Raw genomic sequence first — 72,089 nt, 5'->3', positions numbered from 1 at the left:
TTATTAAATTAATTATAGAAAATAATTACTAATATAATCAAGTCGTAAATTAGTAGTGTGAATATAATTTGGGATTTTAGTTAAAATAATTAAATTAACTAACCTATGAAATTTCCTATTCCTAGTGTCGACAATGAGAGCCACTAGTCTATGATTGATTAAATTCCTAATTAATAAACAAAAGATTAACTAATTTCAAAATTCAGGTTTTAATGTGAATTAGCTAATTAACTAGTATTACCTCCCAGGTCTGCTAATTTATTAATTGTTGCATACTTGCTTATCTCCCGACCTCACTTTCTCCATCAAGATAAACTACGATTTACTTGGATTGACTAGTCTCCCCACCTCGTCTCCTCTATGATTACTGTAATACCCCTTATCCGAGACCATTCCTAGAGTCAAGCACGAGGCGTTATCTGATTTAACTTACCAGTTCGGAGCATAAAAATTTGCTTTTAAAATTAATTCGCTCACGTTCAATCAATATGTCCTTAAAAATGACCCTCAAGACCCTAAAACATGCAACAAAAATGATTTGGGTCCAAACCGAAAACACTAAAAAATTTCCGAATACTTAGACAAATCAAAAATAACTTATATCACTATTCACAGTAAAGTTGTCCACTCGTGCGATAGTCACTAATTTAATTATAACTTGAGTTACGAAACTAAAAAATTAGATCCGTAAATTTTCCCTGAAACTAGACTCATATATCTTCTTACTATAAAATTTTCAATATTTTTGCATTAGCCAATTAGTACAGTTTATTAGTTAAAGTCTCCCCTATTTCTCTACTTGATAGTTCTAACCTCTCTATACTAAAACTCAGTTATCTCATTATACAGAATTCATATAATGTTTTCATCTGCTTTTTTTGAAAATAGACTCACTAAGGATTCTAGAAATATAAATTATGAATCATAATTCTTTCTGTATAATTTTTAATGATTTTCTAAATTCAGAACAGAGGACTTCAAAAACAACTCTGACCCTATCTCACTAAAATTCAAATATCTCCTAATATAAAATTCCATTTGCCTACACCGTTTCTTTGTGTGAAAATAAACTCGATAAGCTTTAATTCTATATCTCATTCACTCTTTAATTTCATTTCTACTATCCTTGGTGATTTTTCAAAATCACATCACTGCTGCTGTCCAAAAACTGTTCCATTGCAAATTTTTACTCTTTTATAATTTCTTTGTATTTACTATCATTTAGGCATCCATAACACCAAACATGTTCTTAATTAGCCATTTCAATAGCTAACCATTAGCCATACCATATAAACAGACTGAAAATGACTAAGTCTCTATACATGCCATAGCTTTACACGTTTCAAAATCACATAATACCGAGATTTCTGTAGATAGTGTGGGACGAACTCCGACGTCCTTGTGATCCTCGAACTGACTTGGCGATACAATAAAAATAAGGAAAATAAAGAAAGTAAGCATAAAGCTTAGTAAGTTTACAAGTAAATAAATAATAACATTTATCATAAATAATCATACTCATAAATTTCATCAAACATTAGAATCTTTACTCGCTTTTTTACTTACTTGTTTACTTACTTGCTTACTTAAATAACTCATGATTATAACTTACTCCTCCCTTACTGAAATTTCTTTCTCAACTGATAACTGAGATATTCTCAATCCTTGTAACTCACCTGAATTTATTATTATGCTTTTTTCTGAACTTTCATGTAACATGGTCTATTTACTATCCCGTTGAATCACTTGGAATACTAAGGATACTCGGGTCTCCTATCTGATAAAACATGCCAAAGCTGTGTCCTAGACATAGTCTTACATGGGATGTTTTCTGTACTACCAATGCCATATCCTAGATATGGTCTTACATGGGTGTTCTCATATCGGTGCCCATGCCATGTCCCAGACATGGTCTTACGGGGGACCTCTCATCTCGGTGCCTATGACATGTCCCTGACATGGTCTTACATGGGACCTCTCATCTCGGTGCCAACGCCATGTCCTAGACATGGTCTTACATGGGACCTCTCATATTCTCAATGATGCCAATGCCATGTCCCAGAAATGGTCTTACATGGGATCTCATTCCCTTAAGGTCATGACATTTGTATCCGATACATTCCCAATGTTTCAACGGGGCTTTTATCATTGATTCTCTATCATCTCATACTTAAGTCAACATTAAATAATTTTATGAAGTAAATAAATAATTGCTGGAAAATAACAATATTAATAATAATTATTGAAATATTGCATTTATTTACCGTAAAGTTACCTCGGTACAAAATATGATCAAATCTAGCACTTTAGTCTTTAACCTTTTTCTTTCCCCGGTCTAACTCCGGATTTAGTTCTTCTTGATCTATAATAGCAAATTTATCTTATTTAATAGTCACATTCATCAAAATAATCATTGAATCGAACTTTGGAAAAATTACGATTTTGCCCCTAAACTTTTGCATAATTATACTTTTTCCCCAAAGCTCAAAAATTAAATTTCATCCCTTGTTCTTATGATTTATGACATGCTGAAAATTTTTCCCTTCTATGGCAACATCAAATTCCCACTCTAACACTTACTTATGAACATTAGGTATTTTTACCAATTGTGTCGTTTTACTCGTTTTCACTTAAAATCGCTTAGCAAAAGTTGTTTAACATAATTCCAAGCTTCATATTCTACCAAAAACATCAAATTAAACACATTTCACCTATGGGTATTTTTCCAAATATGAACCCTAGGTTAAATTATTGCAAGAATAAGCTAAATTAAGTTACCAGGACTCAAAAAACGTAAAGAACATTAACCACAAGGCTTGGGATCACTTACTATAGAGCTTGGAAGCTTTAAAACCCTAACTATGGCTTCCCCCTTGCTAAATTCGGCCAAATGAAGAAGATGAGCATATTTTGCCATCTTTTCCCCTTTTTAATTCTTTTTTATTACTAAATAACTAAAATACCCTTCACTTAAAAATATCCTATTTCACTTATCTCATGTCCATTTTTGTCCACAATTTAACCAATAGTCTAATTGAAATTTAAGGACCTCCAATTTAAAATTTCATAACAATTGGACACCTCTAACATGTAAAACTCAACTTTTTCACTTTTTACAATTTAGTCCTTTTCACTAAATTGAGTGTCCAAACGTTGAAATTTTCACAAAATCATTTTGTGAAATTGTAGACCATAAAAATATAATAAACTTTTTCCTCATCAAATTTATGGTCCCGAAACCACTGTTCCGACTAGGCCCAAAATCAGTATGTTACAATTACTTCTTATGATTGTCAAGTCTAGGGGTGAATGGAATTCACTCATGAAGCTAAAACTTTTAACGTAGAAGATGGATGGAGTAAACAACTACCTCCTTAGATACTCAGCTTGATACTATAGTGGAGTGCCTTTAATTGTCTTTTTTCTTTATTATGCTTTTCTAGCCAACAGCACAATGGGGCAAACAAAGTGTTGCTGACCTATTTGGTAATTATAAGCATTTGAGTGTCTACTGGTAATTCTTTAAGTAATGCTTTGGCAATTTTACTAAGTTTAGCTTCAAGAATCTCCAAAAAAAATAAACTCGCTATAGTCTAATTATAATTGAGGTTAGGATATCTCATTTTTAGGATACGATTCTCAAGTAACCTAACTTAAACTAAATTCACCTAATCCACTGTCACATGTTCTCAGTTTACTAAACAATTAAGCTCATCATCGAACATCACAAGTGAAAATTGTACTCATCATAGTCTAACCAGTTCTTGGTAGTTACGTGGCAAAACAAATTTGGCTATACTACAATGCCTATACTAAAATGAGCGTACTTACAAAATACATGATGCATCCTAAATGCTCGATACATCCCCAATCCTAAGGGATGTATTGTAACACCCCGTACCCGAGACCGTTGCCGGAGTCGGACACGAGGGGTTCACAGACTAAATTCGCTTACTATCGCAGTCCATTTTAAAAATTTCCAGGCAGTTGGCTAACTGCGTCACTGTCACCTTAAAAATCATATCTTGAGTTTCACAACTCAAAAATCAGTTTTGTAATTTTTCCCTGAAACTAGACTCATATGCCCATCTAGATATTTTTTTCTAGAATTTTTGGTCGGGCCAATTAGTACAGTTTATTAGTTAAATTCTCCCCTGTTACAGGGTGCGACTACACTGACCTTCATGCATTACGATTTGGATATCTCCCTGCACAGAGCTTCAATACTGATGTCGTTTGTTTCTATAGAAACTAGACTCAGAGAGGAATCTATACATATATGGCATGACTCCTAATTATCTCTGGTTAATTTATAATGAATTTCCAAAGTCGGAACAGGGAATCCAGAAACCGTTCTGGCCCTGTCTCACGAGAACCTGAATATCTCTTAACATACTGTCTATATGATCATTTCGTTACTTTCCTATGAAAATAGATTCATCAAGGTTCGTTTACATAATTTATCCACTATTTAATTCCATTCCTACTATTTTTAGTGATTTTTCACATCCACATCACTGTTGCTGCCAGCATCTGTTTTTAAGGTAAACTTTACCTATTTCATGATCCTCCATGGATCAACTAGAGTTTGTCATACATATACCAAAAATGATCATGAATAACCATTCCCATGGTTAACCGTTACCAACATTTCCATACCTCTCGACGGACAACATACAAAACGATTATAATGTTATGATCAAAGTATATTTAAGCCATTTTCGCATGGCTATCCAAATTTACACAAAACCAAAGGGTCAATGACCAACAACAAAACGGGTAGTCCTATACATGCTATTTCAAAGTTCAACCAAAATTGTACCAAAAGGGGGGCTTTGATAGTGTGGGAGACTTCGACTTCCAAAAATCCCGAGTCCGATAGCTGACGAGCCAAAATCTATAAAACAGAGAAACAAAGAAACGGAGTAAGCAATTTATGCTTAGTAAGTTTTGAGCAAAGAGTTTAGACACAACCAAAGTATAGCATTCATGTAGCTAAACGGATAATTTCATATGCACAAATTTTCAATATCATGCTTACTTCACATTACCAACCCTTATGTTCATACACAAAAGATCAACTTAGCCAAAGGCCGGTAGCTCATTTATCAACTGAGCGAATACTTATTTGTAAGGGCTCAACTAATTCAAAGCACATACGAAACATACCTCAATGTTGGGATGTTACAAGCGTATTAACTGAAATTTTTACAGCAAGATCGTTCATTCCCGAATCACGTACCTTCGGAATTTAACCAGATATAGCTACTCGTTCAAATGCCTTCGGGACATAGCCCGGTTATAGTAACTCGCACAAATGCCTTCGGGACTTAACCCGGATTTAGTAACTCGCACCAATGCCTTCGGGCTTAGCCCGGAATTAGTATCTCACACAAATGCCTTCGGATCTTAGTCCGGATATGGTCACTTAGCACAAAGCCTTCGGGACTTAGCCCGGACATCATTCGAATAACCATGCACATTTAACAATAAATCATGACACATTCGTATTTCATTTTCATTAGCAAAACTCAAACACAAGACACTTATCACTCTTGCAATTTCGGCTCAATAGCCACACACAAAGAGCATGATTTTGATTTGCTTAAAACATGATCTAATCAAATCATAATTTAAGCTCTATTACTCAAGAACTTACCTCGGATGTTGTCGAACGATTTCGATGGCTATTCGACCACTTTTTCCTTCCCTTTATCGGATTTAGATCCCCTTTGCTCTTGAGCTTAATTAAACAAATAAATTGATTTAATCATTTGAGCATCGAAAAGAGGAACACAAGGCACTTAGCCCATATTTATACATTAGACATTAAAGTCACATACATGTGAAATCATGCATCAACTCAACATATTAACCCACACTCCCTTTTAGCCGATTGTCCTAACCAAGATAAAGGCATCAATATGCTTGCCTCTAACCGAATGCATGCAACACAAATCTTCTCATGTGGCCGAGTATGCATGTATATGTTGAGGCCAATTATATGCTTAATACTTCCCACAAGTATGGTTACTTGTATTGGTTATATACCGTTTCGTTTCAAATTCAAAACTCGGCTAATACGTATTTATACACTAGTAATCAAATACTAACATTTTGCATTTTATCTTACTACCATTTCACATCTACTTTCTACCATGGCCGAATGCATCAAGGCACCATTTACCCTTATATTTACCATAGCCGAAAACCTTACTCATTCCAAAAATTCAAATCTCAACTTGGTCACAAAAATAACTTGATATCTCACCAACACAACATCAACACCAAGCAAGAATGATGCATCCATGGCCGAGTGTCATTTCCATCACATAGCAAGATTTAGACCATGGGCTAGGTAGAACTCAAGCTAACAACTAAAACATGCATGCATCTCATGGAACATCATCAAACATACCTTAGCCTAGTTACATGCATGGCCGAACCTCTTCAACCTTTCTTCTTCCTTCCTCCTTAAAATTTTCGGCCAAGGATGAACCAAAGGATGAACACTTTTTTTTTGTTTTTCTTTCCTTCAACTCACGGCAATGGGGGGACAATCACACACATCTTTTCTTTTCTTTTTTTTTTGTTTCTCATCCTACTAACACTAATATTTTATTGCCCATGCTCTTTATTTTATTAATCCTTACATAATGCACTACCCCAACATGTTTATGACATGTTTTTAGCCATAACATCTTGTCCACCCATGCTCTTTATTTTATTAATCCTTACATAATGCACTACCCCAACATGTTTATGACATGTTTTTAGCCATAACATCTTGTCCACCCATGCTCATGGCCGGCCACTACATATTAGGGGGGGAAAATTGACATGCAAGTCCTCCCTTTTGATTACATGCACTATTAGGTCCTTGTAGATTAGCCTATCACATTTCAAAAATGTCACCCATAAGTCCTTTTGACTAAATTCACATGCAATTTACTAAATCGAAGCCTAAAACTTTCACACCTTCATAATCACATATTTTAGACAATAAATATCACATTCAAATAATTTGGTGACTCGGTTTAGCGGTCCCGAAACCGCTTTCCGACTAGGGTCACTTTAGGGCTGTCACATGTATTGTCCCTAATGCATGAACATCTATGTAACATGAATGCAGGAATATACATATACAGAGAATGTCATAGTAATAAAAAATAAAAAATGCATGAATATATAATGGGAAGAGAACTTCCCTGACTTGGATGTTGGTGATTGTCTCTTCATTGTTTGTGGGTGGATTTACGTGCACTGTGCTTATAGCGCAGCTTCCTTTTCATTGAATGGAGTGGCACATCCTTCCCTTCTTTATCAGACTCAGTGATGTCATTAATGATGCGATCAATTTCATAGTCTTGGGTAGTCATTGCTTTAGGTGGTGTGGGTGGAATAGTTTCTTTGCCCTTCTTGGTGGCTTTAGCAGTAGGTGTGGGACCATTTTGCTTATGATTGTCACACTCAATATTTAGAGATTTTGTTTTCTCAGGCTCCTCCTGAGCTACTTGCACTGTGTCAGGAGTAGCTTTTATGTTTGCATATTCAGCCTTGTCAAAGTGGGTTTTAACTTGTTCCTCCTCAACCTTGGAAAATTGTAGTAAAGCTTTTGGGAAATCAGGGAAGTCAAGCATAGGTTTTGTGAAGTTCTTCTGTAAGGACCATTTTAGATCCACATTTCTATCCCTCACATAGGACTAGTAGCATGCCTGATGTTCTTAGGCCTTTGTCATCTCCTCAGCAAGTTGAAATTGCTGAATTTCAAACAGGGACTTTCTCTGCTCCAGTTGCTCTAATGATTGCAACATTTGTTTTCAAATGAGCCCTAAGTTGGTAAGGCTTCTGCTGTGGGAAAGTACTTAGCAGAGGAGGTGGGTGCCTTACTATGCTGAGGTTGTTTTGATGTCTCCACTCCTTGGATTTTGGAAAATATATCCCTTGACATTCCTCCCTTGTTTGGTGTGACGTCCTTATTGGCATTTAAAGGTACTCGAGCTGTTTTGCAAATAGCATTGATGAGGGAAGGGAAATTGAGGCTATCGACATTCTTCTCTGCACTTCATAGAAAATGACCTGACCAATGTTAATTCTTCGATCCATAATGATTGAATGCAGCAATAGAATTTTTTCCTTTGATACTATGGTGTTGTGGGTGGATGGCAGTAGTCAACTTTTGAGGAAGTGGTACCAAACTTTACTTATGGGCTTCAGGGAAGCCCTTTCAATTGTATGACATTCTTGGCTTGAGATGGTCTATTGAGTGCTTGAAACACACAAATATTTTAATACCTAATTTAAGCAGTCAGCAGTGATGGTTTCAGTGAATGGAGTATTCGTCTTGAACATCATTTAACCCAAATTGGGCATTAATGCAGTCTTCATAAAATGGGATTGAGGTTCGATGAACATAGATAGAAGGATTGTTAGGAGAAGTGATGTGCGCATAGAACTCGTGAATGAATTTCCTTAAAACATCATTGGGATGTAAACATAAATTTTTTCATCCATGTTTCTCAAAAATGAAGGAAACTGACTCATCATGTAACACCCTTAACTTGAATCCGTCGCTGGAACAAGGTTACAGAGTATTACCAAAGTTTACAATTTAAACGAACAAAAAATTAAACCATTTCATAACATATAGCATTCATGTCAGAAACCAATCATAATTATACATATTGTCCTTAATACGAGCCATCGAGGCCCAAAATACACAATAGAAGCAAATCGGGCAAAATCAAAACTTTAGAGAATTTTTCAAAAACTTATAAAATTTTGAAAATTGCAGGGGTCACACGGCCATATAGCCAAGCCGTGTGACTTACACGGCCAATAGACTTGCATCTGTCTTAGGCCATGTAGACATTTGAAATGGGGACACACGACCGTGTCCCAGCCCGTGTTCATGCCCGTGTAACTCATTGACTTGTTCCACACAGCCAAGCCACACACCCTTGTGTTGGGCTGTGTGAGCATACTGACTTGTGCTCTTTAAAAGATATAAGGGACACACGACCGTGTCACTTGGCTGTGTGTCACACATGGCTGAGACACACCCCCGTGTCTTTGCTCATGTGGACGAAAATAGGTCATTTTACAAGCCACATTTCTCACCCAATTTGGCATCCACCTACACTCAACATCTTGCATATAAACAAGTTATAATTAGGCATCCAAAACGAGTCAAAATCAAGCCTTAAACATGTAAAATAATCACATATAGCCAATATACCCATAGGCACCTCAAATGACAATATGCAAACTTGTCAACCATGTATCCAAATTTACCTAAGTGACCAAATAAATATATACATAATTGTAGCAAAACCTATCATGTAGGTCACTTATCAAGCTCACCCATTTGGTACCCAAAATACCAATTCACAAGGTAAATCATTTTGCATCATTTCATGTCACTTAACTTACTTACCAAAACATACCAATATTTCCAACTGGTACCAAATATACCATTCTAACTAACATCAATATACATATAAGTTTTCCATAACAAAGCACTAAATCACACCAAGGTATATAACATATCTTATATGCATATTCAAACCACATTTTACTTTCCATCATTCTACCATATCAAACACACATCAAATATGATAAGGCGACATATATATACACATCAACACAAGCCATATAAGTGACTAATCTCAACAAAACACTTACATACCAACATTGGCCAAATTAACCTATACATGCCATTATAGTCAAAATTAAATAACTGAAAGTACCAAAAGAGCTGATGGATAGTGCGATATAGCTCCGACAAGCTTCCAACCTGAACGAGCTTTTGAATCACTATAAAACACAAAAAATAACACAAAGTAAGCATTGAAACTTAGTAAGTTCGTATAATAGAGAATTTAACTAACCATTTTAATCACATTTAGGGTAAGTAAACCCAAAGCATATCTCAACTCAATTTTGCCAAAAGCCTAACACATATTCATCAACCATGTTAGCCATGTAATTCATATAAGAACTGATAATCATGCATGAGTTCAACAACTATTCAAACTCCATATACATGTAACATCTATACCATGTATCCATATATCATATACAAACCATTTCCATATAATTCATGTAAATAATGTACTAGTTCATATCGAGATCATAGGAACTCATAACAGAAATGTGCCCTTTGAACCATTTAGAATATCGTTGGATATGCGGGTAGTACACACGAGGTGTACTGAACTGTAATCTGTCAATTCATGTACATGTATGCTCATATGAGTTGTAAACGGTAAGCTCCTCCGAGCTTAATAATGCTAAGCTCATATGAGTTGAGTATTGGTAAACTCATAAGAGATGAAATCGATAACCCTCATGACGTGTCATTTGTATCCTACGAATTCCTAAGGTTCAACAATTTTACCACAAAATTTATCACATTTTTCAATTTAATCCCTAATTGATAATTTCATCAAAAATTCCTTTGGAAAAGTTATTTATCTAACAACAACCATTTATTTTCTACCATTAAACTTGAAAACCCTAACATGTTAATCAATGGAAAAACTCAAATACTTTAACAATTTTACAAATTAGTCTCTAGGCTAGCTAGATTAAGCTACAATGATATCAGAAACAGATAAATTATTGAAAACGGGACAAATATGACTTACCAATCAAAGAAATAAGACTAGCCAAACCCTAACTCAACAATGGTTTCCTTTTTCTTCAACTTTTGGTTCAAAAAACAGAAGAACAAGATGATACTTCACTTTGGTTTTATTTAATTTAACATGTAATTACCTTTTTACTAATTTAACCTTTTAAAACATTAATAATTACACAATTGCCAAGCCAAGTACATCCATTATCAAATTAAATGGTCTAATTACCATATAAGGACTTCCACTTTAAATTTCTATAGCTATTAGACACCTTTAGCTATTAGAAGACAACTTTTGCACTTTATGCGATTTAGTCCTTCTTATCAAATTGAGCATGTAAACGGTAAAATTTCTTAACGAAATTTTTATACGGTAATGCTACCATGCTGTAGACCTTAAAATAATAATAAAATAAATTTTTTAACTTCATATTTGTGGTCCAAAAACCACTACTCTGTTTTCATTAAAAACGAGCTGTTACACATCATATCCCATATAAAACTCATCTTTGAACAGAAAACCTTGTTCGAAGCAAAATGGTCATTTGGAGATGATATAGTTGTACTTCGTAGCAACATCACTGTTGAAGAAGCCTTTAGGTTGGGTAGCACCTGCTTGTGAAAATTCAACACCTTTGAAAGTAGTTTTTACTCTTGCCATTGAAGAATGTTTACAAATATTTGAGAATGGGATTTAATTTAGACGGGAAAATAACACTAATCAAGAGAAGTTAAAGGAAGTTGAAAGTGCAAGAGGAAAGACTAAGGAAGTTTAGGAAAAAGAAAGGGTAAACGCGAAAGAATTGTGGAAAATGAAAGAGGCATAGGCAGTTGAAGAGAAGTAAATGAGCGTAGTGGTGTTGATGATTCAGAAAAGTTTGCAGAGTAAGTTTTGTGGAATGGAAGAGGAAAATAATTTTTTTGAGAGAACCCTAGAATAACCTAGCCCTAAATCAACACGTTTGGCATTTTCTTCATGGGCTACCTAATTGACAGAATGCTCCGAACTGTCTAGAATCTCTTCCTTGAACCGTTTTTTTGTCAACCCTCATTTTCTCTTGCTCCAATATCCAATAACCCAGTTTACTGTAGCATAATTCTCTTCGAAATGTTAGGGCAAACACCCTTTGATATTACATTAAACAAGCTTGCACCTTCACTCTTTCCCTACAATTCTTGCTAAAGCTGTAATTTATCGAAATTATAACCAGAAACAAAAATAACGTTAATTAATTAAAGAAACTAAAAAAATAAAGATAGAAAAGATTTTGAGCTTAAACATCTCGAAGGTTAATGGATTGTTTGTCTCAATCCACATGAGCACCCCAGTATTGCTTTAAACGTTGACCATTAACCTTAAAAATTACCCAAATCTTGGTATATTTGATGTCCACTACGCCATGAGGACAGGCTTCGATCACATCAAAAGGCCCCAACCATCTTGATTTCAACTTACTAGGGAACAATTTCAATCTTGAGATAAATGGCAACACTTGTTGCCTCTGTTCAAATTGCCTCGGCATGATCCTCTTATCGTGCCATCGCTTAGTCTTTTCCTTATAGAGCTTAGCGTTCTCATAAGCCTGGTCTTTGAATTCTTCCATTTCATTCAACTCGAGAAGTTTATGTTCGGTGACTATCCAATCCATATTCAGCTTTTTAATGACCCAAAATGCCTCGTGCTCTAAATCAACAGGTAGGTGACATGAATTACCATAAACAAGCTTAAAAAATGACATTCCTAACGATGTTTTGAAGGCAGTACGATAAGCCTACAAGGCTTCATCCAATATTAAGGATCAATCCATTCAATTTGGTTTCATCACCTTTTCTGGAATTTTCTTAATCTCGTTGTTAGAAATCTCAACTTGTCCATTTGTTTGTGGGTGATATACTATCGCAAGTTTGTGCTTCACCCCATACCTATGCAAAGCATTAGCGACGAGTTTACAATCAAAATGAGACCCCTCATCAGTGATGATGGATGAAGGTGTACCAAATCTCGTGAGGATGTTCTTGTACAAGAACTTCATCACCGACTTGGCATCATTAGTAGGAAGGGTTACAACTTCTACCAACTTGGAGACGCAGTCAACTGCCACTAGTATGTATAGGTTTCCAAATAAGGGTGGATGTGGACCAAGAAAGTCTATTCCCCATACATCTAACAACTAAACCTCTAGAATGTTTTGTAACGGCATTTCATGTCTTCTTCAAATATTACCATTTCTTTGACATTGAATAGACTTGGCCAATAAAATCATGAATGAAATAATTTTGCAGCAGTTCTCATTCCTCCAAAGTGTCCTTCATAAGGGACTGAATGGAAATGTTGCAAAATGTTGTGTATTTTGGAACGACAAAAATGTGCAAGTGTACATAATCGCAACAAGTAACAAAGTGACAAGCAAATGTCGAGTTATCCTACCCACAGGGACTGTGAAAATAATTATTTATGAATGCTATTTAAAACACTTTGGTGAAGAAAAATATTTTGTTTGAAGAGGGTGATTAAAAAATAAGATTTTAAACTAAGTGAACTAAATAAATAAATCTCAAATGCACGATTTTAAAATACAATTTTAATCAAAATGACATAATTGTGTTAGATTAATTACATTTGTTAACTTAGAATTATTAAACTCATGTTTATATTGTTATGAATAAGTTCATGGCAACTCGGTAATTTGCTAACTTATGAACATACTCACCTACCAAAATCCATTTATCTGACTATATCTCTATGCCAATTGAATCGATTGAAGAAATCTTAATAGGCAAATATGTTATTGCACATACATACTTATTAAATCGAAATAATCTCTTGTACATATCCCATAAAAGACTATGTGAGGTAACAGAGTATCCTTACCTTGAAACAGTTTAATCACAATAATTTTGCAAGTTATGCAAGGCAAATGTATCGTCAGATACCGTTGCTAATCTAACCCTCAGCTACCTTAGATGATTAAACATGCACTGATTAAGTACTCTATCCACTAATTACAATTTCAATCAGTTTAAATAATTAATTCATTAGTTACCTAACAATTGTAATGCAAGAATAACTTAGTCATGATTTTACTTAATCAAGCATCTTACCGATGCCTATAACAACATAAACACAATTTCAATAATTTTAAAAAATGAAATGCAATCAACCTAACACGAATTAAATTCAAGCTAAATTGTTTAAATTAACCATTTTGACAACATAAATATTCATAGATATGTTCAGCATAACAACAACAAAAATTAAAGAGATAGGGAACAAGAATCAAATTCGGTGTTTCTTCGTGGCTTGACTAGTTGCTCTATTCTTCCTTCTCCCTTGTCCTCGTCGACCAAGGCTGCTATGAGCACTTAATTACTACCCCAAAAAGCTGATGAATGCCCTTTTCCCAATAGGAGAAATCAACAAGAGAGCAAGGGAATTTTTGAATGGAAAAGAAGAGAGAAAGTGGAGAGAAGAGAGGAAAGATGTGAATGCTTGAGGTGTGTTTCTAAAATGACCAGCCTATGGGGGTTTTTATAGCTGAGGAGGGATGCTAAAAATAACTAAAATTATCAGCCAAACAGGCCTCCCTTGGCCAGCCACACATGTGGCAAGGTTGATAGTTTCAACTTTGCTAATTTAGGCTTGGGGAAAATCTATAAAGCCACCAACTGTGGAGAGGTTTGAATGCAACTTGAACAAGTATTCAAGGGCCTTTTTGCAAGCTTAAATAATCAGCTAATAAGCTAGTTTGGGTCAGCTCTTGGGACGATTTTTGGGCTGTACATTTCTTGGTCGGTTCGGTTCACTCGGTTCAGTTCAACTGGACCACTTTTTCAGAATTAATTAATAATAATTTATTAACCGAAATTAAATTTGATATAAATTAAAATTAATTACATTATGAATTAATAAATATAATTTTGGACCCTCTTAGGCTGATATTTAGTTCGCCTCGATACTTCAAATTGCTTCTCAATTTTGTGCTTCTAGTAGTGTCTGCCGAGCCATTTTTCGCCCTTTGTGCAAATCTGTCGAAAATAACCAAAAGTCATCAAAATTAATTATAAAATTAACTAAAATTCAACATGTTCATTTTTAAGTGCACTTTAATTATTTTGTAAAAATTAATTTTTTGACAAGTATTTTATCAAAATTGTATAATTTTATGTTAAAAAGGGGTATGTAAAAATGTCTAACTTTTTGTATGCTTGTCATGCCATTTCTTGAGTCCCTTCTTGAGTAATTTGGCATTCTCGTATGAAGACATTTGGAATTCTTCTAACTCGTTAAGTTGAAGCATCCATTTCTCTTTGGCACTTTTAAGATCCAAGTTGAGTTGTTGGAGAGCCCAGTAAGCTTTGTGTTCTAACTCCAAGGGTAAATGGAAGGCTTTCCCAAAGACTAACCTATAGGGTGACATCCCTAGAGGTGTCTTGTATGCTGTTCTGTAAGCCCATAAAGCATCATCCAGTATTTTGGACCAATCCCGTCGGTTCGGCCAAACTACCTTCTCAAGTATGCCTTTGATCTCTTGTTTGCCAGTTTAGCTTGCCCATTCGTCTGTGAATGGTAAGCTGTAATGACTTTGTGTTTCCCTCCATGTTTATCTAATAATCATTTCAACCAATTGTTCACAAAATGGGACCCTTCATCACTGATGATGGCTCTTGGGGTTCCAAACCGTGTGAACACATGTTTCTACAAAAACTTTATTACAACCTTAGTATCGTTTGTCGGATATGCCTCTGCCTTAACCCACTTAGACACATAGCCTACTGGTACTAATATGTACTAGTGACTAAAAGACGGAGGGAAAGGACTGAGAAAGTCAATACCCCAAACATCGAAAAATTCTACCTCAATGATATTTGTTCGAGGCATCTCATTTCTATTGGTGACATTTTCGACCCTTTGACATTGACCACAACTCTTTACGTAAGCATATGCATCTTTGAATAGTGTTGGCCAAAAGAATACGGCTTGTAATACCTTGGCTACAGAACATGAACCTTCGAAGTGTCCCCCACTTGGCGCTGAGTGACAATGGTATAAAACCTTATGTACTTCATCTTCTTCCACGCATCTCTTAATCATTTGATCTACACACTTTTTAAACAAATATGGTTCTTCCCAGAAATAGTACTCCACACCATGAAGAAACTTTTTCTTTTGATGATATGTCTTATCAAATGGCATCAAACCACAAGCTAAAAAGTTAGCAATATCAGCAAACCAAGGGGTATTATGGACATTATTTACCTTCAGTATTTGTTCATCTAGAAACGTCTCTCGAATTGGTATAAAAGGAGAGTTCCCTTCTTGCGGCTCCAATCTGGACAAGTGGTCTGCTACTTGGTTTTCCACTCCTTTTCGATCTTGAATTTCTAGATCGAACTCTTGAAGTAGAAGTACCTATCAGATCAGTCTTGGCTTAGCGTCTTTCTTGGCAAGTAAATACTTAATTGTCGAGTGGTCCGTATAAATAGTCACTTTGGTACCTACAAGATAAGATTGAAACTTGTCAAAAGAAAACACAATAACAAGTAACTCTTTTTCTGTTATTGAGCCCCTATCAGAGTCCGACTCACATAGTAGATGGGATGAAAAACTTTGTTCCTTCGCTGACTCATGACAGCTTCGATCGCGAAGTACTTGCATCACACATCAATTCAAATGACAAATCCCAGTCTTGTGTGACTATTATGGGTGCCGGGACTAACCAACTCTTCAAATCATTGAAAGCTCTTAAGCACTCCTCATCAAATTTAAACACCGTGTCCTTCTCCAATAATTTGCATAAGGGTTTAGCAACTTTAGAGAAGTCCTTGATGAATCTTCGATAGAAATTGGCATGGCCCAAAAAGCTCCTAACACCCTTTACGTATATTGGAGGTGGGAGTTTCTTAATAACATCTACCTTTTCTTTATGTACCTCGATTCCATCTCTTGTTATCTGATGCCCTAGAACAATACCTTCTCGTACCATGAAATGACACTTTTCCCAGTTAAGTACAAGGTTTGTTTCTTCACATCACCTTAGTACCTTGGCTAGATTGACTAGGCAATCATCATATGTATCTCCGAATACTGAAAAATCATCCATAAAAACTTCCAAATATTTCTAACCATGTCAGTAAAAATAAACATCATACATCTTTGAAATGTAGCAGGTGCATTAAATAAACAAAATGGCATGTGCCTAATGCAAATGTACCGTACAGGCAGGTGAATGTTGTCTTGTGCTGATCTTCTGGTGCTACTGTAATCTGATTATACCCCGAGTACCCATCGAGAAAACAGTAATAGTCTCGCCTTGCGAGTGTATCCAGCATCTGGTCCAAAAATGGCAAAGGAAAGTGATCTTTCCTAGTTGCCTTGTTCAGCTTCCAATAATTGATGCAAATTCTCCATCCCGTAACCGTTCTAGTTGGTATCAACTCGTTATTCTCATTTTCAATGACCATGATACCTCCTTTCTTTGGCACGCACTGGACCAGACTTACCCATGAACTATCTGAGATGGGGTAAATTATACCCGCATCTAACCACTTGATGATTTCTTTCTTAACTATGTCTTTCATGATGGGGTTCAGTCTTCGTTGTTCATCACTCGTCCCTTTTTTTCCATCTTCTAAGATAATCTTGTGCATGCATACAGATGGACTAATTTTCTGAATATCAGCTATGATCCATCCGATAGCCTTTTTAAATTGTTTCAACACTGGGATGAGTTTCTCTTCTTGCTCAGTAGTTAATTCTGCTGAAACAATCACAGACAGAGTAGAAGAGTTACCTAAATAAACATATTTCAAATGTGAGGGAAGTACCTTCAGTTCTAATTTAGGTGGCTCCTCGATTGACGCTTTTGGTTGGGCATAATCCCTTTTTCTCTAACTCTAAAGATTCAAAGCGGGATTACGGATTAAATCCCCTTTGATTAGCTTCTAATAAAGCTAAGTATTCATCATCTTCTTTATCATTTGGAGGATCTGATGTCAAAATTTGTTCCAATGGGTCCTTAACATAATTGAGTTCCTTCTCCACGATTAAATCCTCTAAATCGGACACTGTAGAACAATCCTTAATTGTGTCAGGAAATCGCATCGACTTAAAAACGTTAAATGTTACCTGATAATCCTGAACAAGCATTTTAAGCTCGCCCTTCTCCACATCAATAAGGATCCTCCCGGTTACTAAGAATGGTCTTCTTAAGATGATTGACACCTCTTTGTCTACTTCAAATTCTAGAATCACAAAGTTTGGCAACCCAATTATAAAGTAGACTAATTATTTTTTGTAACCATCTTCAATGTTGGGTTAGAGCAATTTTTATGAGCCCAATTCATCAGCTTGTCATCCATATTGTTGGATAGTTAACTCACTTGCATGTGTTTCCTTACTAGCTCCCAACATTGAGTAATTTAGTGTTCCATACTAAAACATTTTAAACAAGAAATTATCATGTAGCATAATTCAGTTAAATTATGTAAAATTAACACCTAATCATGTAAATTACAAATTTTACTTAATTTATGCCTAATGTCTCAATATGAACTAAAATTACACAATTAGCTATCCACATGCTCGAGATATGCATAAATTCCAAGTAAAAAGGTATTAAATAAACCTATTATTTACACTTATCACTTGATTCAAAGGGTGTGGGAATTATTGTTGCAGTGACTTACAAATGTTTTCAAGCTTTAATGTTAGACACATACATCATTTTTATGCATATCATAATGTTGCAAAATGTTTTCAAACATTTTCTTAATACAAAGACATCAATATATGATTTTTTTATTTTCAAGCTAAAAATTACACTAACTCCCTTATTAAACATACTCATTGAAAACAAAACTGAACAGAAACAACTATAAGGAATTGAAAAGGAACTTGATAATTATCTTGACCTGTGAGAAACTTAAAACAGTTCGTGGTACTAAGTGTCCTCCAGACTTTAAAGTCGAGGTAGAAAATGGTGGGAATAACATGATAATATAGCTCATTGCTATATATTTGCAAGCGTGACCAACACACTGTATAAGCAACTAGAAAACTATAAGATTGCTAAAGCGTTTCTAAATTTGGCTCGACAGTCTATTATAACTATGTAATAAATGCCCAATAAAATCCCGATACTAAAGTGAAATACCATATGACCACTCTTATAGGCTACTTTTTAGAGGCAGCGAATAATGAGGCCAATTTGGGCCAAAATAACCAAATAGACATGGTGTCAAAAGCTTGTCGAATGATTTTGTTGGTTTTCGGGCTGCATTTAACCTTGGCAACAAAAACCTGACGCTTACACAACTCATGAAGGAGTTGTAATCCTATGAGTTGATATTGAATGATGGTTAGTCGATCTGAAGGGCAGAAGCAAATATAATCGTTACTTCTTCCTCAAAAGGGAAAGGAAAGAAGGCTAAAAAAAGGCAAGGCTAAGACCTTTGGGCCACCACAAGTGGAAAGGAAAAGAACTAGAAAGCCAAAAGACCTATCTAAGTCAAAATGCTTCTTCTACAGCAAGAAAAGGGCACTTCAAGGAAAACTGTAAACAGTGGAAAGAATACCTTGCTACTAAAGGCAAAGGTATGAAACTCTTAATGGTAGAAGCGTGTTTAGTGGAAGACTCAATAGACTATTAGGTCATTGATTTGGGAGCCACTAAACATGTCTTTGTTTCTCTACAGGGGTTCGAGGAGATGAAAGATCATAGAGGTAAGAGCTTATCATTGCTGCCCGAGAATGGGACACTTGTGGCAGTTGAAGTAGTGGGAGATGTACATATTTATTTTGATAATTTTTGGAAGATTTTTATGAAAGACATTTTCTATGTACCACATTTCAAAAGAAACTTCATTTCGGTTTAGGTTTATAAAGACGACTTAATCGTGACTTTTAATAATGAAATTTTAATATTCTGAAATCACAATCTTAGCTATAATGAATGGATGTCAAATAATCCCAATTTACCAAACCAAAGATGTACACACTGCTTGAGACTGAAATATCGAATAAAAGATGTAACAGCCTGTTTTTAGTGAAATTGAAATAGTGGTTTCGAGACCATAAATTTGATGTGAAAATATTTATTTTATTTATAATTTTAATGTCTACGGTATGTTAGTATTGCCATATAAAAATTTTGTTAAGAAATTTTTACACTTGCATGTGTAATTAAGTAAAAATGACTAAATCGTAAAAGGTGCAAAAGTTGAGTTCTATTAGTTAAAGGTATCAAATGGCTATATAACTTTAATGTAAGAGGACTCATATGGTAATTAGACAATTTATGTGTTAGTGGACATTCATGGATTGGTTTTATTGAAATTAATAACATTTTTAAAGGTTATTTTGCTAGTTAGGTAATTAAGGTTAAAATAAACAAAAAAAATTTTATTTTTTTCGTTCATCTTCATCCTCCACCAAAATTTAAGAAAAAAGAACACCATTTAGGGCTTTAAAAATTTCGCTATCTCTCCTTGCTTGCATGTAAGTGATTTTTGTCCTATTTTTATGTTTTTGAAGTTGTTGTATTTTAATCTAGCTAGCCCAGGTACTAATTTTCAAGTTAAAGGATTAGGGTTTTTCCATGAATATGTTTGTGTCATTCTTAAAAATTTATGAAAGATTATGAATCCTTGTTGTTAAATAAACTAAACAAATTCTATTTTTTCCATTCATCTTCACCCTTCACTGAAATTGAAGAAGAAATAACACCATTTACGGCTTTGAACATTCGGCTATCTCTCCTTGCTTGCATGTAAGTGATTTTTGTCCTGTTTCTAATGATTTTTATGTTTTTGAAGTCGTTATAGCTTAATCTAGCTAGCCCATGGTCTAATTTTCAAAACTGTTAAAGGATTAGGGTTTTTCCATGAATATGTTTGTGTAATTCTTGAAAATTTGTGAAAGATTACGAATCCTTGTTGTTAAATAGATAACTTTTGTTAAGAGATTTTTGATGAAATTATCATTTAGGGACTTATGTGTAAAAGTAGCTCAATATCATAATGAAATTCTGAATTGATGATTTGTGTGGGTTGATATGACCCTAGGTAAATCGGCAAGCATGATATAGGGATGAAATTGCATAAATGTTAATTTACGAGCTTAAGGATTAAATTTTAAAGAATTTAAAATAATAGGGGCAAAAGCATAATTTTACAAAAGTATGAATTTTGGCTTCAATTGAATAGAATGAATATTGAATGAAATAAATTTGATTATTTAGATCAAGTTAAGCCTCGTACGGATCTAGATCGAGGGAAAGATAAAGTTTCAGATTAGTGATCCTATTTCATCGTCTTTTTATTCGAGGTAAGTTCGTATATATAAATAATGTTTTAATGTAATTTGATTTAAATGCTATTAACCTATTCAACATGTCATTTCACGATGAAAATCCAATGACATTACGACGAATATCGAGCCTCGTTTGAACCTTAGGAATATATAGGATAGAAATGACATGTCATTAGGGTTACCATGTTTCAGGTGCTGGTCCTGAATGTCCTATCGATGGCTGAGTTCCAAAATTTGTTGCGAAAACTCGTCAGATTGCATGAGTGGCATCAGGTAGCTACATTTCGTCTGTCAGCTTGTGTGAGCAAACGTATTTAGGGCTCAAGTGAGCATCGATGTAAAGGAAAAAGAAAGGAAATGGTTTCGACCATATGTTTAGCACACTTTGTGTGAGCTTCCCTCGTATCCGATATTATTCGAAGTGGTTCAACGAGTATGAAAAGGGAAGGAATGGTAAGTTTTCCAATGGTTAAGTTAAGAATTTATGGAAATGTATGACTTATTGGTGATCAATGTATGTATAATCATGTTTATGAAAATTATGAATTCAAGTATGCTATGGTCATGAAATTTATCTTATCATGAGATGATTTTGCTAAGTTGTGTTTTTAATCACTAACTTGTCTTATTGATGATGCTTAGGCTTATGCCAAGCTATGTTGGATTTATTCATGTCTATTTTTAAGATTCTGCATTGAAATGGTAAGCAATGTTCATGATTTACGAACTTACTAAGCATTATATGCTCACGATGTTGTTCTTTTCTATGTTTTATAGATTTTCAGAAGCTCAATTGGTTTAGAAGCTCGTCGGAGACCTATCACACTATCCAGAGATTATATCGGTAGATTTTGATGTTTTGGTCATGGTTATAATGACATGTATTGTAACAACCTATTTTTTAGTGGTGTCGAAAACATCAATTTTGGGGCCACCAATCCGAGAGTAAATTTGTAAATATTATCATTTAATATTTACGAGTCAAATGTGATTTTAAAACGGTTTTTAGTTTGATAATTTATGTTATATAAACGATTTATTAATTTCAAGTGGTAAGACCCTAAGGTCAAGCGGTTTTAGAAAATGAGGTATAGGGGCCTCTTTTCTATAAACCGAGCTATAAATATTTTTATAAATATTTACGAAGTGTGATTAAGGTGGTATTAAAGTTTCGTTTAAAAATTTTAACATTTCGATAGTTAATTAATTAAAAAGGACTAAATCGTAAAAGATATAAAACTTTATCACTATTTGTTTTGAGTGATTAGATGGTTAATTGAATAAAGGAAAAGGGACTTAAATTGTACTTATACCATTCAAGGTGTTAGTGGAGAATAATAGACATGAATTTGATGTTTATTTAATTTTTAACCAAGGTTAAAATGGTAATTTGATAATTAAATTAAAATAAATAAAACCAAATTGTTTATTCATCTTTTACATTGTCTTCTTCACCGATTATTAAGGGAGAAAGAATCCATTTCTAACCTTGATGTTTCGAAAATTTGAAAAGCCAATTTGATCAAGTTCGAGTGGAAAAATAAAGGAGAATGGAAAATTACCAAAATTCCCTTGAACTTTGGTATTTCTGCAAGTTAACCAGGTAAGCTCGTATGAACTGTATTATGTATAATGTCAATTAAATTGAATGTTAATATATGATTTTATTGAAAATGAATCAATATATATGTTATTGTACAAGTTATCATGTTGTGAGACGATGTAAATCCAACGGTGTATCGGTGATCATCGACCAATGAAAAGGGATAGCTTCGACTATCGATTATGAAAAGGGATAGCTTCGGCTATCGATTATGAAAAGGGATAGTTTTGGCTATCAATTATGAAAAGGGATAGATTCAACTATCGGTTCTGAAAAGGGATAGCTTCGGCTATTGATTATGAAAAGGGATGGTGACAACCATCAACTATGAAAAGGGATGGTGATGACCATCAACTATGAAAAGGGATGGTGACGACCATTGAATATCAAAAGGGATAGCTTCGGCTATCGATTATGAAAAGGGATAGTTTCGACTATCGATTATGGAAAGGGATGGTGACGACCATCAACTATGAAAAAGGATGGTGACGACCATCGATTAATGAAAAGGGATGGTTTCGACCATTGAATATGAAAAGGGACGGTTATGACCATCGTTCAGCATCCTTTGTGTGAACGAACATTTTATCTAAGATTGCCCTAAGAGGCCCGAAAAAGAAAAGACTCAGATTGTTCGACCAAGCAACACAGCTGCGAGAGGTAGACCACCTCGGAACCCTGGAAATGTGGGTAATAGCCGCAGTGGGACAAAGGACTCTGCTGTGAGATTCGAGGCACAAGCACCGGTTAGAGCTTACGCAATCTGTGCACGAGAGGAAGCTTCAGCACCAGATGTTATCACTGGTACATTTTCTATTTTTTATACGGATGTTACTGCTTTGATTGATCCGGGATCAACACATTCGTATGTATGCACAAATTTAGTGTCAAGTAAGAAATTGCCTATTGAGTCCACTGAATTTGTGATTAAAGTAATGAACCCCCAAGGTCAGTATGTGTTAGTTGATAAGGTTTGTAAAAACTATCCTTTGATGATTCGGGGTTGCAACTTTCTGGCTGATTTGGTGATATTACCATTTGATGAGTTTGATTTGATTTTGGGTATGGATTGGTTAACTCTGCGTGATGCTGTTGTAAACTGTAGACGAAAGCTTATTCTGTTAAAGTGTCAGAACAGTGAAGGTGAAATGCTTCAGATTGAATTAGATAAACTGGATAGTATGTCTAATGTTATTTCAACTTTGTAGCCCAGAGATATGTTAGAAAAGGCTGTGATGTGTATGTTGCTTACATATTTGATTTTAAAGTTTTTGAGTTGAAGCTAGAATCAGTTCCAGTGGTATGTGAGTATGTAGATGTGTTCACAAACGAATTACCCGGGTTACCACCGATCAGAGAGGTTGAGTTTGCTTTTTTGTTAGTGCAGGGAACATCTTTGATATCGATAGCTCCTTATAGAATGGTACCTACAGAGTTGAAAGCACAGTTGCAAGAGTTGGCAGATAGGGGTTTTACTCAGCCCAATATTTCTCCTTGGGATGCTCCTATTCTATTTGTTAAGAAAAAGGACGGATCTATGCGATTATGTATTGACTATCGACAGGTCAACAAAGTCACGATCAAGAATAAGTATCTATTACCGCATATTGATGATCTGTTTGATCAGTTGAAAGGTGCAATACTATTCTGAAAGACTGATCTTCGTTATGGTTAGTATCAGTTATGAGTTAAAGACTCAGACGTGTCGAAAACCGCGTTTAGGACCAGGTACAGACATTATGAATTTCTTGTGATATCGTTTGGATTGGCTAATGCACCTGTAGTATTTATGGTTTTGATGAACAAAATTTTTATATCATATTTAGATAGATTCATCGTGGTATTCATCGATGATATTTTGATTTATTCACAGGATGAGACAGAGCATGCCGAGCTTTTGAGAATTGTTTTGCAACCTTTGAGCGAAAAGAAATTATTTGCTAAGTTTAGCAAATGTGAATTCTAGCTTAGCAAAGTTCGATTTCTAGGACATGTTGTATCAGTCGAGGGCATTAGAGTTGATCCGAGCAAAATTTCAGTTGTTGTTGATTGGAATCCTCCGAAAAATGTATCTGAGGTTAGAAGTTTTCTGGGATTAGCCAAATATTACAGAATATTTGTCATTGGATTCTTGATGATTGCTACATCGTTAACGAGATTATTGCAAAAAGATGTTAAATTTCAAGTGGTTTGAGAAATGTCAACAAAGCTTTAATGAATTAAATACATTGTTAACCAAGGCACCGATGTTAGTTCAGCCTGAGTCAGGTAAAGAAATTGTGGTCTATAGTGATGTTTCACTAAATGGTTTGGGTTGTGTATTAATGTAGGAGGGTAAAGTAATAGCATATGCCTATAGACAGTTCAAGCCGCACAAAAAGAATTATTTGATGCATGATATAGAGCTTGCAATGATTGTTTTTGCTTTAAATATTTGGCGACACCATTTATACAGAGAAAAATGTCATATCTTAACAGGTTACAAAAGCCTGCAGTACTCAATGTCATAGAAAGATTTAAATTTGAGACAACGCAGATGGCTGGAGTTATTGAAAGACTATGACTTTATCATTGATTATCATCCGGGAAAAGCTAATGTTGCTGCTGATGCTTTAAGTAAAAAATCTTTATTTTCCTTGAGGGTGTTGGACACACAATTGACCTTGATTGATGACGGTTCGATCGTAGCTGACTTGAAAGCTAGACCAATGTTCTTACAATAGATTTACGAAACTCAAAAATGCAATGATGTGTTGTTAGCCAAATGGAAACGGATTGAATCTACTCCTAATTCAGATTTTCAGATTGGATTTGATGATAGTTTATATTTTAAAGGAAGAATTTGCATTCTGAGAAACTCTGATCTCATTCAAAAGATTTTGCAGGAAGCTCATAATAGTAGCTTGTCTATTCATCATGGTACCAATAAAATGTGCGGTGATTTGAAACAAAAGTATTGATGGAAAGGTATGAAACGAGAGATCTTAGAGTTCGTATCAAGATGTTTAGTTTGTTAGCAAGTTAAAGCTGAAGACCAGGTACCTTCTGGTTTGTTACAACTAGCGATGATTCAAGAATATAAATGGTAGCACGTCACTATCGATTTTGTATCAAGATTGTCTTTATCTCTGAGAAAGAAGGATGTGATTTGGGTAATTTTTGATCATTTGACAAAATTCACGCATTTTATTCCAGTGTGTATAGATTATTCACTCGAGAGATTGGTAGAGTTATATGTTGCTTAGATTGTCAGATTACACGGGGTGCTAGTTTCTATCATTTCCGATAGAGATCCACGATTTACGTTTCGATTCTAGAGCAAGTTGCATGAGGATCTAGATACTCATTTTCATTTTAGCACCACGTTTCATCCTTAGACCGATGGTCAGTCCAAATGAGTGATTTAGATACTCGAAGATACATTTCGATGTTGTGTTTTAGAGTTTGAAGGTAATAGGGAAAGATTTCTACTATTAGTTGAATTCGCATACAACAACAGTTATCAATCAAGTATAAAATTGGCACCTTACGAAACTTTGTATGGTCGAAAATGTTGAACTCCATTGTATTGGACTAAGCTCAGTGAAAAAAAGCTTCACGGGGTTGATTTGATACGAGAAACCGAAGAAAAGGTTAAAGTAATTCGAGACAGTTTGAAAATAGCTTCAAATCGACAGGAGCCTATGTAGATTTAAAAAGAAAAGACATTGAATTTCAAGTTGGCGACAACGTATTCTTTAAAGTATCGCGTTGGAAGAAAGTTCTTTGATTCGATCGTAAAAAAAAGCTAAGTCTACGGTTTATCAGGCCGTATGAGATTACTGAAAGAATTGGGCCACTGGCTAACAGATTAACTTTGTCGTTAGTGTTAGAAAAGATCCATAATGTGTTTCACGTATCAATGTTATGACTATACAGATCAGACTCTTCGCATGTAATCTCACCTATTGATTTCAATATTCAACCTGATATGACATACAACGAAGAACCGATTAGAATTTTAGCTCGAGAGGTTAAATAATTGAGAAATAAAAGCATAGCTTTAGTGACATTTCTCTGGAAACGACACGGAATAGAAAATGCCATTTGGGAACTGGAAGAAGCTATGAAAGTGCAATACCTGAACCTCTTTTTTGGTAAGATTTTCGAGGACGAAAATTCCTTTAAGGGGAGAGTTTTAATAGCCCATTTTTATTGCAATCGGAATAGTGGTTTGAGGACCATAAATTTCATGTGAAAAATATTTATTTTATTTTTTACATTAATGACTACGATATGTTAATTGTGTCGTATAAAAATTTCGTTAAGAAATTTTAACATTTGCATGTGTAATTAAGTGAAAAGGACTAAATTGTAAAAGGTGCAAAAGTTGAGTTTTATTACTTAAAGGTATCAAATGGCTATAGAACTTTAATGAAAGAGGACTTATATGGTAATTAGTCCATTTATGTGTTAGTGGACATTCATGGATAGGTTTTATTGAAATTATTAAAATTTTTAAAGGTTCTTTTGGTAATTAGGTAATTAAGGTTAAAATAAACAAAACAAAGTCTTTTTTTTCATTCATCTTCTTCATCCACCAAAATTGAAGAAGAAAGAATACCGTTTAGGGCTTTGAACATTCGGCTATCTCTCATTGCTTGCATGTAAGTGATTTTTGTTCTGTTTTTAATGATTTTTATGTTTTCTAAGTCGTTGTGCTTAATCTAACTAGCCTAGTGACTAATTTTCAAAACTGTTAAAGGTTTAGGGTTTTGCCGTGAATGTGTTTGCGTGATTCTTGAAAATTTATGAAATATTATGAATAATTGTTGTTAAATAAAAAACTTTTGTTTAACACGAGCATGAAAACGGGATGGGACACGGCCATGTGTCCCTATTTGGAATGGACATGGCTTGAGACACTAGTGTGTGTCTCAACCGGATAAAGCACACAGCCTGGCCACACGGCCGTGTGACCCCTGTAGTGTGAATTTTTCCAAGTTTTCCTTAAGGTTTCATATATTCGTAATTTAGTCCCCAATCGTTTCTAAAGTGTTTCTAAGGCCTTGAAGGCTCGAATAACGGTAAAGATGCATGTGTTTCAATGGATTTTTCTATGATTATGAAATGTTTGGAAGTGAATGATTTTAAGTTGTTTTTATACAGTAATGCTTCGTAACCTTATTCTGACGACAGATACGGGTCAAGGGTGTTATAGAAGACTTCAAAATTCTCAATCTAATGGGGCGTACCTTTTGTTTTTCAGACTTGGTCATATTAATTGAGAAAGAATCACTAGATTTATGAAAGACAACATCTTAAGTTCGCTTAAAGAAGTTGATCGTCCATAATGTGAAACTTGCTTGGAAGGTAAGACGACTAAGTGATCTTCTAAATGCAAAAAGAATGAGGGTTGGAAAACCCTAAAACTTGTGCACACTGACAAATGTGGCCCCATGAGCATTGGTGGAAGAAGTGATTAAGAGTATTATGTAACATTTATTGATGACTATTACAACTATGGGTATGTATACCTAATGCACCACAAGAGTGAAACCTTTGATAAATTCAAAGAGTTTCTTGCGGAAGTGGAGAAAGAACTAGGTTTACCCAAAAAGACATTTTGATCTTATTGTGGTGGTGAATATTTATCTGATAAGTTCTTAGGGTACCTCATACACAATGGGATTCTAACCCAATTAACCGAGCCAAACACTCCATAACAAAATGGTGTGGCAGATAGAATAAATCAAATATTGTTAGACATGGTATATTCGATGTTATGTAATTTGAAGCTGCCAATTTCTTCTTGGGGATACACTGTACCAATGGCTTGGTATATTCTAAATAATATGGCAACTAAGGCAGCATCGAAAACCCCATACGAATTGTGGTATGGCAGGAAATCTAATATTAATCAATTTAGGATTTAGGGATGGTCGACCCATGTATTGGATAAATATGCGAGGAAGTTGGACTCACGAACAGAATTGTGCATGTTTATAGAATATCTAAAGGAAAAAATGGTGGTTTGTTTTATTTCCTAAATGAGCAAACTGTTATAGTCTCAATTCATGCTACTTTCCTTGAAGAAATTTATATAAACGGCTTCAAACATCGAACTAAAGAGGTACCCAAGGAGCTTTCAGGAAATATACAAAACATTACAAAAATGGTTCCATAATCAACTCCTAATAGTGGACTTGCAAATGATTAGTAGTAAAGCAATCCTCGTCACAGTGGGAGAGTCTCTCGTAGCCCTACATTCTTCCAATTTGGCATAAGTGTTTTTAACACTGAGTTTACTGAACATGAAGATGATGACCCACTCACGTATAACGAAGTGTTATAGAGTGTTGATTCCAAGCTCTATGAAATAGTTATGAAAGCTGAGATGGACTTTATGTATTTCAACTTAGTGTGGGAACTTGTAGACTTACCAGAAGGGATAAAACCCATAGGGTGTAAGTGCATCTACAAGAGGAAAAAGAATGCGGATGGAAAAGTGGAAACTTATAAGGCCAGACTTGTAGCAAAAGGTTATACTTAGAAAGAAGGCATCGATTATGAAGAAACCTTCTCTCCGGTTGCCATGCTGAATTAAATTTGAATATTACTATCCCTTGTGGCTGCTCTCGATTACAATATTTCATGGTGAGGGCATTCTCGTAGCAGTTCCTTAAATCTATTCCATGCGTCATACAAGGACTTATCATCCACCTTTTTAAGGAAGTGATCTCATTTTAAAACTTAGCATTCTTGCTAGGTGGGAAATATTTCATAAGGAAGCATTTTACTAACTCTTTCCATGTGGTAATGGACTCAGGTGGCAATGAGTTCAACCAAGCTCGAGCTCTGTCCCTTAGTGAATATGGGAAGAAATTTAACCTTAGTGCATCTTCGGGTACTCCGGCTAACTTGAAGGAATCATTCACCTCCATAAAAAATCTGAGGTGAAGGTAAGGATCTTTAATAGGCTTCTCCACTAAAAAGGCATAATGTCTGAAATTTTTAGAACATGAATTGGCTTAAGCTCAAACTGTTGTGCCTCGTTCTCGAGCCGTCTAATTCCTGGATTAAGCTTATTACATAGTGGCACGGCATACTGTCTTAAGGGTCTATCCCTATAATCAGCAATAAAGATAGGATTTTGAGCATGATTTACTCCATTTCCTTGGCTTTGATTTTCAAAATTCATCTCTTTGGTCCTTCTTTGCTTTACTTGGCTTCTCCTTTGTCTGAAAGCCCGTTCTATTTTAGGATCTATGGGGAGTAAGTCGAGAATTCGATCAATAATCTTAAACATCTAAAAAAATCACAAAAAATAATTAAATAGAATATATATAGAAAAATAAACCAAAATACAAAATTAACAATTTCACAAATAATGTCTTTTAAAACAGTCCTCGACAACGGTGCCAAAAGATTGGAACGACGGAAATGTGCAAGTGTACACAATCATATTAAGTAATAAAGTGATAAGTATGTCGAGTTATCATACCTACAGAGACTGTATAAGTGAATATTTATGAAATATAAATTTAAACAAATTAGTAAAGAGAAATATATTGATCTGAAAGAGGTGATCTACTAATTAGGAACTAACTAAAATAAGTAAGTGTGTTAGATTAATTTCATTCTTCAACTTAGAATTATTAAAACTATGTTCATGTTGTTACGAATAATTTCATGTCAACTTGGTCTTTTGCTAACTAATGCATATACATACTTATTGAATTGATCAAATAAACCTATTCCTATGTTAAAATAGTTAATCAATTCATAAGCAAGTATAAGAAAGAGTGAACGAAATATATTTTTATACTAAAAAAATTAATCACAACAATCTTACAAGTTATGCAATGCAAGAATATTGTTTAATATGATTGCTAATTTAACCCTCATTTCCTTGGAAGATTAAACATGCACCAATTGGATATTTTGTCGATTAATTATAATTTAAATTTGATTAATGATTAATTCAATTGCTATATTACAATTATAATGAAAGCATAACATAGGCATGATTTTATCTAATTGAACAAATTATCAAGGTCTATAAAAATACAAACATGATTTTAACAATTTAAGTGGATAGAATGCAATCAATCGAACACAATCAAGAATTAAGTCATTTTAATTAAAATAAAAGAATCAAAACAATAAGTATTCATGTTTATGATCACAAAATAAACTTAAAAGATATAGAGAAAGGAACTAGAAGGCAAATTTCGGTGATTCTCTAAAGCCAAACTAGCGTGCTCCTCTTCCACTCGGCTTGTTCTATCGATCAACAGCCTTCAATAATGCTTGATTGCTGCTACCTCAAAAGGTGTGATAGCTCTTTCTCAAAAGGGGAAATTGGCAAAGGGAAAGGGAAGAAATGAAAGGCATAGGTGAATGAAGGAAAGAGATGAGTTAATGATGAATGGTGTGTGAAATGAGAAAGTCAATCAGGCTATTTATACTTGAAATTGGAATCTCAAGTTAGCTAAAAATAGCATAAAACGGCCAACCCTGGTAGGTGGAAGGAGTGATAGAATGAGTTTGCTATTTTTAGCTTGGGGCTTGAGTGGAAAATCTAAAAAAGAGAAGAGGTTGGAATGAAAATTGGGAAGCTTTAGGGGCTATTTTGTAAGTCTTGAAATCGAATAAAATTAGCTGATTTGGTTAGCAAGTTGGGACGGTTTGGGCTACTCTCTTGGGCTTTTCTATCCTCCCCCTTTATTTGTTCAATTCAAGCCCTTTTTCTTCGCTTTAGACTGTCCACTTTTTTTGAAAATTTTTAATCGGGCTAAATGATTCAAGAAAGTTCAAGAGCATAAGTTTAAGTCCTCCATGACTATTAATTCATCAACTTTTCCCCCAAAGATGCCTCGACAATTAATTCTTTCAAGGTGACTACTGAGTTGATTTTCACCCGTTGTGCAAACTGTCAGAAATAACCTAAATTATGCAAAACTATTATAAAAATAACTAAAATTAAAAATATTTCATAAATTAAATTCAAATTAATTATTTTATAATAAAAGTATAAAGTTCGATAGAAATTACTTAGAAACTGAATGAATTATTGCTCAAAAGAAGCTGAAAAAGTCTACATATTTATTTTAGTGTTTCCACACCCTAAACTTAATTCATTGCCCGTCCAAGTAATGCACAAGTTGCAAAAGAAATTTAATAGAATCACCTTTTGAAAATTTTCTTTAAAAATCCTTTCTTCCCACAATTATAAGTTTAGTAAAATTGAGCTTGAGAACAAAATTTTTGAAATCATGCCACTTAAGTATACATATTATTCAAATTATTATCAATTATTATCATGATAGTAAGAATAAACTAAATTTTCTCTCAATCAAGATATGATAAATTCTTAGGTCTTTTTGATAGGTTGCAATGTGGCTTGGCTAGAGTTAGGTAAAAGATAGATAATTTTAAGCTAAAAACCATGGACTCAGCTTGCATTGGACCTTCAGAATAAATACTTGCAAATTCACCAACTAATTTTTCACTTGAGTACACATGCTCCTTGTACATCTATTTTTTTGAATACATACTGTCTCTTATTTTTTTAACACGCTCGAGAATATGACTGTATGTACTATATTTTTTTTGAGCATTTGAAACTTCTTCTCGACTCCTCCAAACTTATTTTTAGAGAATATTTTGGATAGACTGATTCTAGTGTTTGGGACAATTTAGAGATAAATATCAAAGAACAGATGACTCATGCATGAAAAGTTCTAATAAAATTAGGCCATAGAGTTTCAAAATCAGGTTTTAAGGGATTAATATTCATTAAGGTTCGCTTGGAAGGCTCAAATGGTCCAAACAAAGTCTGCCAAAATCATTTTCAAAATTCCATGCCTCCTATGATTTTGCCTCAAGAAATTACTAAATCAATTATAGAGACTTAAACTTTCATGCATGCTTAACTTTTCTATGGAATTAAAAATTCATGGTTTGATTTATATTTATCAATAGTAACATTTATTTCATAATTCAACTAACATATCAATTATTGAGATAATAGAACTTTATTTATACTAATGTTTAGCTTAATTAAAAAATTAAATTTTTTTAACAATATATAACATAATCCTTATTGGATAGAAAAAACGAATTCTGAAATAAAAACAATTTCAATTTTGTTGGTCCCCCTACTTAAGATGAATAATGTCCCCATTGTTAAAAAATATTATATAGAAGGAACGAAAATATAGAAGTGAATAGATACTGTACAACAGGTAGAATCCTAGGAAAAGAAAGTGAGTCAAGTTTGACTGCTTAAATACTAAACTTTTCTTAGAGAGATCCAATCCTAGATAGGTTCATATCTATTGCCACACTTCTTATTTTGAAAATTTTTTAATTTTATTAATGATTTGAACCTCTTGTTTTATTATGGGAGAAAGAGAAATATCTTAAAAGAACTTAAAACTAAAAATATCCTAAAAAGTAAATAAAGTAAAGATTATATCCCCATTTTTATTTATTTGCAGACTCCTCAAAATCCAACCCATCTTTTGCTTCATCTTTCTTGTTTTTGCTTGAATGGCCTCGTTCCTTCCTTGACATTGGAGTCCATGGTTTGAATATAAAGTTTGGAAATTTAAGCACAAAAACAAATGGGTTATGAAATATTTTTTTCAAAACAACTCTAATTGAATCGTTTCGTATTTTTTAGTATATCCTATAAACTTATTGCTGCCACTACATATGTTGTAGTAAGTCCATCAACTTTGACAGCTCATCTCAAAGATTTGGGCTAGACTAATGAGTTCTAAACGTTGGGGTAGCCATGTCAACGTCAAAAATTGGTCCAGTTTGTTCTGTTAAGTAAGGAATTTAAATTGGTTGCACTGGTTCTGGTTCTATAGGAATATCCTGTTCTTCAGTTGATTCAACTTGATTTTGTAGAATAGAATTTCCTGCTATTCAGACAAGATCCCAATTGGTGATTATACCTTGTCTAAGTCCTATAGTCTTTACGTTTGTATAAATAGTCGTTTTCAAACATAAAATTTTTATCGTAAAAGGGAAATAGCTTGGACCTGAAAGTCTTGTGGCATAGTTTTAAATTTCTTTTAGAATAATTTTTGCCACATTAATGATCTTTGCTATCATAATTGAGTACAGCAAGAGCATTCGTTCCACTGAAATCATCGTCCCATGTGATATAGGGATAACACTAAATCGAAAAAATACAACCATACATTTGCTAATAGGGTCAAGTATTCTCTGCAACAAATATGAGTCTTCTGTTTCGACACAGTCCATCTAGAACCCAAAATTGTGATTTCTCGTAGAATTTCTTGCAATTTCTCCACCTCAATATTTTCTATTATGGAATAATATTCATTGTCTTCTAAATTAGGTAATTCATAAAATTCGTTAATGGAACTTGGGTTTAGAGGTGCCTTAACTCCTCGAATGAAAACTTCTATTAAAGCACTTAAAGTCAAATGCATAAAATTCCTGAACTAACTCATCGTCCGAATTCGGTCTTTTATCACAAAATGTTTCTCATTTTAAAGCTTCAACAAGTTTTTGAATGCTCGCCATGAAATCGGTGTAATTACTTTTTCCCAAAGTAAAACCTTTCTCCAGAAGAAATTTTTTGTTTCTTAAAAATTCTCTCATATCTTCCCTTTGCTTCTTCCAAATGGAACTTGTCTTGTGATTCTTCGATTTGGAAAGATGCTCGAGTTCTTTTACGTGGCATGATTTAACCTTACGTAAGAAGGACACACGTAATAATTTCTCAAATTTTAATTAAAATAAAATATTAATAATTCTTATAAAATTGAAAAGTAAAATAATCAAATTAAATTAAAATTTTGGGAAGAAATTTCTTACCACCTTTCTAATAACACAAAAATAACTTGGAAGTGAAGCAAGATTGCGTCGGGCTAGGGTTGGAGGGTGATTAACTACGACTTGGATGCTAGATTTGGTAGGTGCAATGGCTTATGGTGGCTGCTGGTAGACAGTTGAATGGTAGCTTAAAGGGCATGGAAAGGTTCAACAAGGCCAGTGGCTACTTTGGTAATAGCAAGAAGATTGCTGCAGCACACAGTAGGAGAGGTTTTAAGGTGCTGCTCAATTTCCTAGCTATTACTTATAGTGGCTAGCAATTAGGGAAGGAAGAGGGCCGACGGTGGTACAACAAAATTTACTAAAACAGTGGTGGTGGAGAAGAAAAGAAAAGGGTGAGGCCGACAATACTAGGGGTTTTATGGGAGAGAGGTCGGCGGTGGAGAGAATGTATAAGAAAAGAATAAAGGTGGTGGTATTTAAAGTGTAAGTAGGAGAGTGTTTAACTGAAACTCTGAAGTAAAATAATAAAAAAATATTACAACTCCTAATGCTATATAAAGTTAATAATAATAAATATATAATATAAAAAATTAATATATCATTTGTCACTATCTTATTTACTAGAATTAAAGATTAAAAACTTTTATTTTAGCTATTTAAAATATGTACAGAAAATACAACTAATTATTGAAAACAATTTAATTAAGTACCTGTATTGAAAAATAATTTCAAAAGAAAACAAAAAACTAACACTTGGATCAAAATTGACCCTTTTATTCAGCAAATTAAAATTTATTCCACCACTTAAAAAATATTTTCTCAGAAAATTATTTTAAAATCAATTCTCAGGAAAGATTGGAGGGGTCACAAATGGTCCCGCTTAAATTCCAATCTCCTAGATAAAATTTATTTTAATATAATGATTTAGAACATATAACCTATGTTAATTATTTGAAACTAAGATTGAAAAATTAAGAATCCGTTAAAATAAGCGAGGCTTTATTTTGTTCGATTTTATCACCCCAGTAATGTTTCAAGCATTGAGCATTAACTTTGGAATTACCTTTCTTACCGTGAAGTTCAACAACCCAATATTGGAAAACTTGATGAATAGTGAATGGGTCGGGCCAACGAGATTCTAACTTACCTGGAACGGAATTTAATCTGGAATTGAACAACAAAACTTGCTGACCTACTTCAAATTCTTGAAACTGGATGTGCTTGTCATGCCATCATTTCATTCTCTCCTTGAACAATTTGACTTTTTCATACGAGAACATTCAAAATTATTCTGACTCATTAAGTTGAAGCATTTGTTTCTCTTTAGTAAAGTTGATATCCAAATTGAGCTACCTGAGAGCCCCGTAAGCTTTATGCTCTAACTCCAAGGGTAGATGACAAGCTTTACCAAAAACCAATCGATAAAGAGAAAACCCTAAGGTGTTTTGTATGCTGTCCTGTAGGCTCATAAAGTATCATCTAGTCTTTTGGACCAGTCTCGTCAATTTGGACAAACTACCTTCTCAAGTATACCATTTACCTCTTTATTCACCAATTTAGCTTATCATTTTTTTGGATGGTAATTTGTGGCAATCTTGTGCTTCACTCCATGTTTAATGGGCAATGATTTAAACCTTTTGTCCATAAAGTTGGACCCTGTCACGCACTTTGTGCAAGTGCACACAGTCTTTCAAGTAATAATTAAGTAAAATGAGTTATCGTCTCCACAGGGAGTGTTTAAGCTTTACCAGTTTAATTGCAAAATTTATAATTAACAATTTGATGTAAAAATTCAATAAATATTGATGATTAAATTTAATTGAATGCAAAGAGTGATCCCTAATGCAATTTAACTAAATGTATGAATAAAGTCTTTAGTAACAAAAATAATCAACATTATATGGGCTACGATAATTATATTAATCAATTTAATTTACTTTATCATGCTTAACAATGTTCAAAAATACTTCCACTGAAACTTGATCTTTAACGAGTTTGGAAACCAAATTAAGTCCTTTTGAATTCTTTTACTTAGTTAAATATCCATTTTACTGTTCATATTAACTAAGGGTTTCGTAGCATTTATGTAAGGTCATGGGGACATTTACATTTGCAACAGTTTAATCACATAAACATAAAAGCTATGCAAGCCAATAGAGTTAACAAAAGATAATACGAACCTCAACTTAGTCGGGTTTAAGGATCTGAATTAAGCATTGCACTTTTCAATTATGTGTTTACTAGCCATCATCTGGTTAGGATAGCTCATCTAGTCTGAGTGCATCCAATCACGTATGAATGAAATGCATCATGATATTAATTTAAAACATGATTGACTGAGGCCTAAACATGCTAAACATGAATAAAATAAATCTTATTAAATTAACATAATCATCCTAGAGAATAGGATTTAAAACTTCATAGTTGATGTTAAAAAGAATAAACTTAAAGCAAACATGATTAAAATAAATAACAAGATGAAAGAGTAAACTCTATTTAGTTCAGCAGCCTTTTGGATCTATTTTGATTGATTCAGTTCAGTAGCCTTTCGGATCTATTTTGACTGGAGCGCTCCTCTGTTCTAATTGATGATTCGTTCTCTAAGTGTTTAAGGGGTAGTCAGCTAAGGAGTGCTTTTGAAAAATCTTTTGAGGCTAAAGAATGGAGGAGGGATGGACGACTATGCAAGGGAAAAAGGGAAAAAGAATTGAGATGAAACTAAAGAGAGTGAAACAGGAATGTTGAGGAATGAGGGATAAACTAGGGATGACAAGGTATTTATAGGTGAAGGTAAGGGTTTGAGTTTACTAAAAATAGGTTTAAATTTCTTTCCTTCCCTCTCTCATGTGGTCGGCCATGCTTCAAGGAACAATGGATGACCAAGTTTTCTGCATTTGAATTTCAAATTCAAGCTATAGAGTGGATGGTTTCAACAGAGAAGTTGTTGGGCTAAATTCTTATTATATTCCAACTGTAGGGACATTCAAATAATTATCCCAAAACATATTTTTTGCAGCCACCTTTAAGTGCTGAATTTGGTCTCTTAGTTCCCCTTGTTGGACGATTCTTCAGTCGAAAAATTTAGCAGACATGTCCATCTTTCTTCACCTTCTTTATTGGGTAAAGTAATCAACCTCATGCCCCAAATTGCATGATCATGCCGCCCACATGGATAACTTGTACATGTCCATGTTTTATTCATTTAAATCATGTCTCCAATGGACTTTCTACATAGTGAAAAATACATACATTAATAATTTAACATGAATTAATATAATGCATGAAAACCATGTAATTAAACATAATTTCACATACTTTCTAAATTCTTGTCTAAAATTACTAATTAAGTAAATTTCACTTATTTCAATAATAATTACTCAAGATAAACACATTTTTTAAGTAAAAATATGGTAAAAATATATAGAAAAACCCTATACAATTTCGAGTTTATACACTCCAAAACTTAAATCATTGCTTGTCCCGAATAATATTCATGCACAACATAATTTTTGCTAAGGCAATTTTTGCAAAATAATAAAGCGGCATCAATCTTTGAACATAATTATGCATCGACAAAATCATGCTAAAAAAATTCTTTATTGATAAGTAGCTTGAATGCAAATATTATTTCTAACTTTATACTAAGTACATTATAATGTCAACATGAATCATAGTTTGCATGCATTTTCAAAGACATACATAACGTTCACCAATCAATATGTTTTATTTATAACCTAAACATAGCAATCCCAAAGTTTAATTAGTGGTCTTCATAAGTTGAGTTTAGTAATTCCTCTCCACTAATGAAGTTGGTATAATCATCCAATCAATATGTCTTTTATTAGGTTTTAATAGGGATAAAGAGAAGTGAATTTTGAGGTTCAGTCATCTTAACCCAAATTTTTCTTGGATCTTTCTGTGTCACACCCTTCATAAAATTAGGTCTTTAAAACACCCCCAAACTTATTTTGAGCTCATACTCAACCTTTATTATTTTTTCAGACTTTGAACAAACTTGGCTCTTTATTTTTGAGATTCTAATCAATCTTTTCTTTGCTTTTTATTCCTCTGAACAAACTTACCTTCATCTTGTTTTTCTTTTTTGTTTTGAATAATGTGAAAAACATGTACATCTTTTCATATCTGCTCTTAAACTTTGATCACTAAGACAAATTCAGTTAAGATAGGTGCAAAAGAATAGTATAAAATCAAGAAAGATGATATTGTGGCTTCTAATGTAGGTACTTTGCAATAAATAGGCCATTAAGCTCAAAAATTAAGTTTCAAGGGTTAATTTAGTAAGGTCGGCTTTAAAGGCTTAAACGATCCAAAGAAAGTGTGCCTATATCATATTAGATTCTTATACCTCCTAGGATTTTGCCTCAAGAAAGTTACTAAGTCAATCCTAAAGACTTCAACCTCATACATGTCTATTTCGAAAGAACTCAAATTTTCATGGCAAATCCTACATAAGACTAAGATCACACAAGCATTCCATCACTCAAGATAACATGTGAATAACTTAGATAAAATAAAAAATCATGCTTGCATTTAAACAAACATATGAACAAAAATTCTTTCTGAACATTCATTTATTTTAGCATACTTAAGTAAAAAGATTGAAACATGCTTCAAAATTCATGCGAGATGCCTTAAGCCGATTTAAAAAGAAGCAATGTCCTTTTTTTGAAAACAAAGTAATCAATGAAAACTTAACACCAAGTAGGGTTTTAAAAAAAGAGAGGTGAGTCATAAAGAATGCTTAAGTACAAAGTCTTTCTCACAATCCAATCCTAGACATGCTCATCCCATTACCACATCACTTTATTTTCTTTCTATTAAAGAGGCATTGAGCTTATTTTACTCATGCTTGTTCTTTTATGATGCGAAAGCAAAAATTCTAACTAGAAATAAAAATAAACACCGAAAAATAAATAAAAACTTAAGATAAGAAATTCCCCCTTTTATTTATTTGACTTATCCTCATCATCTTCTTCCTTTGAAGTTTCATCCTCGCTTGCATTCTAATCTCTAACTTTTGCATATTTCCAATAAGGTTGTTGTTGGTTATGCATAAATTTCATCATATCCATCATAACTGACAATTCTGATTTCATCACAGTATTTAAAGAATTAGGCCTAGGAATAGTCAACTCAAGATCAACACTTGGTTTAACTGGCTCATCATCATTCAACTCTTTTCTTCGTTCAGAGAATTCTACTTCCTTTATTGGTTCAGGTTAATTCAATTCTTCCTCCGATTCTACTTCTTCTGTCTCATCAACTGAGTCAGCTTCCGTTTCAGATTTGTTCGATGACTCATCAGTTTTTGGTTTTGTTAGTTTACTCAATTCAGGTGGGTTTAGCTCATGGACATTCTCCGTTAACCTTTCAAGATCATGAGCTATGATACAACCTTGAACATACGGGCCCTTCAGGTTTGCTTTTGTCTTAACTTAGGCCCTTGAGCAAGGTGAAGTGATCAATGATTGGAAGTAAACACTTTCGGTCTTCTTTTTGGCACAATCATGAATCTCCTTAAGAATGATGTTCCCAACATTGGTAGACCTTTCTATCATAATTGCATACAAAAAAAGAATTCACCCCATCGAGATGGTGGAACTGTGTGAGATAAGCATGAAACTATATCGAACAAAGTAAAATCATACCTTACCCAACGAATTTAAATATTCCCTTTGGAAGGAATGACTACCATACTTCCACATAATCCGTTAGGGTTCCGAATTTGTCACAACATTAAGTACTTGATAAAGAAAATACAAATTTATATTTGTCATCTTGGCAAATTACTCATCTTTTTTAACATAAGGTAGGTTAAACAAATCATTAATAGACATAGAAGTTAGGGGTACTTTCTTCTTGCGAATAGGAACTTCAGTAGCATCTGGCTTAGTCAAATTGGCATAGAACTCTCAAACTAAGTCCTCATCGGGTAATGATCGTGTATCGCAAAAATAATTTCAATTGATGGCATCAATCGTCTTTCGAATCGACAAAGGTACAACCATCATATCATTGTTTTCCAAGTTGATACCTTTTTCCAGCATCATAGGTTGATTCTTAAAGATTGAATCAAACCTCTCTTTCACTTCTTCATATTGAATCACAATGGGATTTTAGGCAGAGGTCTTGGAAGATCTAGTTCTTTTGTGAGATGTAGATATTTTTCCCAAAAATTAAGCAAAATTTCAGCACAAGGAAGGAATAAGAATCGACAATGGGTTGAAAGCAAGGTTTTGTGGTGGCAATCAACTTGCGGCAGTGACAGTGATAGGCATGTGACAGTGATAAGAATGCAATGACAAAAGGGCTGCTCCGGCAAAAGTCATGCAGCAATAGTACTAGGGGCTTGCAACAAGGAAAGAATTTTGGGGAAAATTTTGGGATTTAGGCCGATGACTAAAAGGGAAAAGAATGAGTGGTTGAGGGTTTAAGCTAATGGCTTGAAGGGTTGTGAAAATTATGGAGGTAGAGGGGGATTTATATATTTGTGAATTAGGGTAAACTGGTAGCAAAATTTTAGCTATCTAAGTGACTTGGACGACAGGTATGGATAGAGGGAAAAAGTGGTGGAAAAAATTAGGGTTTTAGGAAAATTTTATGGACGACATTGATGGGGTAAATTTCTCCTCTTTATTGTTTAGGCCCTGAGCCCAAACTGTATTTACAAACTAGACTACTTAGAAATAAATAAACTGATTAGTACTTGGGCCAATTTGACCCCCTTTATTAAACATAAACAAATTAAATTAAAAATAAATACAAAGATAAAAATGAAAAATAAAAATTTTAAAACTAATTAGAAATTTTCTTTTCAAATAATTACATTAAATTAATTCCCAGGAAAGGTTAGAGGGGTCACAATGGTCTGATTAAGTTCCAATCTCTTTAGACATAATTAATTAAGCGTACTAATTTAAGAAAATAATTTCTAACTTTTTATTAAAAAGTAGGTTTTTGAAAAATTAAGAGTCTCTTAATTTGAACGAGGTTTTAATTCACTCAATTTCACCATCCCAGTAGTGCTTAAGATGTTGACCATTAACTTTAAACGTACCTCCATGGTTGTCGTACAATTCTACAGCTTCATATGGATAAAATTTGTGGATGGTATAAGGTCCTTTCCATCGGGACTTGAGCTTTCCAGGAAATAACCTTAGCCTTGAATTAAACAACAACACTTTCTAACCTTCTTTAAACTCACGAGGTTGTATACAGTTATCATGCCATCTCTTATATTTGAAAATAACCTCAACTACTCCAACTCATCGAGTTGTAATATCCTTCTCTGACCAGCTTGCTTATATCAAAATTCAATTGCTTCAAAGCCCAGTGAGCTTTATTCTCCAATTCAAGCAGAAAATGACAAGCCTTTCCAAAAACTAACCAATAGAGAGTCACTCCTAATGGTGTCTTAAAAACAGTTCGACAGGCTTATAGTGCATCATCAAGCCTTCAAAACAAATCTATTATGTTAGGGTGCACTACTCTTTCAAGAATACCTTTGATTTATTGATTCATCCTTTCAACTTGCCCATTCAATTATAGGCGATAGGCAGTAGTAATCTTATGTTTCACAGCATACTTGTCAAGCAACAACTTAAGCCACTTATTTACAAAGTGAGATCATTCATCACTAATTATAGATCTAGGAGTCTGAAACTGTGTAAATATATGCTTATGTAGGAATCGCATGACTACCTTCGCGTCATCAGTTTGGTATGCCTCGACTTCAACCCATTTGCACACATAGTCCATAGCTACCAATATATACTTGTTCCTATAGGAAGAAGGAAACGAGCCTAAAAAATCAATGCCACATACATCGAAAAGTTCTATCTTTAAATTATTTTCCAAGGGCATCTCGTTCCTTCTTGATATGTTTCCGGTTCTTTGGCATCTATCACAATTTGTCACATATTCATAGGCATCTTTGAATAATGTAGGCCAAAAGAACCCAGCTTGTAAAATCTTTGATGCTGTATGTGAACTACCTAAGTGTCCCCTACTCGGAGATGAATGGAAGTGGAACAAAATCTTGTCAATCTCACTTCTAGTTACGTATTTCCTAATTATAATATCTACAAATTGTTTAAATAAAAATGGGCCCTCCCAAAAATAGTACCGACTATTGTGAAAGAATTTCTTCCTCTGTTGATATATCAGTTCTTGAGGAATTCCACATGCTATGTAATTGGCAAAATAAGCAAAGCAAGGTGTTGCATAGATTCAAATTACTGTAAAGATATGCTCATCAAGAAATTTCTCATTAATTGGAACAAGTGTAGAAGTTATCTCATTTTGTTCCAGCCTTGATAGATGATCGACTACTTGATTTTCAACAGCTTTTCTATCTTTGATCTCAAGGTCAAATTCTTGGAGTAAAAGTATTCAACAAATTAGCCTCGGTTTAGCATCTTTCTTCATGAGTAAGTACTTAATGGCAGCATGATTGGTAAATACTATAACTTTGGTCCTATAAGGTATGAACGGAACTTGTCAAAAGCAAAAACTATAGTAAAGATTTCTTTTTAAGTTATCGTATAATTGATCTGGGCTCCTGTCAAAGTTCTACTTGCATAGTAGAAAAGATGAAACACTTTGTTCCTTCTTTGACCTATCACAACTCCCACGACGAAATCGTTTGCATTACATATCAACTCGAAAGGCATGTTCCAATTAGGTGTAACAATTATTGGGGATAAAATTAACCGATTTTTCAAATTTTCAAAAGCTTCTAAACATGTTTTGTTAAAATAAAAAAAAAAACATATTTTTTTTTTCTAAAAGCATACATAAAGGTTTAGAAAATTTTGAAAAATCCTTGATAAATCTACTTTAGAAACCGACATGGCCAAAGAAACTTCTAACTCTTTTCACTCTAACTAGAGGTGGTAATCTTTTAATTACATCCATCATTGCTTTATCCTCTACAATTCCATTGTTGGAAATTTTCTGCCCTAAGAAAGTTCCCTCTTTAACCATAAAATGGCACTTCTCCCAGTTAAAGACGAGATTCGTCTCCTCACATCTTTTGAGTACCTTAGCTAACTTATTTAAACAAATATCGTAAGTATTACTATAAACAGAGAGATCATCCATGGAAGCCTCAACATAAGTTTCAAACATATTAGTGAAAATTGCCATCATATATCGCTGAAATGTGACAGTGCATTACATAAGCCGAACGACATTCGCCTAAAAGCAAATGTACCATATGGACAGGTAAAAGTAGTTTTATGTTGATTTTCTAGGTTTATAGCTAGTTGGTTGTATCCAAAATATCCATCTAAAAAGTAATAAAATTCGTTACCTGCCAGTCGATCTAGCATTTGATCTATAAAAGGTAAAGGAAAATGATCCTTACGAGTAGCTTTATTCAATTCTTTGTAGTCAATATAGATTCTCCAACCCGTGATAGTTCTCATCGGGATTAACTCATTTCATTCATTTTTGACAATCTTGATTCCACCTTTCTTCAGTACACATTGTACCGACTTACCCAAGAACTATCTGAGATGGGGTAAATAATTTTTGCATCTAACCACTTAATTACCTCTTTCCGAACCACTTCTTTCATGATATCATTAAGCCTTTTTTGCCTATCAATGTTACATATTTCACCTTCCTCTAAAATAAATTTATGTATACAAAAGGAAGGACTTATACCTTATATATCAGCTATGGTCCAACCAATTGCTTTTTTAAATTTCTTTAAAACAACAATCAATTGCTCCTCTTTATGCTCTGTCAAGTCCGTTGAAATAATCACAAGTAAAGTAGAACTATTATTGAGATAAATGTATTTTAAATGAGATGGAAGTACCGTTAGTTTGAGTTTATGCAATTCCTCGATTGACAATTTGGGTTGTATAAATTCTCGAACTTCTAATTCTAGCGGTTTAAACCGCGATGGTTAAATATAACTCTTCAGATAGGCATCCATCAAAGCCAAACATTGATTAGCTTTTTCATATTCTAATGGTTCAGAATCTAAAGCATTCTCCAACGGTTCTTTTTCAAAATTTCTTCCCATAGAAACTAAGGTTTCTAATTCCTCCATTATTGAACACTCTTTCATTGAATCAAGAAATTTCATTACCTTCAAAACGTTGAACATTACCTTATTGTCTTGAACTCGCACCGTGAGTTCGCCTTGTTGCACATCTATCCACATTCTTCCCGTGGCTAGGAAAGGTCTCCCCAGGATGATCGAAACTTCCTTGTCTACTTCAAAAACCAAAACAATGAAATTAGTAAGAAAACTGAATTTATCGACTCTTACCAAAACATACTCGATCTTTCCTTTGGGATATGCTAATGATCGATTTGCAAGTTGAAGTGTCACAATAGTGGCTTTTACTTCACCTATTCCCAAAAACTTGAAAATAGATTTGGGCATCAAGTTGATGTTTGCTCGTAAGTCACACAAAGCTTTACAGCAATATGATTCACCAATTTTGCAAGGTATCGTAAAGCTTTTAGGATCTTTCAATTTTAGAGCTAGCTTGTTCTGTAAAAACGCAGTACATTCTTTTGTCAAAGCGACAGTCTCATACTCACTAAGCCATTCCTTCTTGGACAAGATATTCTTCATAAACTTCACATAGTTGGGCATTTACTCTAAAGCCTCCACCAATGGAATGTTGATATGTAATTGTTTTAAAACATCCAAGATATTTTTGAATTCTACCTCTTGTTTCCACTTATTCTACTAAAGTCTTTGAGGATATGGAACTCTAAGTTGATATAGACAACTTTTCTAAGGAGGTAAATCTGTAAAAGTAGATGTTAGCTTTTTAGAATTCACTAGTTTAGGGTTTACCTTATCAGATTTTTCAACCTCTGATTTTTTTGTCGTAGGAACTACAACTATTGGTTGACTTTCCTCCTTTTCAAGAGGCTCATCTTCAACCACAACCTCCATAGGCTCCAAAATCTTACCACTAGTAATCCTATCACTTTGCAATGCTCCTTACCCAGAGTTCTCAAAATTTGTATATCGCTTGTGTAACACCTCTAACACGTATCCGTTGTCGGAATAAGGTTACGGAGCATTACGGGATTTTGCGTTTCAAAACCATCAAAAATATAAATCACTTCACAACATTAATCATAGAAAATTCCATCAATAACATACACACTATCCCTTATACGAGCCCTTGAGGCCCTAAAAACACATTAGAAACAATTCGGGACTAAATTGGAAATACTTAGAATTTTTCGAGAAAAGATGGAAATTATAAAACTACAAGGGTCACACGACCGTGTCTTAGGCCATGAGGACATTCAAAGTAGGGACACATGGTCGTGTCCCAGCCAATGTAACTCACAGACTTGGGTCACACGGCTAAGCCACACGCCCATGTGCTAGGTCGTGTACAATTTAAAATTGCCTCACACGCCCTTGTGCCAGGCTGTGTGCTAGGCCGTGTAACGGCCTGACTTGCCAACCTTTGAAAGCTACAGGGGACACACAGTCTTGTCGCCTAGTTGTGTCACAAACGACTGAGACACATGCCCGTGTCTCTGCCCGTTTGGATAAAAATAGGTCACTGTCAAGACATTTTTCTCATCCAAACATGCATCCACCAACAAAAAATTTTCCACACATAATCAAGCACTGAAAAGTGCACCAAACCATGTTATAACAAGCTATCCAATTAAGGTACATAAGCATACAACCAGTTCCCAAAAGGCACCTCAATCACAACCATTAAACAAGTATATCCATATGCATAAATTGGCCTAAAGTTCAACTAACTTATAACTAAACTTATGTCATAACTTACCACTTTGTTTACTTATCAAATTTCACACCAAAAGTACCAAATATGCCATTTAACATTTAGCATCATAAGTCATAAATACTAACTACATTTTTTAATACCAAAATGACCATATTCAACTTCCATCATCTAAGCATCATAAAGACTATAAAGACATACATCAAAAGGCCACATGCATATATCCGCACATCAACCAAAACACCTATACATGTGCAAATTTAACCAATTATCACTTAACTTGTTTCCATGCCAAAACATAACATAATTAATACATAACCAACATACCATATTAGATTCATGCCATATCTAGTTCAAAACCTTTCCAAAGCATACCGTATCTTGTCCATGTTGAGGTCAATTGATCATATATATCACTTTGGCCATTCAAACATGCTTTAACACATTTCAAATTAACACATATCAACAAGGCACCAAATGTACCAAGGCTACATCACGAAAACAACAAATACATGCCAAACACATCAACTAACATTTACCTAATCATCAACCATAAGCTTATCTATACATGCCATTATAACTGTTGGATAGTGTGATAGATCTACGACGAGATTCCATCCCGATCAAGCTTCCGATAATTTGAAAAAGTAAAGGAAAAACAACTACGTAAGCAATGAATGCTTAGTAAGCTCGTATAAACTTTAGTCATATCAATCCATTTCAAATATGAAATTTATACATATCAAGAATAATCCTATACCGATATCACAAGATTCATGAAACCATATTCAATAACTCACAAAGTGATTAAATCCACAGCATCACATATACATATCATCCCTAACAAATTAGGATTTTAAATAACTGTAAACCCTTACAATTTTTCTTATTTTCATTTGCATTTCATTACTTTTCATTGCATTTACTTTCTTTAGCTTAAATAACAACATCAATTCAACTCATCATTCCTTTTTTCATCATTTTACACTTTAAGCATGAACTTACTATTTCATTACATTTTCACACCCGTTTCATATGCATAACACACAAGACATAAGCATATCATCAACCATAGCCATAAGCTAGTGCATTTACACATAGCTCTTTTGGAATTAATCGCATGATAATCCATTTTGTAAGAAATTACATAATTTAAACCTTACCACTCTTTCATGAACTCAAGCATACTTCCATTTGGGCACATACCATTATAATGCATAACCTATAAATTAACAAGGCATGATCCAACGAAAGCTTTGCCAAAGCCTAAGCATTCACACCAACCATGTTAGCATACAAGATATAAATCATAGGCACATTAACATGAATAGCCGTTTAATCTCAACATGTATCACTTGAATCTATTACTCATCTTAACTTACATAATTTCCATGTATCACCATATCAAGGATATTCATATAGTTTCATGTCTTAATTCATATCGTTTCCTTTACCATTTCATTTGCATAACACATAAGGCATAAACATAGCATCACTTAAATCATACTTTTCATAATCATGAATGTTGTTACATGAATCATCGAATAATTGTCGTAGTGAAATCAATCAGAATCCTTACCAGTTCATCCCTTTTCAAGCCCGTTGAACCACTTAGAATAATATTGGATACACAGGAAAGCTTACACAAAGTGTGCTAAACATATAGTCGTAGCTCATAGGAGCTTTAAAATATGTCTGCTCACACAAGTTGTCGATCGGAATGTAAGCTACACGATGCTCCTCACACAGGCTGTCGAGTATTCATAACTAATGCCAGACCTCAGCCATTGGTAAAAAATTCAAGACTGGCATCTGAAACATGGTAACCTGGGTCTACTCACACATGCTTCTAGTCGGAACGTAGCTACACGGTGCTGCTCACACAGGCTATCAAGTAGCCGTAACACATGTTAAAAAATTAGCCACCAGTAGGATGTTTAGGACCAGCACCCGAATCACGGTAACCCTAATGACATGTGATTTGTATCCTATATAGTCCGAAGATTCAAACGAGACTTGATAGCTGTCGTACGTCATTGAATTTCCCTCGTTTCATTGCAAGATAAATTGCATAATAACATATATATCAATTCATTTTCAATAAAATTCATATAATAACATTCAATTTAATCAACAATATACATTGTATAGTTCGTACGAACATACCTGGCTAAATTGCCGAAATACCAAAGTTTAAAGGCATTTTGGTAATTTTCCATATTTCTCGATTTTCCACTCGATCTTGATCTAAATTAATAATTTCATCAAATCTATTAATTTAGTCAATAAAAAATTCATTTTATGAAATTCAGTCATTTTTGACATTTTTACAAAATTGGGCCTAAAGTTTTACTTTTATTCAATTTAGTCCTTAAGCCCAAAACATGCAAATTAACCATTTTTACACAAATTTGAGCTTATCCAAATGTTCATGGTATCCAAAAAAAACCTATTGACTGGCAATTTAACGTCATAGTAATAATGTGCAAGCGTACACTATCGATGCAAGTATATTAGACAAATGTAAGTCTGTCGGATATCGATCCCACAAGGATGGTAGTCTTTTATCTATTAATATTGGTGCAATAACTAGTTATAAATAATATAAATTGTGAGGATAGTTTTCGATGCAATAACTTGAAAACAATAAAATAAAATATGATATTGATAAACTAGGATCCCCAACATGAATCTTCAGCAGAATACTAAATGCTCACAAGGTATAAAAGTGTAGGTGATTGTCGAGACAATAAAATTCAATGTAAATCTTACCCAGTGTCACTCATCTATTTAATATGAGACTTAAACATGCATATTAACCTCACCTTCCGATGATGGCAATACGGCACTATTCAGAACAAGTGGACCGAATTCCTCTAATCCTCACTGAACTTTCGTTGAAATGCTTGTTGGCTCAAACTTTTATTGCACTTTCCAGTGTCAGTGACTGCACTATCACTTCCGTGTTAAAAAAATTCAAACCCTAAGATTAAACAATAAAAGCAAAATTAAATAAGATAACATTTCATCAAGAATTCATTAGTACTTCCACAGAATAGAAATCAGAGAGTAATCACTAGCATTTAGAAAGAAATAAGAAAGAATCGAGTGGAGAATTCTATCCCTAGACAACTCGACTAAATCTCTCTATCTCGCACTTAGATCTCCTCATCAAGAGCTAGTCTGCATCTGGTTTTCACGTTGGCTCACCTGTGAGAGGCTTAAGTTGCCATGACCGCAAGCTTCAAGGTAGGATGATGAAGATGACAATGGAGGAAAAAAAACTCCTTTTTTTTTCTTCTCACGTCCAATTTTTATGTCCTCCTCCAACAATATTGGTGTCCTTTCCTCAAAATTATTTTATCCTTGTACGTACAGGTTGGTTATACCATACTAGACACCTCACACAGTTTTGGTTCTTATCTAGACAGCTGTTAGGTGTGGCGACAATTCTGGACGTAATCTGTGATTAACTCATGCAGCGACATTAATGCAATAAGATAGCAAGATTAAGGATAAAATAGACTAGGATTCATTGAGTTATAAAATGCAATTTACTAGACAAAAAATGCTAAAATGTATAAGGATAACTAAATGGGAACAATTTAACCAATAAGTAAGGGGGAAAACCTATGTTTTTCTAGTGTTATCACACCCTCAAACTTGAGTTTTTACTTGTCCTCAAGAAAAACAGAAACTAGCAAGGTTACAAAAATTTTACTAAGGCAAATGGCCATTCTAGCAACTTGAACGCTCTAATTTCCCAATGGGTGAATCACATTCAGATGAAAGAATATTGCACCGACAATTGATAAGTATGAATGAATAAGGTTGTAACTTCATCAAAGCTTGCACCATATTTTAATCCTTAAGTTCTATCTACCATTACAGCATTTATTGTACAAAACTAAGTATGTATATACATTTTTTTTTGGAATAAGGGATATCGTTGCATTATTGTACCCTTGTTCCTGAAAAGTAACGATGGGGTGTAACAAACCCCTAGGGAGTACGTAATTGCACCGACACACACTCATGTAGTGACAACCATTGGCCAGACTTATTTTTCTAACGCTTGTCTTGGAGTGTTCCCTTTTTAACATTCCATATTACACCTACTTTGGAGTGTCTCTACTTTATAACTATATATACATATATAAGCAACTACAAAAATCAGATTCATTCAAGATTTAAGGAATGATGGCAGTCATCCATTACTAATGCAACCTAATACATTCATCAAAAAATTGAAGCTATAACCATCTAACAAATTTATCCAACTCATTCATTGTTTAATTTACATGATTCAAGAATTAAGCATCGAATGTAACAAAAATTTTGAACAATTTTCATTAACTATAATTAAACCTTGCATGCTTCATTTCTGAAATATTTTTTTTGGAAATGTGGGTGCATTTCTAATCCCCATGTGCATTCCCCTAAAATTATAGTTTGCATTGTCCCTAATGCACTAACATGAAAATGTAATGAAAATAAAAATGCAATGACAATATATATTTATCAAAATAAAACTTACAGCTATATGCAATACATGAATACTATAACTAAAGTTTAAAATAAATTAACTCAGTTATCCATAGCCGTCGATGTGGCTGCATGATGTTTCTTTCTCCTCTTTTTCTCCTCCTCCTTTTTTCATTTTTTATCCTTGGAGTGCTTCCTTTTCTTTTCTTTGGGCTTTGCACAGTCTTCAGATTGCTCCTCATTACCCGGTTCTACCCTATCATCATCGGCTGTTGCTTGCGTAGGAGAGGCCACTTTGAGTGGTCTAGTGTATACCACTATTTCTAATGAATTACATCGCTCCTCACTGGTTACCTCAGTAATTTCTGCCGATCTTGCTCCAGTTCACTCCAAATTATCAATATTTGCACCCACGAATTCGAGTGCAGTGACAATCTTCTCAACAGAATCTCTTACTTCTTTTTCTTTCTCATTTTTAGCAACTTATTCTTCAGCAACAACTTCATCTTTGCAGCAGCAACTTCCTTCTCAACAACAATGTGCTCTTGATTAGCAAAAATACCATCCTCAAACAAGCTATCAATCTTTCTCAAGCATTCTTCAATTTCCATGGATTCCTCTTCTTTCTCGGTATTAGAGACCTGCACAATGAGTAGGGATGCCACTAGTCTATCTCGGTCTTCTAAATCATCATCCAAGGAAGAGGGGTCATAATTGAGAATGATAGGTGGAAACACAGGGAATTTTGATAGTGGGGATGGGCTCAGTTTGCCTAATGTGGATACAATAGAACTATTCCAGGCTCTGGTATAAGCATAAAACAAATTTTAGGATTTCTCCATATCTTCTACTGTAGCAACAAGCCTAATCTGCCTATTGTTGATGGAATTTACTATTTTTTTGACATCCTTCAGTTTACGCCATAATGATGTCTCTGCATTCAAGTTTGTTAATTTTCTATCAACTTTGGCTTTACCCTTTCTTGTCTTGCTGGTCTCCGCCTCCTTCAGTATAGGTGTGTCATTGCCTCGAGTCATTCTTTCTACAAAGGCTTCATTGATTGGGCCCTTATTTTCCAAGACTTTCTCACCAACACAGGGCACGATTTTTCTTTCCTGGCACAATAACATCACTAGTGATGGGAAAACCAAGATCCCGGTCTACCTTATGGTGCAATCAGCTATTTTTGGTGAATTATTACACTTACATCAATTTTTCTGCCCTTGATAATAGAATGTATCAGACACATTCTGTCTAGGGTTACTGTGCTGCTGTGAGTGGAGGGCTTTAGCCTGCAATTGACAAAATGAGACCAAATTTTTCCTTGTAGTGTCAGGAAGCGACGGTGCATCTGTAATTCTTTTGATGGGAACCCGTTCACATTGCTCCCTCGACATACGAGTCTCTCCCCAACAGGTCTCATTTTTCATCTGTGATGTCATCCATGAACTTGGAGTGTTCGTCGACATCGACTTTGGTGTTGTACAGCTCGTTGATTGTTATAGCATCCCATAGTATTAAACCTTCTCAAATGAAAGTAAACTCTAACTCATGATCATAGAGATTAGCAAAAGGTTTCCTATTTTAACTTTAAGATGGTTTTGGAGACTTGCTTACCAAAGTCTTGTTGTGGCGAAAGGGAAATGCCTTGCTTGGGATGGAAGTTTCGCTTCCATATATTATCGTGAAATCGTTCTTTTGTCGTTTTATTCAAAAAGATTATTGGCTCCTTTGACTGCACTGGCCTAGGGGATTTAAATTCAGAAACTGTGGTAGCAGAGGATGCATGTTCTCTAACTAATTTGGTGGCTTTCTTGACTGAGCCTCTTGTTTTGGCCATCTTTTATTGAGGGAGAGTAGTTTAAAGGTAACAAATATGATTTTGAGAAGAGAAAAGAAATATAAATGGTTGCCTGAATACGTTACAGTCAGTACAGTGGGAGGGGATTTATAGTGGGCGAAAGAGGAAGATGGAGGGGCGCATTGTTTTGTGGAGAGATATAAGGGTGGCAGGAAGAGTTGTGTCCAATAGAAATTGTATCCGCTCAAAAAGATTAAACGACTTATGGAATGTGTTGATAGTAAGATTTCAATGCGTCGAAAATGGTACCTAATTATTTTGCAAAAAGGAAGGGAAACAAACTTTAACAAAACATAAATAAAACAAACTAAAATTATGGAGTAGTAATTCAAATTTAAACTTTTCGACCAATTTAATGGTCTCTGCCTACTTTTGATCATTGTTGCCAAAATAGGATTTCAGCCTCTGTCCATTCACTTTGAACTGGTGTCCATCACGTAAATCTCGAATTATGAGTGCACCATGAGGTAATACGTAGAAAACTTCAAAAGGTCTAGACCAACATGAACGCAATTTACCTGGGTGCCATTTTAGTCGAGAATTTGAATAATAAAACCTATTGACCCGTGATAAATTGTCGCTATAAAATAATCTTGTCATGCCATCGCTTGGTCTTTTCCTTGTAAATTGTATATTTTTCCTAATCTGCGTTAGTCTGTAGAGGCCACCACGAGCACTCTCGTGGTCTTGGGCTATTCTCGGCCTCGTTGGGCCGAAATGGGCTGTGTGGGGCCAGTGGGCTTGTGGGCCACACGGACAAAATGTATGTGATATGGTAAGTATTGTTGGACTGTGACGTTTGCATAGTTGGGCTGTGTGGGCCTCGATGGGTCGAAATGGGCCGTGTAGGCCCAATGGGCTTGTGGGCCCACATAGGTAAAATCCTCAGTAAGTGATCATTAATAAGTTGGTTTATGAGGCTCACGATGCCATATGTGAATCTAGACTAAATGGGCCACACGAGCATGTGGGCCTACTTGGGCCCAATAGCGAGTTTTGGGCCTATATGCACTATTCTGGCCGTGTAGGTTATTTGAGTCGCTCGAAGCGACGATAGACCTGTTAGGAGATCCTAATAAGTATCGAGACCCTAATATTTATAAAATGACTGTAATACCCCTATAGGGTAGAATGACCGAAAAACCCCCATAGGGTAAACTGACCGTAATGCCCTCGTAAGGTAAAATGATCGTAATGCTCTTGTAGGGTAAAATGATTAAAAACCCCCATAGGGTAAATTAATCATAATGCCCCCGTAGGGTAAAATGACCGTAATGCCCCCATAGGGTAAAATGACCATAATGCCCCTATAGGTTAAAATGACCAAAAAACCCCCATAGGATAAAATGAACGTAATGCCACGGTAGGGTAAAATGACCGTAATACCCCTGTAGGGTCAAATGACCAAAAAACCCCCATAGGGTAAAATGACCGTAATGCTCCTAGAGGGTAAATGACTATTTTTCCCCTCGAGTGTAAATGATTGATTTGTCCGTGATGTAAATGACTAATTTTTCTATGATTTAAATGATTAATTTGTCTATGATGTAAATGATTGATTTGTCTATGATTGGTATGACTGGTTTGTCTGTGATTTGTTTGACTGATTCTGAGCATGGCATTTTGCATACACGACATACTGCATGGGGTTAGGATACTATTATGGAGGAAGTACTGTACTGGTGGCTCTGCCACAATCACTGTTACTGGTGGCTTGGCCACATATACTATTACGAGCAGCTTTGCTGCGATACTGTTGTTGGCAGCTTTGCTGTGATGCTACTGATGGCTTTGTGCCGATCATATTACCGTTACTGATGGCTTTGCGCCGATCATATTACCATTACTTATGGCTATGTACCGATCATATCACTGCTACTAATGACTTTGTGCCAATCATATTACTGTATTTATGGCTTGTAGCTGTTCTGTTTATAGCTTATAGCTATCCTATTTATGGCTCTTAGCCATTCTGGTTACTAGCAGCTTTACTGCGATACTAATTATGGATGCAACCGGTGCTGATATTGGTGTGTTGGCTGGGTGGGTCGATTTTATCCCCACATAGTATGTTGGTTGGTACAAGTGGTGTGTTTGCTAGATTAGGATGAGTTGCATAATTGCATTGTTGCATTTCTATTACTGATTCCGTCACTGTATTGGTCTTAGGCCCACATGTATTCTGTTTCTGATTCTGATACTGTAATTGGCTACGGACCACACTACACTTTTACTATTTTGGTCCACATTGTTCTGTTATTGAAAAGGGCTCAGGTCCAGATTGTTACTGCTTATATTATTGACTGAATGATAGGGGATTACACATTGAGTTTTCGTAAACTCACCCATTCCTTTTAACTGTACAGGTAATCCTCAGCCATAGGCGATTTGGTGCTGCGAGGGACTCGGAGATGGCCACACAACTGCAGCTGTTCTACACTTACTTTTATTTAAATTTAAAGTTGTGTTGGGTTTTGTTTATGTAATAAGGTCATTTATGTTTGTTTAAATTTTTAATTGGGCTTTTGCTTACTTATTTTAAACTGCTAGTTTAGGAGAAGACGAATTTTCAAAATAATTACTGTTTTCAAAGACACGGAATTTTAAACATTAGAGTTTTCAAAAGCTTCCACGATTTTAGATCAACCTATTATAACAATAGTAGATAAGAAGGCAAACGTTTTGATTAGTTGATTCGTTAAATAATAACAAAAGGTTTTTTAAACTTAGAAACGAAATTTTTACCAACAAGTCTAATTTTTGAAAGACATTTCAATGTGACATGCCAGATTCAACCATAACGTCTAGGCCGGCTTTGGGGTGTTACAAAAATTGTGGGCGTCTTTGAATAGTGTCAGCCAGTAGAATCCTGGTTTGAGAACTTTAGCAACAGTTCTCATACCATCGAAATGACCTTCATAAGGAGCATCATGACAATGCTTCATGATTGAAAGCATCTCCTCTTCCGGAACACAACGTCGAATAATGTTGTCATTGCATACCTTGAATAAATACGACTCGTTCTAATGATACTTCACTACATCACGAAGAAATCTTTCTTTTTTATGGCCTGTGACACCCAATTGAAGTTTTCTACACACTAGATAATTAACAAAATTCGCAAACTCTTCAGAAAGTACTATGATTTGGTCATTGAATTCTTCCTCGATTAGATAATCTAGCACATCAATAGTATGGCATTGTTATTTGCTTGAATAGATTTAGAAAAACTGAAGGTGACTTGCTTATCATTAAGTTGCATGGTTTTTTCACCTTTGTAAACATCAATCAGAGTTTGGTCGGTGGCTAAAAATAGTCGTCTTAAGATTATGGGAACCTTCTTGTCTCCCTCGCAGTCAAGTATGATAAAATTAGCCAAAAAAACAAATTTATCCACACGAACTAAGATGTCTTTTAATTTCCCTTCAGGTTAAGCCAATGATCGATTAACTAGTTGTAATATCACTGTAGTAGATTCCATGTGACCAATTCTCAACTTTCTGAAAGTGGATAGTAACATTAGGTTAATGTTAGCTCCCAAGTCGCATAAAGACTTTCCCAAATAATGATTGCCAATTGAACATGGGATGGTAAAGCTCTCATGATCTTTCAATTTAGGGGGCAACTTGTTTATCAATACAACACTACAACCTTCTATGAGTGCAATAGTTTCAATATCAATGAGCTTCTTCTTCTTGGACAAGAGGTTTTCATAAATTTCCCATAACTTGGAATTTGTATCAGAGCATCCACTAAAGGAATGTTGATCTGCAATTGCTTCAGTGTGTCTAGGAGCTGTTGATACTACTTGTCATGCTCATTCTTCTTGAATCTTTGTGGGAAGGGTTAAGATAGATATATATTTGCTTGCACCGACACCTTTGACTGCGTCGATAGTTTTGAAGGTTTGAGATTAGGTATATGAGTGATAGTTTGTAGAACTTTATTGTCTGATGCATCGACAAATTCTTCAGATTCAACCTTCTCACAAGTGATCACTCCATTCGTATCTTAAGGTGCTATAGTAGAGTCAATAAATGGTTCGCTAGTTTATTTACCACTCCTAAGAGTGATAGCCTTACAATGTTCTTTCCCCTTTGGACTAGGATTTTTTGTGTAACTAGGTAATGAACCTAATGGGCGAGTGTTCAAAGTTGAAGCAAGGTGTCCTAGTTGTGCTTCTAATGCTTGAATGGAAGATGAATTCCCTTGTACAATAGCTTCCGTGTGAGTAATATGCTCCCGCATTAACGCTTCAAGAGTTGCTAACTGGTTAGAAGTAAAAGCTTGAGTGTATGGTTGTTGTTGATGTCCTTGAACATGTTGATTTGGTGGTGAAGAGTGTTGTGGCTGCATTAGATTATGGTGTGGATGTGTTTGGCCTTGTTGTGGATGCATTTGAGTGTGCTGATTATAGTTCTGCTATTGTTGATTGTAGTTCCCTTGCCTAGGATTATAATTACTCTGAGTAGATGTATTCTCATATCTGAATGTCGCAGCATTTTTTCCAGCATTATGAGTTCCCCAAAACTATTGGTTGCTTACAGAGTTGTTGTAAGAATTTCCATAAGAATTGTTGCGGATATTACTAATATAACAGGCATTCTCTGCATGTTGTGGACAATCTTCATAGCTATGGTTGTCACTACAAATCTCACAACAAAAGGTAGGAACATCAACTTGCAGAGTGACTTGTATAGGTGCAACACCACTAGTCCCTTGCATATTTTTAATCATGTTTTTGAGAGAAGAAACTTGAGCACTTAGTGCGCTTATTGCATCCAATTCAATAACTCCTGGAGAAGTTTTTGCTTGTCTAGTTTCGGAGATAGGGTATTGATAGTCATTCTGAGCAATTCTCTCAAGAATTCTCACAGCATCATTATAAGTACAATCCAACAAAGGTCTATTGGTTGATGCATCGACAAGATTCCTTGTATGTGAATTCAACCCATAATAAAAAATCTCAATTTGTGTTTCTGGTTGAATGTCATGCATAGAATAGCGTCGAAGTAAAGATTTATAACGTTCCCATGTGGTGTGAAGATTCTTATCATCCAGCTGATGATAAGTAGTAATATCATTTTGAAGACGAGCATTCATTATCGACATGTTAAATAAAAAAAACTGTGTTGCTAATGCATCCCAAGAAGTAATTAATCTGGCAGGTAGTCTAAAAAATCAAGTACGGGCTCTACCCTGGAAGGAATAAGGAAATAATTGCATCTTCAAGGCATCATCAGGAACGCCTTGTTAACTAAAAGAAGCACAGTTCAATAAAAAGGATTTAAGATGTTCTCTCGCATCTTCGTGTGGTAGTCCAGCATATTGTCCATTAGAATTCAACATTTGAAACATTACTACCTTGAGTTAAAAATTCCAAGCTTGAATTGCTGGCGTAACAAGTCCTTGTTGTCAATCGTCCAAACCAGGTGCTCTAAAATCTCGTATAGTCCTATTTTTTATGAGGGCATCTTGCGGCAACAATGGGTTATTAACATTTTGCTGTTGCATTGGGGGTAAGCCTGCATTGTTCCCTGGTAGAGCCATACTTCTTTGTTTTTGATGTCTACTCCGAACAATCCTTTCAATTTTTGTATTAAAATTTGTAAGAAAATCTAAATTTCTTCAGGTCATAAAAAACCTAAATTGAAGTTGAAGAAATAGCAACAAAGAAAACCAGTTCGTGAAAACTAAATATTATATAAGGAAAATAAAGTACAAAAACACACAAAAACAAAAATAGAATTCAAACAAATGCCATCTCCGGCAACGGTGCCAAAAACTTGATCGGCTGTTTAACGTCACAATAATAATGTGCAAGCGTACACTGCCGATGCAAGTATAGTAGACAGATGTAGGTCTGTCAGATATCGATCCCACATGGATGGTAGTCTTTTATCTATTAATGTCGGTGCAATAACTAGATATAAATAATATAAATTGTGAGGATAGTTGTCGATGCAATAAATCGAAAACAATAAAATAAAATATGATAGTGATAAACTGGGATCCCCAACATGAATCTTCAGCAGAATACTAAATGCTCACAAGGTATAAAAGTGTAGGTGATTCTTGAGGCAATAAAATTCAATGTAAATCTTACCCAGCGTTACTCATCTATTTAATCTGAGACTTAAACATGCATATTAACCTCACCTTCCGATGATGGCAAAACGACACTATTAAGAACAAGTGGACTAAATTCCTCTAATCCTCACTCAACTTTCATTGAAATGCTTGTTGGCTCAAAATATCACTGCACTTTCCAGTGTTAGTGACTGCAATAACTCTTCCGTGTTAAAAAACATTCAAACCCCAAGATTAAACAGTAAAAGCAAGATTAAATAATATTACATTTCACCAAGAATTCATCAGTACTTCCATACAATCAGAAATCAGAGAGTAATCACCAGCATTTAGAAAGAATTAAGAAAGAATCGAGTGGAGAATTCTATTCCTAGACAACTCGACTGAATCTCTGTATTCCTTCTCGTCTTGCACTTAGATCTCCTCGTCAGGAGCTAGTTTGCATCCAATTTTCACATTGGCTCACTCGTGAGTGGCTTAAGCTGTTATGATTGCAAGATTCAAGGTACGATGATGAAGATGATGATGGAGAAAAGAAAACTCTTTTTTTTTCTTCTCACGTCCACCTTTTATGTCCTCCTCCAAAAGCAAAGGTGCCATTTCCTCAAAATTATTCTGTCCTTGCACGTACAGGTTGGTTATAAGAGACTGGATAACTTACGCAATTTTGGTTCTTATCTTGACAGCTGTTAGGTGTGGCGAAAATTCTAAGCACAATCTGGGATTAACACATGCAACGACATTAATGCAATAAGATAGCAAAATTAAGGATAAAATAGGCTAGGATTCACTGAGTTATAAAATGCAATTTACTAAACCGAAAATGCTAAAATTTATGCTAAGGATAACTAAATGGGAACAATTTAACCAACAAGTAAGGGGGAAAACCTATGTCCTTTCTAGTGCTATCACCCATTCATGCAACAATTTCACATTAAATCCTTGAAATTTAATTATTTTCACAAATTAGTCCCTAATCGATAAATTCATCAAAAATCACATAACAAAATACTTTTAATTATAAATCAACATTCCAAATCCATAAGCTAACATAAAAAATTATAAGATTCATCAATGGCAACATTCAAAAGCTTAAATAGTTTCAAAACCGAAGGTACAGGCTAGCTAGACCAAGTTTCAACGATCTCAAAAACATTAAAATTATTAGAAACGGGTAGCTAAAGGACTTACAAGCACACAACGAAACATGGCCGAACCTCACTTCACCATAGCCTTGGCTTTCAGTTGAAACAAAGAAAGCTTAATGTTTAAGATGGCCACTTTTGAATTATTCATACCTCATTAACCTTTTTAGTTAATTAATAATAATAAATTAACTTACAAAACATAAAAAATTAAAAAGTTTTAAAGCATCCAACCATCCCACTATCTTAGGTATGGGTAAATTACCCATTAAGGACATTCAACTATAATTCTTTAAGCAATTAACACTTTTAAACTAATAGCGATCGACTTTTTTCAACTTTTACAAGTAAGTCCTTTTTAATTAATTAACCATAGAAACGTTAAAAATTTTCAACCTAACTTCAATACCACCTTAGTGACACTCTGTAAATATTTATAAAAATATTTATGGTTTGGTTTATAGAAACGAGGCCCTAATACCTCCTCTTCTAAAACCACTTGACCTTACAGTCATACCAATTAAACTTAATAAATCACTTATATAACATTATTTATCAATTCAAAAACCTTTTTAAAACCATATATGACTCGTAAATATTAAATAATAATATTTACGAACCTACTCATCGAATTTGGTGGCCCCGAGACCACTATTTCTGACACCACTAAAAAACAGGCTGTTACAACTCTCCTCCCTTACGAAAATTTTGTCCTCAAAATTTCTCACCTAACACAAGCTATCAAGTAAAGTCTTTCTATCACCATATTAATTGTAACTCATAGATAAGTCAAGCATAACTCATTTCGATTCAGAACTCGTATCAGAGTCGGATCAGAACTTGATATTAGGTCTGAACTTAACTGAACATCTAAGATGTTCTTCTATCATAACTTATCATTAATAGTATAACTACCGAGAAATTCCAAGCATCGTTTCTCGAAACATAACCGAGAAACCCAGATTATCAAAGTCGGACTGATTCTTTTGACATATTTGTATCTGTAACTTTCAACTGATATCTATTCCCCTTTTTCTAGAAAGCGTCAAGCAATATCATTTACACAAGCGCGACAACTTTAACTATCAATACAACTTTAACTCCTAATAATATTTCCCGATTATAGCTTATCTGATACATATATTTCTATATTATGTCTTCTAGAATATGAATTTTTCATTTAGGCTGTCTGTCTATTTACTCGTAAATCCCAAACTTTATTCCTGGACCTAAAGATAAACTCAAATATGAACAAATTTCCTAACTTTCCAAATGAATAAACCATTTCTAAATAACACAATTGAGTCAATCTATCAATTGAATAATAACATTTCAGAATAATTCTTTCTTCTTGTTGTCAAGATAATCTAGATAAATCGTCTATCATAATTCCGTCAGAATACCAATTGAAGATCAGCACAAACTGCATTAACTCAAACGAAACATGACATCTCGTTTCAACTCGTTGACATAAATCGAGATTACCTAAGGAATGAGAACCAATATACAAGTTTGAGCTTGATCTTCCATTGTCTACACTTTTGTTGCTGCCTGCCCCTCCATCAAAGCTAGAAAGGGAATATAATAAAGCTATTTCAATTATTAACATCAAAGCTTTGAACCATATCAGAGCCACAACCATCAGATAGATTAAAACCATAGTGCTATAATTAGACCGACTTTTCAACCGTATAGATTGAAGAATACCTCAACATCAATATTGTATTTCAAAACAAAAGAGAAAAACTGAATGAAGTTCCAGTAACAACCAGTGCAGAAACACAACCTCTAAAAACCTGAGATTCGTATCACCGTGCTCCCATGATCGCACCAGGGATCATAACCGTAATAGATATAATTATCTCCGGCCAATGAATATCCTTTACAGATGAACCATGTTTGGTATATTAAACAATAAGAATGATAAGAAAATCAAGATAATGAAATCCAAAATTTGAAGCTATACTAAAATTCTGAGAATACAACCCATATTGAATGAGAAAGAGCTCGATGATTCCTTAGAGAAAATCCAGAAGAGGAACACTGCTCATACGCACTGGAATTAGTTGTGACAGAGACAACATAATTTGCATATATATAAAGAGGAGCAACAACCAGTAGAAACAGAATAATAGCATCATATGAGTTTTATCGTCAAATTTTCTATTAAACATAATGGAATAGAATGCCAAACAAAGATACAGTAATGCCAATCATAAATCAACCAGCCTCAAAATTTTTCCGTCTAACATTATGGTTAGCTAGTGTTCTCATATGATAAGAATCACATCTGAAGATGAACATTTGCATATATTTTTGAAAATAAAAGAACATATAAAATACCCCAAAGAGACCGTCATAAGATATTCGACTATAATCACTGCATTCAAATATCTTTTTGATTCAAACATTATTCCACTGACTACTACAGTCATCAATAATCTCACATTATCCCGTTTCACTAAAGAAATCAATTCAGAGAAAAAAATTCAGTTAAACTATTCTTTAGATACCATATCTAAATGAGTCGATTATTCATGAATAAGTTATTCTTTAATGACAAAGTTACGTATCCTGAATGATCTTCAAAAAAATCTAACATCTCTTCTAGAACTCTCTTTACTTGCTAACCAATTCTCGGCTTTGACCATATTAATATTCATTCAGCCATTGAACTCTTCGATTTCATACTTGTGGACTTAATCACCACACATCTTGTGAATTTCGTTGTATAAAATTTTGAGTATAAGGAGGTGAAGGTCGTAAAGCCTCTAAATTTGGCTCTTATATAAATACACATAACATAAATATCAACATTAGCATACATTATAAAACATTTATTCATACCTTTATGAGTTCCAACTTATCATAAACAACATTTTTAGTCAGATGCTTAAGTATCGCATTCAGCATTATCAAAATTAGCTCGGTTGGAAAACATCTCTATCTAAAAATGAAAAAAATCTCATTAGCATCAGGAGATATCACACTATCACAGGGTATATAATGGCATGTATTTCTAGACTTTACACATGCTACATTTAGTCTAAGAACTAACTAAACCGTAACTCTGATACCAATAAATGTAACACCCTTAACCCGTATCTATTGCCAGAATAGGGTTACAGAGCATAACCAGAGTTTACTTTTTAAAAATATCAAAAATATAAATCATTTACTTCATAATATAAATCATAGCAATTTCCATCAATATCATACAAATTTTCCCTTATACGAGCCCTCTAGGCCCTAAAAACAGATTAGAAACAATTTGAGACTAAATTGGAAATATCTCGAATATTTCCGGAAAAGATCAAAATTTTAAAACTGTAGGGCTCACACTGCCGAGAGACATGCTTGTGTCTCAGGCCGTGTGGATATTCGAAGCAGGGACGCACAGCCGTGTCCCAGCTTGTGTCGATGCCCGTGTAACTCACTGGCTTGGGTCACACGGCCAAGCCACACACCCATGTGCTAGGCCGTGTACCCTTCGAAATGGCCTCACACACCCGTGTGACAGGCTGTGTGCAAGGCCGTGTAACAGCCTGACTTCCAACACTTTGAATGTTACAGGGGACCACGGCTGTGTTGCCTTACCGTGTGTCACACATGACTGAGACACACACCCGTGTCTTTGCCCGTATGGACGAAAAGTAGGCAACTTTCAAGCCATTTTTCTCATCCAAACATGCATCCACCTACAACCAATTTTCCACATCTAATCAAGCACTCCAAACTACACCAAACCATGCTATAACAAGCGATCCAATTAAGGTACATAAGCATACAACCAATGTGGCCAAAATGAACCACAATCACAACCATTAAACATGTATATCCATATACATAAATTTGCCTAAAGTTCAACTAACTTATAACTAAACTTATGTTATAACTTACCACTTTGTTTACCTATAAAATTTCACACCAAAAGTACCAAATATGCCATTTAACATTTAGCGTCAAAAGTGATAAATACTAACTAAGTTTATTAATACCAAAATGACCATGTTCAACTTCCATCATCTAAGCAGCATAAAGACTATAAAGTCATCCATCAAAAGGCCACATTCATATATCCACATAACAACCAAAACACCATACCTGTCTAAATTTAACCAATTATCACTTAACTTGTTTCCATGCCAAAACATAACCTAATTAATGCATAACCACCATACCATATTATATCCGTGCCATATCTAGTTCAAAACCTTTCCAAAGCATACCATATCTTATCCATGTTGAAGTCAATTCAACATATATATCACTTTGGCCATTCAAACATGCTTTAACACATTTCAAATTAACACATATCAACAAGGCACCAAATGTACCAAGGCTACATCACTCAAAACAACAAATACATGCCAAACACAACAACTAACATTTATCTAATCATCAATCATAAGCTCACCTATACATGCCGTTATAATTGTTGGATAGTGTGATAGATCTGCGACGAGCTTCCAACTAGATCAAGCTTCCGATAATCTAAAAAAGTAAAGGAAAAACAACTACATAAGCAATGAAAGCTTAGTAAGCTTGTATAAACTTTAGTCATATCAACCCATTTCAAATATAAGCATACTATTTCAATACCTTTCCACTCCCGTTTCATATGCATAACACACAAGACATAAGCATATCATCAACCATAGCCACAAGCTAGTGCATTTAACATAGTTCTTTTGTAATTAATCGCATGATAAACCATTTCACAAGAAATTATATAATCTAAACCTTACTATTCTTTCATGAACTCAAACATATATCCATTTGGGCACATACCATTACAATGCATAACCTATAAATTAACATGACATGATCCAACAAAATCTTGGCCAAAGTCTAAGCATTCACACCAAAAATGTTAGCATACATGATACAAATCATAAGCACATTAACATGAATAGCCATTTAATCTCAACATGTATCATTTGAATCTATTACTCATCTTAACTTACATAATTTCCATATATCACCATATTAAGGATATTCATATAGTTTCATGTCTTAAGTCATATCATTTCCTTTACCATTTCTTTTGAATAACACATAAGACATAAACATAGCATCACTTAAATCATACTTTTCATAATCATAAATGTTCTTACTTGAATCATCGATACATCATACCTTTCTATAATTGTTGTAGTGAAATCAATCGAAACTCTTACCGATTCATCCCTTTTCATGCCTGTTGAACCACTTAGAATAATACCGGGTATGCAAGAAATCTTACAAAAAGTGTGCTAAACATATAGTCATAGCCCACACGAGCTGTAAAATGGGTCTACTCACACAAGCTGTCGGTTGGAATGTAAGCTACACGATGCTGCTCACACAAGCTATCAAGTATCCGCAACTAATGTCGGACCTCAACCCTTAGTAAGACATTTAATACTAGCACCCGAAACACAGTAACTTGGGTCTACTCAACCCTTAGTAGGACATTTAATACTAGCACCCGAAACATGGTAACTTGGGTATGCTCAAACAAGCTGTCAGTCGGAACATAGCTACACGGTGTTGCTCATACAAGTTGTCAAGTAACCGCAACACATGCCAGAATCTCAGCCATCGGTAGGACGTTCAGGACTAACACCCGAAACATGGTAACCTTAATGACATGTCATTTGTATCCTATATATTCCTAAGGTTCAAACGGGACTTGGTAGTCGTCGTACGTCGTTAAATTTCCATCGTTTCATTACAAGATAATTGTATAATAAGATATATATATCGATTCATTTCCAAAAAAATTCATATAATAACATTCAATTTAATCAACAGTATACATAGTACAATTCATACGAACTTACCTAGCTAAATTGCAGAAATACCAAAGTTCAGGGGCATAATTGCAGAAATACCAAATATTTTCCACCCGATCTTGATCTAAATTAATAAGTTCATTCAATCTATTAATTTAGAACATAAAAAAATTAATTTTATGCAATTTAGTTATTTTTGACATTTTAAAAAAATTTCCCATAAAATTTTACTTTTATTCAATTAAGTCCCTGAGTCCAAAACATGCAAATTAACAATTTTTACCCAAAATTGAGCTTAGTCAAATGTTCATGCTATCAAAAAAACCCATTCATGAAACAATTTCACATTAAATCCTTGAAATTTTATTATTTTAACAAATTAGTCCCTAATTAATAAATTTATCAAAAATCACTTATGAAAATACTTTTAATTATAAATCAACATTCCAAATTCATCAACTAACATAAAAAATTACAAGATTCAGCAATGACAACATTCAAAATATTTAACAATTTCAAAATCGAAGGTGCAGTCTAGCTGGACCTAGTTGCAACGATCTCAAAAACATAAAAATTATTAGAAACGGGTAGCTAAAGGATTTACATGCACACAACTAAACATGGTCGAACCTCACTTCACCATAGCCACGGCTTTCAGTTGAAACAAAGAAAGCTTAATGTTGAAGATGGCCACTTTTTATTTATTCATACTTTATTAACTTTTTTACTAAATTAATAATAAATTAACTTATAAAACATATAAAATTAAAAGGTTTTAAAGCATCCAACCGTCCCACTATCCTAGGTATGGGTAAATTACCCATTAAGGCCATTCAACTATAATTCTTTAAGCAATTAACACCATTAAACTAATAGCAATCGACTTTTTTAACTTTTACAATTTAGTCCTTTTTAATTAATTAACCATCGAAACATTAAAATTTTTCAACGAAACTTTAATACCACATTAATAACACTCTGTACATATTTATAAAAATATTTACAGCTCAATTTATAGAAATGAGGTCCCGATACCTCATTTTCTAAAACTAATTGACCTTAGGGTCATACCATTTAAGCATAATAAATCACTGACATAACATACTTTATCAAATCAAAAACCTGTTTAAAACCATATACGACTCGTAAATATTATTATTTACTTTATTAACCTTTTTATTTATTCATACTTTATTAACCTTTTTACTTAATTAATAATAAATTAACTTATAAAACATATAAAATTAAAAGGTTTTAAAGCATCCAACCGTCCCACTATCTTAGGTATGGGTAAATTACCCATTAAGGCCATTCAACTATAATTCTTTAAGCAATTAACACCATTAAACTAGTAGCAATCGACTTTTTCAACTTTTACAATTTAGTCCTTTTTAATGAATTAACCATCGAAAAGTTAAAATTTTTCAACGGAACTTTAATACCACCTTAATAACACTCCGTAAATATTTATAAAAATATTTACAGCTCAATTTATAGAAATGAGGTCCCGATACCTCATTTTCTAAAACCAATTGACCTTATGGTCATACCACTTAAACCTAATAAATCACTGATATAACGTACTTTATCAAATCAAAAACCTTTTTAAAACCATGTATGACTCGTAAATATTATTATTTAATATTTACAAACCGGCTCGTCGGTTATGGTGGCCCCGAAACCATTGTTTCCAACACCACTGAAAAACGGGTTGTTACAACTTGGTAAAGCTCCTTGTGGTCTACTACGAAGCTTAGTAGCTAACTGACCCATATGGTTCTCCATATTCTTCAATGTTGTTGTTTGCCTTTGGATCATTGCTGCTTGGCTTTGGATCAAGGCATCATTTTTCTCCATGTATGCCTTCAACAAGTCCTCCAAAATGTTCGATGATTAAGCTTGGGGTGGTTTTGGGGCTTGTTGGTTAAACCCTTGGGTTTGGTTGGGTCTATGCTGTATTTGATTGTTGTTCGGTCCATTTCCTTACTTACTTCAAGAAATGTTTGAATGGTTCCACCATGAAGGATTGTAGAAGTTGGACTGTGGTCCTTGTCCACTTCTATTTTGATATTGGTTCCTTAAGTAATAAACTTATTCAGGATTTGAAGGGAAATTCTTGAAAGAATGACCATCCCCATAGCATACATAAGAAATAACATCATACTAACTTGGTGATTGAGCTACAAAATTATGTAAACCATTAGTGGTAAACTATTTTAACATAAAGGAAATAGAATATACCTAAGTAGAGAGTGAAGTTAGTGTGTCAACTTCCTGCACTCTGGCTACATGTCTTCCTGAAACTGCTCGATTCATTGGCCATTGGTAGTTATTGCTTGCAATCCTTTCAATGATCTTGTAAGCCTCATTATAAGACTTAAATAAAATCACACCATTCACAGAATCATCCACCATTAATCTTGTATGTGGGTTGAGACCATTATAAAACGTTTCTAATTAGATACAATGAGGAATCCCATGTTGAGGACATTTACAAAGTAATTCCTTCAATCTTTCCAATGCCTCACACAAAGATTCATCATCGATTTCTTGGAAAGTTGTTATCTCATTACGCAACTTTGCGGTCTTACTTGGTGGAAAGTATTTTACCAAAAACCTTTCCGCTAATTCTTTCCAATTAGATATTGAACTTGGTGGTAATGAATTCAGCCATGCTCGTGCTCGATCTCACAATAAGTATGAAAATAGTTTCAACCTCAGTGCGTCTTCAATCACACCAGCTAACGCAAATGGATCACTACGTCCATAAATAATCGAAGGTGTAAAGTGTGGATCTTCTGTGCGCGAACCCCTGAACTAGCCCACCATTTGGAGCATTTGAAACATCACTGATTTCAACTCGAATTGGGGTGCCTCGATATCTGACCTTCTAATTCTCGAATTTAACTCATTGAAGAGTGGCTTAGCATATTGCTTGATGGCATGATCCCTATCATAAACAATAAGGATTGGGTTGTGCACTTGATTGACTCCATTACCTTGTCTATTGTTCTAATTTCCATGGTCTATCTCGACTTGTCTTTGAACAGATCTCTCATATCTTTTTTATCTAAAAGTCCGCTCGATTTTAGGGTCAACAGGTAATAGATCAATGATTCAATCTATGCTCATAAAACACCTAATAAATAAATCATAAATAAAGAATAAAGAATAAAGAATAAATTAGTAGAGCTAGAAATAAAACAAAATAAGAAAAAAATGTAAAAAAAAATTTCACAAAGACTGTGTAATACCCTAACCCGAATCTGTCACCAGAACAGGGTTATGGAGTATGAAAAAAGTTTACAATTTAAACGAACAGAAAAATTCAAACATTTCATAACATATAGCATTCATGTCAAAAATCAATCATAATCATGCGTACTGTTCCTAATACGAGCCCTCGAGGCCCAAAATACACTTTACAAACAAATCGGGACTAAATTGGAAACTCAAAAAATATTTCGAAAACATTTAAAATTTTCAAAGCTGCAAGGGTCAGAAGGTCGTGTGACTCACACATCCAAGAGACACGTCTGTGTCTTAGGCCGTGTGTGCATTCTAAATAGGGACACACGGCAGTATCCCAGCCCGTGTCCATACCTGTGTAACTCACTGACTTGTGCCACACGACCAAGCCACTCGCCCGTGTGCTAGGCCGTGTAAGCATACTAACTTGCACTCTATAAAAGATACAGGGGACACATGGCCGTGTCACAGGGCCATGTCTCACACACTGCTGAGACACACGCCCGTGTCTCTGCCAGCGTTGAACAAAATAGACCATTTTACAAGCCACATTTCTCAGCCAACTTGGCATCCATCTACACTCAACATTTTGCATATACACAAGTCATAATTAGGCATTAAAAACAAGTCAAAATCAAGCCTTAAACATGTAAATCCATCACATACAACCAATCTACCTAAAATGACAATATGCAAACATGTAAACCATGTATCCGAATTTACCTAAGTGACCAAAATACATATATGCATAATTGTACCAAAACCTATCATGTAGGTCACTTATCAAACTCACCCATTTGGTACCCAAAATACCAATTATAGCTAACATCAATTTATCTATAAGTTTTCCATAACAAAGCACTATATCACACCAAGGTATATAACATATATTATATGCATATTAAAGCCACATTTTACTTTTCATCATTCTACCATATCAAACACACATCAAATATGATAAGGTCACATATATATACACATCAAAATATACCAAACACAAGCCATATAAGTGACTAATCTAAACAAAACACTTATATGCCAACATTGGCAAAATTAACCTATACATGCCATTATAACTGAAATTAAATAACTGAAAGTACCAAAAGAGCGATGGATAGTGTGATATAGCTCTAACAAGCTTCCAATCCAAACGAGCTTTCGAATCACTATAAAACACAAAAAATAACACAGAGTAAGCATTTAAACTTAGTAAGTTCGTATAACATAGAATTAACTTACCATTTAGTCACATTTAAGGTAAGCATACAAAGAATATCCAAACTCAATTTGGCAAAAAGCCTAAAATATCCTCATCAACCATGTTAGTCATGTAGTTCATATCAATATCAAGAAACATGAATGTGCTCAATAATAATAAAACTTCCATGTACGTATAATTTCTGCATCATATATCTAATATCATGTACAAACCATTTTCATATATCTTATCTAAATACATGTGGCAGTTTGTATTGAACTCATGCAATCTCGTAATAGAACAATGCCCATTGAACCATTTAGGATATCATTGGATATGTAGGTAGTACACACGAGGTGTACTGAACTGTAATTTGTCAATTCATGTACATGAATGCTCATACGAGCTGTAAACGATAAGCTCCTCCGATCTGAATAAAAGTAAGCTAATCCGAGTTGAATAAAAGTAAGCTCATATGAGCTGAAATCGGTAACACTAATGACATGCCATTTGTATCCTACAAATTCTTAATGCACAAACGGGGCTCAGTAATCGTTGTACATCGTCGGATATGCGATCGGTATTTATATATGATGATTACACACTTCACAAACATATAACTCAATTTAAAACATATAAATGTACAATTTAATTACACGAACTTACCTCGATGAGTGTACGTAGATACGGAGGCGACTCGAGATTTTCTCTTTGCCTCGATCTAACTACATACGAGGTCTAACCAGATCTATACTAATGAATTTAACTCAATTCAATATAATTCACATTCAATTTAGTCCAACACAAATTTTTGGCAAAATTACCATTTTACCCTATACTTTTAATTCTTTACAATTGAGTCCCTATCTCATAAAAATGGAAATTTGCAAAATTTCATTACAACCCATCATAGCTGAATTATATACATGCTTATAACAACCCACATTTTTTACAAATTCATAATTTTACCACACAATTTATCACATTTTTCAATTTAATCCTTAATTGATAATTTCATCAAAAATTCCTTTACAAACGTTGTTTATCTAACAAAACCCATTCATTTTCTACCATTAAACTTCAAAACCCTAACATGTTCATCAATAGAAAAACTAAAATACTTTAATAGTTTCACAAATTAGTCCCCAGGCTAGCTAGATTAAGCTACAACGATCCTGGAAACAGAAGTTATCAAAAATGGGACAAACCACATACCTAATTAATGGAAACAAGCTTGTCGAACCCAAAAGAGCAAAAAATGGCTTTCTTCCTTCAATATTTAGTTGGAAAAAAAAGATGGATAAAGATGAGAGCAAATTTGGTTTTATTTATTTTATCATTTATTACTTATTTACAAAATTAACCTTAATTAACTTTAAAAATTACACTAATGCCAAGTCATGTACATCCACTATCACATTTAATTGTCTAATTACCATATAAGAACCTCCACTTTAAAATTCTATAACTATTATAACACAACTTTTGCACTTTACGAGATTTAGTCCTTTATATCATATTGAGCATGTAAGCAGTAAAATTTCTTAATGAAATTTTTATATGGTATTTCGATCACGCAATAGAGCATAAAATAATAAAATAATTTTTTCGAATTTCAATTTGTGGTCCCGAAACTACTATTTTGATTTCACTGAAAATGGGTTGTTACAAAGTGATTAAGGCAATAGTCCCCGACAACGGAGCCAAAAACTTATAACGCGGTTTGTGCAAGTGTACACATTCGTTCAAGTAATAAGTAAGTAAAATGAGTTATTATCTCCACAGGGACTGTATAAGCTTAACCAATTTAATTGTAAAATTTATAATTAACAATTTGATGTAAAAATTCAATAAATACTGATGATTAAATTTAATTGAATGCAAATAGTGATCCTTAATGCAATTTAATCTAGATGCAATTTAACTAAATGTACGAATGAAGGCTTTAGCAACAAAAACAATCAACTTTAAATGGTCTAGGATAATTATATTAATCAATTCATTTTACTTTATCATGCTTAACAATGTTCGGAAATACTTCCATGGCAACTCGATCTTTCATGAGTTTGGAAACCAAATTAAGTCCTTTTGGAGTCTTTTACCTAGTTAAATATGCATTTTACTTATCATATTAGCTAAGGGTTTCTTAGCATTAATGTAAGG

At 34.3% G+C, this 72,089-nt stretch overlaps 2 protein-coding genes and 2 non-coding genes across 4 annotated transcripts; 2 read left to right on the top strand and 2 right to left on the bottom strand.

The window, feature by feature from the left end:
- Nucleotides 1-11,946: 11,946 nt before the first annotated feature.
- On the bottom strand, nucleotides 11,947-12,672 carry LOC107907445 (uncharacterized). Its single transcript, XM_016834828.1, has 2 exons — nucleotides 12,466-12,672; nucleotides 11,947-12,411 (listed from the first exon to the last, which is right to left on the bottom strand). The coding sequence occupies exons 1-2, from the start codon at nucleotides 12,670-12,672 to the stop codon at nucleotides 11,947-11,949; spliced, it is 672 nt and encodes a 223-aa protein (XP_016690317.1).
- A 16,507-nt stretch (nucleotides 12,673-29,179) lies between these two features.
- Nucleotides 29,180-29,284, top strand: LOC121220533 (small nucleolar RNA R71). The gene has a single exon (XR_005917744.1). It is a non-coding gene; the product is annotated as a small nucleolar RNA R71 (small nucleolar RNA).
- Nucleotides 29,285-44,290: 15,006 nt separating this feature from the next.
- Nucleotides 44,291-44,992, bottom strand: LOC107907456 (uncharacterized). The gene has a single exon (XM_016834853.2). It carries the CDS (start codon nucleotides 44,990-44,992, stop codon nucleotides 44,291-44,293), a length of 702 nt encoding a protein of 233 aa, XP_016690342.2.
- Nucleotides 44,993-67,952: 22,960 nt separating this feature from the next.
- Nucleotides 67,953-68,059, top strand: LOC121220551 (small nucleolar RNA R71). The gene has a single exon (XR_005917766.1). It is a non-coding gene; the product is annotated as a small nucleolar RNA R71 (small nucleolar RNA).
- Nucleotides 68,060-72,089: the final 4,030 nt, after the last annotated feature.

Source organism: Gossypium hirsutum, chromosome D08 (assembly GCF_007990345.1).
Source record: "Gossypium hirsutum isolate 1008001.06 chromosome D08, Gossypium_hirsutum_v2.1, whole genome shotgun sequence".
Classification (NCBI taxonomy): domain Eukaryota; kingdom Viridiplantae; phylum Streptophyta; class Magnoliopsida; order Malvales; family Malvaceae; genus Gossypium; species Gossypium hirsutum.
The sequence above is the reverse complement of the archived record's forward strand: the minus strand, read 5'-3'. Positions and strand labels throughout refer to the sequence as shown.

Excerpts from the sequence above, each read along its gene's own strand:
- LOC107907445 (XM_016834828.1), bottom strand. The coding sequence starts at position 12,672 with ATGAAGTTCTTGTACAAGAACATCCTCACGAGATTTGGTACACCTTCA. Across the intron at positions 12,412-12,465 it reads TTAAGAAAATTCCAGAAAAG|GCTTATCGTACTGCCTTCAA; the intron begins GTGATGAAACCA and ends GAAGCCTTGTAG.
- LOC107907456 (XM_016834853.2), bottom strand. The coding sequence starts at position 44,992 with ATGCCCAACTATGTGAAGTTTATGAAGAATATCTTGTCCAAGAAGGAA.